Genomic DNA, 65,451 nt, shown 5'->3' with positions numbered 1-65,451 from the left:
GGACAGAGTTAGTCAATTTTTATTGGGGTGCCAAAGATGAAAAAGGTATAAAGATTAAAATATTTTAAATCTAATATGTTGAACTTAAGAAATAATAAAAAGATTTATAATAAAAAATAATTATATATAACATATAAATCAAAAGAAAATAAGAAAAGAAAGACGTACAATAATTTTATAAGATTGAATTTTACCTGAAAAGCATCCATTTTTTCAAATTTGAGCTTAGGATGTTTTGATTCATATTACTTTTGTTCATGAATTGAAATATGAAGACTTAATGACTCAAGTGTAGAATCATTTAGACGATTTGTATATTTTTTTTTAAAGAATTTGTTAATTTTGTTCAACTTACTCATACTTTAATCAAACTATAATTTTTTTTTAAAAAAAGTGTTTTTATTCAACCTCTAATTGACCAAAGACTTCTAAACCACTCGAAAACTTATAATGGCTGCTCAAAGAGAACAAAAACACCCAACAACAAAAAAAAGGACAAGCACATCAAACTACTAATATAAAAAAACCTAAGAACAGATCCTAGTCAATGTGTAGCCAACATCCAATATTCTTATTTTATTTCTATTTAAATTTAAAATATTAAATATAAAATTATAATGTATAAAACATAAATAATTAAATATGATATATACAATTTTATATAATGGTTAAATATATAAACAGTTAAATAATATAAATAAAAAGAAGAAGATAAAAGAAACCTTTACCTTCTCTTAATTTTACATAATGATGGTGAGTGGTTTCCATCATTCCTTATCCAATCTCATAAGCTCATAAATATCTTTTAAGAAATAAAATGTATTTTAATTGTGAGTTATAGAGAAAAGACCAAAGAAAAATAAAAAGAGAAAAGAGAAAAAAAAAGAGAGAGAAAGAGACGTAAAGAAACTTAAATTAGGGTAAAGTTAAATAAGGTTTATGAGGTCATTTTATTATTTTTTATTTATATTAATATTAAAATAAAATATTATTTTGAGAGAACCATGAAAAATATATAGTAAATAAATAATTTCATAAATTTTAAAAGGGTCAATTAAAAAATATGTAATAAATAAAAACTTCTAAAAATTTTAAAGAGACCATTAATATATATATATATATATATATAATAATAAATTTTAAAAATTAGCGCCCCACCACCCCCCCTGCCCGCTCCCTCCTCCCCCCCCCTAGTTACATTACCCTCCGCCCCTTACCACGTTGATGGGCCCTGATAGGACCCCAACGTTTGCACCCAAGTCCTTGGAAAAGCTTAGCAGATTGAGAGTAGTTTGATCATACCCATAGATGTTTTAATAACATTTGAATATAGACCAAACATATATGCTGCACCAGACACGGACATGATAAGCAGTGAAGCAAAGACCATGAACCAACGTCCAATAATCAGGTTCAACCCGTAGCTCTGCATCTCTCTCCAGCCACAACCACCGCCACTGACATGATCCGCCACCATCATCTTTTTTTTTTTGTCTTGCTTTCACGTTTTGCCAACGATTTCGCACTGCTAAAACACAGTTTAGGCAGGGTAGCTACTAGTTTGGAAGATTAGAAAAGCACATATTTATGGCTTTTTTATGAGGTTAAGGCGATTTAAACTTTAGAGGATAATAAATTTCACGTAGGATAGCAGAGTTGACTAACAATACTGTGGCTAAGAATGGAGGGTGCCGTTTCTAAGAAGGAAAAGATAAGGGGATACAATATCAGTACAATAATCAGATGAAGACCCAGTATATAACGCGGGGAAACCATAGGCCACACAAATTTTTATGCATCTCCAACTACCCCGACAGTATTATTACTATTTGTTGACACTCTTTTTACCCAAGAATGAGCCAACTTTTATTGACTCATGTTCAGGATTTACCATTTCTTACCAAGTCACTTTCACTGTCAGAGTTATGATTATATTTTGGCTCCTTTGGCGCCCCACTCTGGTGTGTCGATTGATAGTTAGTGCCGACTAAAGCCAACAATGACTCGGGCCTCAGAAAGTTCATGGCACCCGGAAATCCATCATTGAGGCCATTAATGGATTTGCAATGGCATTTAGCTTTCAACTCCACTTAGTCTAGTGGGGAAAAATAAAATAATTCATAAATACAGTAGGCCGTGGAACAGTGAATTTAACTCACTAAGCAGGCCTCCCAAGTGGGTTGGGTTTATTTGAGGTATGTTTTTACTCATCCTATAAAACATTTACATTCCAATGCTGCAATTTAAAATATTCTGCTACCGACGTATCAACCTAGTTGTACTTTCCCAAGACAATTTCAGATGTCTCTGTCTGGTTTTTCAATGTCTCTGTCTGTTGCTTAAAAGTCCCCGAGTCTTCTGAGGGGTAATGAGGCTTGTATCATTTTTGAGCCTCTCCGCCTCCTGGTAAATTAGGCCCGATGGGCAAATACCCCTATTTTTGCCATGGGTTAGAATTAATAATGTTTCCAGGAGAAGCCTGTATTCAAAACAAAAAGGTTACCAAGAAAAAAAAATCAAAGAATTTTAAACTTTTTAAATTTTAATCAAAATTTTAGATGGATTCATTAGTTTTTAAAATTAATATTTTATTTTAAAAAAATATCTTCCGTTAATCACATAAATTTAGTAATTAATTAATTATTAATATTTTTGTTAATTTAATAACATGATAATATTAAAAAAATAATTTTATTTTTTATTAATTTTAAAAATTACTATTATATAACTTACAAAAAAAAAATCAAGAGAGCATCGATCTGGAGCCCCCTTCCCTTGGGGAGCACTTGCCGTGAGGTGGTTGGTCGGCAAAGGCCAACCACATTGNGAAAGAAAAAGAAAGTAGGGAAAGAAAAAAAGAAAAAAAGACATTTTAATCTTTTCATATTTTTTATTAATAATGTTTATACTTTTGGGACGAACTGTTCATTTCAAAAATTAATGAATTTGAGTGAAATTATGATTAAAAGTTTGAGAGTAAGAATATTTTACTCAAAATAAAATATTAAAAGAAATAAAAACACACCATTGACTTGTAAAATTTGAGAGCTCACATTTCCAAACCAATTTATTTCTTTACAATTTTTTTTTCTCAAATCATTACAATATGAAGAACACAACGCAAAATTTAATGCTTATGCATTTTCTTCACCATTGTCTCTCACCGTATAATTCTCACACATATTTGCACGTTTCTAAAACTAGTAAGCAATACATGTTTCAAGGGAGGACTTGCCAAGCCATAATAGACCAGGATCATTCCGCTTTAACACTAGATAAGTTTGTGCCTTGATAATTGCCATATTACGATTATAATTGTTTTTCATTTAAAATTAACTTGATAACAATTATCATTATTACTTTTTCAAGAGATCAAACATGATTTTAAATATGGGGTGGGTTAAACACCATAATTGCCTATTAAAAAAAATCTCTCCATTGAAAAACAATCCAAGTTCAATGTTACTTATTAAATGAAATAGTAAAGTACGATCATCTTCCTTTCACCTTACTTATTAAATTATTACCTATGGAATATATAGTCACTATTTTCATAGGTAAATTGCCTACGAATTTGTCGACGGAATTTTTTTCATTGGTGTTTTTACCAACCTAACTTACCGATAGATTTTTTGTATCACCAACTACTCTTCCGGTCAATAGATCGGCAATTTTATAGACAAAATCGTCGATGGAAAATTCTATCAATAAATTTACTGATGAAATTTTTTGTTATTGATAGAAATTGATTACCAACAAAGGTATTTTCGACTGATTATCAATGAAAAATATTGTTGATAAATTAAATTACTGATGGACTAGAAACTTTTACCAATAGAAATTTCGTTGATAAAACCTTTATTTTTAACAGGAGTGAAACTAGCAGGAGTGAAACTAACTAACTTTTGTTGTGGGACAAAAAATGTAAAGAAATAAGGATTAAAAATTTTTAAAATTAATATGTTAAACTTAACTAACAATCAAAATATTTATAATAAAAAATAATTTTATATAACACGTAAATAAAAAAGATCAAGAAAAGAAAGACTTAATATAATCTTTTAAAAAAATTATGCTCGACGTTTATTGGATTCACATTCATTAATTATTGAGTCTCTATTGAAAAGGTTAATAATGTATTTTTTAATATAAACGATTAAATTATGTATAAAAAACTCATCATCTATTTTATTTTAAAATTTTATTTTTATAATTTTTATTATTAAAAAGACTCTCTTTGTAGTTATTTTAAATATCGAAAGAGTCAAAACAAGCCTTTGATTATGAATGTCTTCCTTTTGACTGCTATATCATGTAAGAGTCAAATGAGCTTGCCTTTTGTGAGATGTGTTGGGGCGTCTTAGTTTTGCACTGCATTGATTAATGGCCCACGAAGACTTTGAAATTGTGCACGTTAAGCAAGAGGATAGCATGCAGCTTTTATTCGTGCTTTTGCATGGTAAAACTTCAGCCACATAGGCACGTTTCTTGCTCTGCCGACAAACAATGAAACACGGTATTCGTCATTAGGCAATTCAATCGTATTAATTTTGATGGCAGGGCAAGGCATATTTTCTCCCTTCATTTTGTTTCTTAAAGTGCCTCATATCATATTGAACAAGTAAGATTATAAATACATATTAAATATTATTTTTAATATATATATATATATGTATATATACATACATTATTAAATATATTTAATTAAATAAATTTGATAATATTGAAAAAAAAAAGTTTGTTTTTATCTCTTAATTCACTGAGATTAAGATTGTCAATTTTTTGCTCAATCGCTAAAATATGTGTCACACTATTTACTATTTTAAAACTTTGAAACTTTTTTATGAAACTATTTGATTTTTTTAAATAAAACTGAAAAAACACGATTAATCGAACTTTAAAAATTTGTAAAAGATTCAAGTAATTTTAGTTCAAAAGACAAAAAGCCTCTTCTTTTGATGAACATCGATTAAATAAGTTATTGCCACTCATAATAGTAAGCAGAGTACATAATATTTGCGTCAGTGCCAAGAATAAAAATCCAAAAAACAGCGAGATCTCACAATTCATGAATTGACACTTGACACTTGAAAAAAGTGAAAATCCACAGTTAAAATCAATCAACGAGGGGCAAGGGCCCTTAGCTTCCTATTCCCACACAGCTTTCTACCGTTAGTGCTAGAGTTGGGCCAAGTCAAATAGTCAACGACGAAATTATACCCTGCCATTCGCAAGGCGTAGAATAGTAATTAATAGTTGAAATTGTGCCTATGCAAATTGTGTAAGTAGGTAGAGGAATGTTGTGCGCATACTTGCAGCCAAGAAATTCATGGCCAAGTATTTTCCATTTCTGGTTCTCATTTTATTTCTTTTCCCTTCTATTCAGTTTTCATCATCAGCTGTTCCTACTCTAAGGCAAGGCTCGTCTTTGTCCGTGGAGAATCCAGATGACGTTTTGATCTCGACAAGGGGCGTATTCTCCGCTGGTTTTTACCTCGTTGGCCATAACGCTTATTGCTTCGCCATCTGGTTCAGCAAGCCTTGCCATGATGGTAGCCACACCACAGTTTGGATGGCAAACCGGGATACTCCTGTTAATGGGAGGCGCTCAAAGCTCTCCATACTGAAAACTGGTAATGTTATCTTAACTGATGCGGGAGAAGTCATAATTTGGACGAGCGACAACAGAGATTCAGAGTCCTGGTCAGAGTTAAAGCTCCTTGATTCAGGTAATCTTGTTCTCCAAACTCCAGAGAATGTTACTCTTTGGCAGAGCTTTGATTCACCAACGGATACTCTTCTCCCTAACCAACCACTCACCAGGTACAAAAGTCTTGTATCAGCACGAAGCCAAACTAACTATTCTTCAGGTTACTACAAGCTGATATATGACTACGATAACGTTCTTCGTCTTGTCTTGGATGGTCCTGAAACATCTAGCATCTACTGGCCGGATTCAACCCTCCTGGACTACCAACAAGGAAGAACAAGATACAATGACAGCAGAATAGCAGTGTTTGACTCTCAAGGTTATTTTACATCTTCTGACAAAGTGGAGTTCTGGTCAACTGATTTTGGTCGAGGACCATGGAGAAGATTGAAGCTTGATTTTGATGGTAACCTTAGACTATACACACTTGAAGATCAAAAAGGGGCATGGTCTGTCACATGGCAAGTTATGTCTAATCCCTGTAGAATACACGGAGCCTGTGGACCAAATAGTATATGTAGCTACGATCCAAGTTCAGGCCCAAAGTGCTCTTGCCCGCCGGGGTTCAAAATGATAAACCAGGCGGACTGGACAGATGGATGCGAACCAGAATTTGACCTTTCTTGCAGCAATCATGATATCGAGTTTGTCAAACTCCGTCATGTTAACTTTTTTGGCTACTATTACGATATTCTCCGTAATTATACCTTAAAGGAGTGTGCCAAGGCTTGCTTGGATTCGTGTTGTATAGCCTTTCAATACAGATATTTCCCAGAGGATGGTGCTTATCGCTGTTATCCAAAAAGGGAATTGCGGAATGGACATCGTTACTCTAGCTACAATGGAACCTTGTATCTGAAATTCCCAAAATCATTCACTTACGACAAACCTGTTGAGGAATTCAAATTAAATTGCTCGAGCAAGCAGACAAAACAGCTAGAAAGAGCTTATCAAAAGGAAACTGGATATGGATCATTAAAGATTTTGATTTGGTGTGCTTCTGTAATTGGATTGATTGAGATGATCTGCATCATTCTGGTGTTCTGTTTCTTGTATAAAACCCAGCAAAGTTCTGATGCGGCAACGTACGGCTACCTTCTTGTTGCAACTGGATTCAAAAAATTCTCCTATGATGAGTTGAAAAAGGCAACACGGGGATTCAGTGAAGAGATTGGACGAGGGGGAGGTGGTGTGGTTTACAAGGGAGTTTTGTCTGATCAACGTGTTGCAGCAATTAAGCGACTCAATATTGAAGCTAATCAAGGAGAAGAGGAATTTCTTGCAGAAATAAGCGCCATAGGGAGGCTTAACCATATGAACTTAATTGAGATGTGGGGATACTGCGCAGAGGGTAAACATAGGCTTCTGGTCTATGAGTACATGGAAAATGGATCATTGGCAAAGAACCTCATGTCCGATTCACTTGATTGGAAGAAGAGGTTCCAAATCGCGGTAGGCACAGCAAAAGGTCTGGCTTATTTGCATGAAGAATGCTTAGAATGGGTTCTGCACTGTGATGTCAAGCCTCAAAACATACTGCTGGATTCTAACTACAATCCTAAAGTAGCAGATTTTGGCCTATCCAAACTGTTCAGTAGAAACAGTCTTAAAAGTTCAAGCTTTTCCAAAGTTAGAGGAACAAGAGGTTACATGGCGCCTGAGTGGGTTTACAATCTGCCCATCACCTCCAAAGTAGACATCTATAGCTATGGAATTGTCCTCCTGGAGATGTTAACAGGGAGGAGCCCAGCAATAGGTGTCCCTGCCGTTAAAACCAGTGGAGAGGTATGGCAGCAGAGTTTAGAAGAATGGGTTAAAGGGAAGAAAAATGGAGCTGCTGCAACAACGTCTTGGGTAGTAGAGCTCATAGACCCTGCCATTGGCTACGATTATGACAGAAATAAATTGGAAAATCTGCTGGAGGTGGCTATAAAGTGTACAGAAGCCGACAGACACGCAAGACCATCCATGAGCCGAGTAGTTCAAATGCTTGTAGATGACAAAATTGATCCTAATTAGCATCGAAAATAATAAGACTGCACGACACCCTGACAGGCCTTGTTAGATGCGTCCCAGTATCTTTCCAATACTTAGGATTTCTATGTAAACATATAAGTTTGTTTTAGTGTCTATTAATTATTCATGCAATTCTAGCGACACCGGAAATTCAACGCAATGAGAACCTTATACGAGTGCTGGAATAAGTCGATGGGTTGTGGATCCTTCTGTAGCCTTTTGATTCTTGTATTGGTCTTTTGCTTTATGGCTGTGATGGCTTCTGATTGTATGTGCAGGTTAAGGGCTGGAACTTTTTGTTTTTCTTTTGTAGCAGCTGGTTGGTGGATCATTTTGTGTCTTGTGTGAGTATGTACAGGTTGTGGGCTGGAATTTTCTGGGTTATAATCAGCTGGTTGGGATTTCATGTGTTCAGGAAAGCGTTGATGTGCACTCTTGTGATTTTGATGTGCAGGGGATAGGGATTTTCTTGTTTGGGTATAGCAACTCTAGGAGTGAACTTTGTAAGAAGATTTTGAACTGTTTTACTCAACTAGTGTAAAACAGTGCAAAATCCTTTTGTAAGCTCCACAGAGGTGGTTATCCTCTGTTCCTGAACACATGAATTTTAAAAAAAAAATGTCAACCTGGTTTTATCTAGGCTAGGTATCAATAGCACGAAGTGAATCAGACCCAAAAAAAAGAAACATTAAACATTGGTAATTCATAAACATGAAGAGGGAAACATCAAAATCCAAATTTGTATGGTCTTTTTTTTTTTTGGCTTAACTGATTCAAGTATAGACTAAATGAAATTGAGTTCTTTATTACCCATCAGAAAGGGCTGTTTTTTCTGGGACGGTGACAATAGCATTGTCTTCCATTTCCCTTAATGAAAGACCACCATTTCCTGTTGGAGCCACACCTGCTTGGGACTCCACCACTTCCTCTTTGAACTTCTTGAAGATATCACCTTTGTAAAATGTTCTTGTCCGAAACACCAAAATCAATGAAACAATACTCCCGAACAAGGTAGCAGCAGTGATGATTAGAAAAGCCAATCTGTAACATTTTGCCCCACTGCAGCTCAAGTCCTGTCCAGGTTTCCTAGTACGTCCTAGAGCTTCCGTTTGCTTCACAGCTTCCTTATCATACAAATGACCAGCCACTCTCACATTGAAAATGTACGATCCGACTGGGCTAGAAACTGACCCAACATTGTACATTGTGGAGTAGTGTTTAAGACCAAATAGTTCAGATATAATGGCACACAGTAGGGGCAATTGGGCTCCTAGGCAAAATCCTGTCATCACTGAAGCAAAATAAAGAGAATTGGGAACTGCAAAGGCAATCAAAAGATGGCCAACACAAGACAAAAGAATCACGAAAGTGAGCATCAGGGGACGGGGGAAGTTGTACTTTGTCAGGACAATTTCAGATAAATAACCTGCCAGGACCCGTCCAAGGAAATTCCATATGCTCACTAGTGATAAAAATGCAGATATGCTATGAGTCGGATAGCCCAATGATTTACCAAGTTGACCCAGATTGTCAATAACTGTTAATGCTCCACCGGTGCCACAAGCTGTTGCAATAAAGAGAATTAGCATGTCAATGCTGAAAATTGCTTGGAGAATGGTGTAGTGCTCCCCTCTGTCGGGTGGCTTGAACATCTTTTTAATACAATTAAACGCCTCCTTTGTTGCTTCTGCTGGCTTTGCTGGAACTGCAGGAGGATTTTCAATCACAACATTCAATTGGGAATGAGTATTCGAAGCTTGTGTTTTGCTCGTCGAAACATTAAAATCCTCTTTAATTACAATAACAAGTGGGAGAAGTAGTAAAATAAGAACAACAGAAGCACTTCCAATATACTCAGTTCTGTTAAAGCTGAGTCTGTTTTGCAAGATAATCATGACCATGATAAATCCAGCAAGTCCAAGAGCAATGTAGAGGAATCTGTGGAAAATTTTGAGCTCTCTCACCATCCGAATGACTTTCATAATCCGAATTGTTCGAAGAAAAATCAAGGGAACAATGGTTGGAAGCCAAGCAAGCAGCAAGATTAGAGCCTTTGAATCATCCCTATAAAATGCATGGTAGTACTGAGTCATGATTGCACCACTTAAACCAATAAACCCCTTCAGGAGGCCCAAGACACAGCCTCTGCTTCCAGGAAAGTTCTTAACACATGTGACCAGTGCACCTGTGTTCGGAAATGATTGTGAATTCGCAGCTATCCACATATATAAACACATCTGCCATACTTGGGGCTTGGCTGTGCGGCTTGTGACTGATAGCCATATCATGAAATAGCCAAAGAAATTCAATACTGAACCCATGGAAAGAACCACCCATGGTGGCACAACTTCATAGATGAGCCCTGACAGGATTCCACGATTACCACCCAAGTCCTTGAAGAAACTTAACAAATTGAGGGTTGTTTGATCATACCCCAATGTTGTTTTAATGTCATTGGAATATAGACCAAACATGTATCCCGAGCCATTGGCAGACATAATAATTATTGTAGCAAAAGCCATGAACAATCTGCTGGAAAGTACAGCCAAGAAGAAGCTCTTCATCTCCCTCCAACTGCCGCCACCAGTTTTTTCTGTTAGGACCATTTTCTTACTTCAGTTTGAGCAGTCTCCACCACTGAGCTTTGGCAGCCGGCGATTAGAGTCTACATGTAAGACATAAATGAAACAGCTTTGGCATATTTCCGAGATTAAGTCACTTAGAACTAAATTTGTCTTAGATCTTTGTCTCGTACTAATTGGATGAACATCCTTGAATTTTATGTTTCAAGAGAATCAAACTCTTGTTTAATCTTGTGGGTCAGCGCCATTGAAAACTATCTGTACACATCAAAGTCATAGAAATCTGTTTTTCTTCCCCTCGGACACAAGTGACCTCCATCACCAACCATTTGTATACTTGATTTGTTTACATTAAGAAGCTATCAAGGCAAGTCAGATTCTTGTCGTTTCAGTCAAATATATCTAAAGCATCTCAATTATTGCAGTTAATTTATAATCGAATTGCTATATGTAATTAGATAATCTAACTGTGCTACTAGTCAGTAATCTTTTGATGGATTATCCAAGACTGTAATAATTACTTGCTATGGTTTGGGAAGCCCAACAAGCTTTTCATTTTTACCGTTGAAATGATAACCTCATTTCAGTGTCATCTTAGCCCAAATCGAGACCAAACAAAGCCCAATTAAGTTAAATACTTTATTGCAATCTTTTTTTTGCCATAAACTTTCTGCTATGGGTAAATCCTTCTTAACTCATTCTGCAATTTAAGCAGGCTATGCATCAATCATAAAGTATTCAAATGAACAAATTAGACAACCATGCTTTCTATTCAATTGGATCATAGAAAAAGAAAAATCCAGCATATGCATTTGAATGCCGGCTTCAATGTATATTTTCTCTGATATCACTCCAGTCTTCACTATGGTTCAAGGTCAAGAAAGAGACCTACCATATATATAAAGATTTGGTTTCTTATTATATCCACTGAATATTTAATTTTCTTAATATTCTATTACAAGTTTGATTAGTTGAATTAATACAAAAACATCACAATAAGCCTTTTTCTTGTGATTCCAACAAATTTGTGTCATCAAATAGAACGCACTCTCAAAAGGCAACTTCGTTGCTTTTCTCTTTGATCATCAAATTAATATTCTCAGTTGGACTTATTCACTGATAGATAAGTTCCATTCAATAACAAGCTAATTTTTAAACATATGTTGCAGTCCGATTTAGACATACACTGACTTTAAGACTCCGATTGCGTAGGGAAGGGGATCTAGATACATGCTAAATTCAACTAAAAATAATTAAATTAATAAAATAAATGTCATTTACTTATCAAAAGTAATACTTATGCTAAGATTGATACATAGATATCTCCTTAGTTACAATTATGGTGATGTCATAATAATAAAAAGTTTCATAACTAATTACATGAGACTAAACTTACCAGATGATTTAGTGAAGAGTATGCTTGTGAGTTGATACAAATTAAAAGTTCATTCTGTCAATTAAATATATCTCAAAGACTCAAACTATTCTTTCTTCCCTCAGTAGACAAAATAATATTCTCCAGGTGATATTTACAAACAAACACCAAAAGAAACAGCTAAGACTACCTTCAAATGCCAAAATTTTATTATCTTTAATTTCTTCCCTCTCAATGGTTAATTAAAACATTTTTCTCGTATGATGATTCCAATCAAACAACAGGGGAAACAGCTAAGACTAAACCGATCTTAAGGGGACAAAACAGGGGAGTTGACTGTTGAATTGTTGTGCAAAGAATGAGATAAAAAGCCTTGGTTATTAGTCCACTAATTTTATTTTTTGCATCTCAGTTTTCCAGATGTTGTGACAGTTACTTACCACCTAGCACGGAATATGAGGACTTGTTTCGCGTCTTAAACGGCAATGACCTGTCCTTTGATTGGTCGGGTCCGAACCATCTTCATCCGTTTGTCTGATGTACCTTTACAGGCCCCACTGTTCTTTTTAGGCGCCAACCATTGCCGGCCCCTATGATTATAAACTTGCCTATGTTTGCCTCTCACTATTGCTATCATCCTCCAGCCTTGTCTTTCTCTTAACCTCAAAGTTTGGCAAAGAGAGGAATAGCTAGAAGTTATGGCGGATCCTGGAAAGATGGAAGAAGGGCTAGCTCATGAAGAAGGTGCTCCTGACCAAGAACGTAAAGATAAGCGTGATGGAAAGGTGGAGAAAGAGGAAGATGGAGCAGCAGATCGCATTGGAAATGATAAAGAAGAGAGGGTTGCTACCACTCAAGTTGAACAACAAAACTTGGAGGAGCAACCACTAGTCAAGCAAAAGACCAAGAGGATTGCCACCTTGGATGCATTTAGAGGGCTCACCGTCGTGGTGAGTGCACTAAGACTCGAACCCAAAGTTTAAGAAAAGATAATAAATTCGAAATGAATAATATATATGCGTAAATTTATGAAGTGATTGCTATTTAAAAACTAAATGATAATTTTTTGTATTACCTTGTAGCTGATGATATTAGTAGATGATGCTGGGGGTGCATATCCGAGGATTGATCACTCACCATGGAATGGCTGCACGCTGGCTGACTTTGTGATGCCATTTTTTCTCTTCATTGTCGGGGTGGCAATAGCCCTAGCTCTCAAGGTAACAAATCTGATGCCTTTCTTATGTTCATCTGGGTTTGGATTATCATGTTCTTCCCTTTCGGTCCGGCAAGTCGGTCCATATGTCCTACTGTCAGTTCTACAATACTTGGGTCGACAAAGGGGACAGTGCATGTGCATCTTTCAAAAAAGTGGGAATTTCTCCAACACCAGGTGTGCATAAATGAACAACACCCAATTTTGAGAAATGGGGCTTAGAATTCTTCCTCAAGAAACCCAAAAATATATTCAGATATGGTTGAGGCAATGGGAGTGATGTCAGTTTTCCCTAAGAATTCTATCAAACAATTAGTGCTAGGGTTGCATACAGTTTGATTCAATCCAGTTTTGGAAGAACTTTCGGTTGATGTGCAATATTTTGATTTCTCCGAAGCCGACCCAAATAGGTCGTAATCCTGAGCCGAGTTCAAATGATTCCAATTCGGTTCAGATTGATTTGATTTCTCCGTTTTCTAAAAAATTAAAGATTTTTTATTTTTTATATTATCTCTAATTTATTCACCGAAATGTAAAAAGAAAATAATTTCTATTTTATACTATGAATCAAGAATCCAATAGAATCAAATAAGTAATTTTAATATTTTAACCAAACGTAATTAAAATTTGATCCACACCAACCGATTATTATTATTTTTATTAAATTTTAATTTCTTTTTTTTTTTTCGAATCTTATTTGGTGTTTACATGTCATTACATGTAAGGACTTCAAGCATTATTGATTTAGCAAGTTTTCAAATATAAATCATATGATTCTAAAAAGTTTAAATTCAAGTTATTAATAATAATTGGTATAAATTTTTATAAAAACTTTATCAATTATATTCATCTCCAATAAAAAATCATATAACACAATACATTTGTTAATCCTAACATTTTGTGCTTTCCCATTAAATAAGGGCATGATGCCATGTCATTATTTCAACAGGTGTCGTTGTAGAACTCCGATTATTATACTATTTTGTAAATGTAAAATGTGATTTTCGAGACAAAATGTAAGTTTTTCAATTTAATGTCATTGAGTATAATTATGATCAAAACTCAAGGGATTTTATGTAATTTACTCAAATTTTTAAAATAAAATATTTTTAAGCAATACCTGAGCATTTAACTTATTAATTGATGTATTATTCCATTGCCTAAAAAGCAGAGTTTGAATCTCCCTCCCTCAATTATAAAAAAAAATATATATTTTTAAGTAAAATTTTGTATTTTTTTGTTCGATTTGTTTCTTACCATTAGAACAACAGAATCAAATTATAAGCTGCTTAATACCAACCAAATATTGGACACCTATAAAAAAATATGCACAATATTTATCCATATTAATAGGCAATACACATATGCCTAAACAATTTTTACTTTTCTATCAAAAAGTGATCATAATTTGCATACGACTCATTAATTAGTATATAATTTTTTTATTTAAAAAATATAAAATCAAATTGTTCTTCTTTCAAAAAAGAAATATCATAATTTGCACTTTAATTATTTAATCTAATAATAAAATGCATGTGCTGTCCTTTCTAGTCTAATAATTAAATACATGTGTTGTCATTTCTCATAAATTTTGTCTCCCCTGTTGCAGAAAGTTCCAAAGATCAAGGATGCAATTAAGAAGATAAGCTTAAGAACCCTAAAGCTTCTATTTTGGGGAGTTTTGTTGCAAGGTAGGCTTCATTACCCAAATATCCCAATCATTATCATTTGATGCCATGCCAGCCTTGCCAAGGGCTATGCCATTTTAGCTTCTAATTCCCCCTGTGTTAATATAATATGTTTTTATATCTTTGGACTAGACCATTTAAAATGGAGTCTCCTCCTAAGTTTTGAAGGATTTATGGGATTAAACTAGCCAACTCAAAGAAGTTGGCAATGCCTAATTTTAATAAATATATAGCAGTAGCCTTCATTGATATGCATGCTTAAATACTTAAAGGTAGATGCACCTAGAATGATAAGTGGCTTGACACTTGGACAGGAATCAATGCTTAGTGAATATTGCAATTGCTGATCTGCAGGTGGATACTCCCATGCGCCTGCTGATCTTGCCTACGGAGTTGACATGAAACAAATCCGATGGTGTGGCATCCTCCAGGTAATAGCACCTGATCCTTAGCAGAGATTTTCAGTCTTTTCTTTGGCCTATAATTGTCTTCATGTCAACAATTTAATGGTGATTGCACACATCCAAAATGAACAGATTTATACACTAAAGTTTGTCTTCGAAATTGATGTATTGGCTAATCATGAATTTCTTGCTTGCAAGCAGAGAATAGCATTGGTTTACTTCATTGTAGCCATGATAGAGACTCTGACTAGAAAGCGCAGACCAACAGTTTTGGAACCTGGACATTTATCAATTTTTACTGCATACCGCTGGCAATGGTAAAGAACCATAAGTTCTATACTTCTATTCTAACAAAGTTGTATTAGTATCCTTGCTTCAACGGTTCACCTAAAGTTACAACCATTTTTACCTATTGAAAATCTAGGATTGGAGGATTCGTTGCTTTTGTCATTTACATGATCACAACATATTCACTATACGTCCCAGATTGGAGTTTTGTGGTAGACAATGACGATGAAGCAACGAGATACACGGTACTGTGAATTATAGCTCAAATGCCCCATGCATAAAATTGATCAGAATCTAGTTTCCCCAAAACTAAAACTAATGACTCAGTTTATTTTGCTTTTTCTGCAATTTTAAGGTCAAATGTGGGATGAGAGGACACCTAGGACCTGCTTGCAATGCTGTTGGTTATGTGGATCGAGAGGTTTGGGGCATTAATCATCTCTACTCAAGTCCTGTCTGGCAACGCCTAAAGGTCAGTCCAGATCAGGGTGGTCAGGACATTTCTGAGCTTCATTTGCCTTTAGATTAGCAAAGTCATCACTGCTTACCATCAATTTTACTTTGTTCCAACAAAATTGTAGGCTTGCACTCTTAGTTCTCCAGGTTCTGGTCCTTTCCGTGAAAATGCCCCAAGCTGGTGCCGTGCTCCATTTGAACCAGAAGGCTTACTAAGGTTTGTTGATTAACCAAAACTTCTCATTCTAAGTAATCCATACATACCCAGAAGCCAGTGATTTGATTGGTTGCTGTTCTTTCTTAGTTCAATTTTGGCTATCCTCTCCGGTACCATTGGGATCCATTATGGACATGTTTTAATTCATTTCAAGGTTAGAAACATGCGAAACTAAATGTATCATGAATTGTGGTTGCCAATCAGCCTCAAGAAGGGAAATAAAAATGAAATCGGTCTTTGTAGGGTCACTTTGAGAGGCTCAAGCAATGGGTCTCGATGGCGTTGGGCTTACTTATTGTAGCCATTATTCTTCATTTTACAGACGGTGAGACTCCTGGAATAACACATTTGAATCCTATGATAGATACAATTTCCTTCGGAACAATGCAAGATGAAATTAACACATGTTGCTCGTGTGCAAATTTACAGCTATTCCCATCAACAAGCAGCTTTACAGTTTCAGCTATGTGTGTTTCACAGCCGCTGCAGCAGGAATTGTTTTCTCTGCATTCTACGTCCTGGTAAAATAATTTCACACTCTTCAGCTAGTCAATATTCCTAAGGCTAATGCTAATGATAACTGAAACACGTTCTCTTTGTCTGTGTTCCCTTGTGAAATAAATCGACAGATTGATGTATGGGGATTCAGGACACCATTTTTGTTCCTGGAATGGATAGGAATGAATGCAATGCTGGTATATGTGCTGGGTGCACAAGGCATCCTTGCAGCATTTGTAAATGGATGGTATTATGAGTCCAGCAACAACACCCTTGTAAGTACTTCCATCATGTTAAGGTTAAACATTTTGACAATCTTAGCTTCTTGCAGTATCAGCTAATGGAATTTTTTCTAAATAAATCCTATGCTCAGGTCTATTGGATCCAAAAACATGTCTTCATAAATGTTTGGCACTCGGAGAGGCTAGGGACCCTTCTGTACGTAATATTTGCAGAAATTGCTTTCTACGGAGTCCTTTCAGGCATCTTGCACAAATTGGGTATATATTGGAAGCTATAAGAGTCATAATTGCTACAGAATACACGAAGGACTAGATAATGTGTAATACTTGATTTACAAATTGTACATTAGATTTTTAAACATTTCTCTTTCTTTCTTTCTCCCTCTGTAAACCTTGCTTGCTTGTTCAAATTTTCACCTGCTTTCTAATAGTAGTTAAATTTAGAATTGTTTAATTTGAACTTTATTTTGGTCACTGCTTCCATTTCTATGGCTAAGCTTTCTTTAACAATGTGTTGGGTTAATGAGAAGAGAAATCATAAAAGCAGAAATAAATTAAGTACATTCCAACACAATACAAAGCAAGAACAAGAGAAAAGCCCCTACAAATTACACATTCAAAATATGTACCACTAACTCCAAAGAAACTTTCTGCAGGCGAAACTTTATGTATCAGGAGATCATATGAGAACAGCAGTCAAACCCTTTTTCAACAGAAATCCAGGACTTTGCAACTGCACCTAAAGAAAAAGTTATGATTGTTAAAATTATGAAAGATTGTTCTCAACTTGAGACTGCTCATTTTAACTCTAGGCAGTCTGCCAAACAATAGGACTCTTCTACCACTTATATTGTACAGTATAACTTGTCAGCTGAAAAATCCCTCTGCAATCTTGGATGGGTTTAGAGGGCTTACCATAGCAGTAAGTCTAGGACTATATAAGCCTTACAACACAGCTTAACAGCTTATTACCTTACTTCTATTTTTAGAGCATTAGAGGATGCTAGCTTCTGATTGTCTTTACCTATATCTTATCCTTTGATGCAGCAAATCTTCTTATCTATGGAGATGCTGCTGGCCTGTTAAGACAACATTCAAACTATATATCCATGCATGCACTTGAATAGAGGAAAAAAAGAAAGAGAAGAAAATCTTCTTATTTGTTTTGTGCATGTATAAATTATAGTTCCCTGCACGTCCAGTAAGAAACATTCACATAATTTACTTAATTTTAATCTAGCAATGTGCCTTAAATTAAAAAAAAAACAAAAGGAAATGAATCATTTTGTAAAAGAGCATAGAAATAATAAAAACTGAGTAAGTTTTTTGAAAACAAATGCTCGAAATGATTTTGAGTGTGTGTCGGGTTTGTAGTTGAAGATATTGGTAGACCATGCATGCTGGCATAGCATATCCAGGCCTTGATCACGCAGCATGGGATGGATGCATGTTAGCTGATTTTGTGATGCCATTTTTCCTCTTCAGTGTTGGGGTTGTTAGAGTTAAAGCATGCTGTGACTTTATCATTTTGTTTTACTATGTATTTTGCTTTACTGTACTGGTCATTAAGTGTTCTACAGCAGTGTTATGAGGTGTGTTATGAGGTGTCTTAGTGCATGGTTGGTTAATAACACTTGTCTCTTTATGTTAACAGGTGTTAACCATTTATACCTTGTATAGATACTTTGGTTCATGTTTAATGAAGAAAAAGTTTTCATCAGAAAAATTTATTTTCTCTCGTTTTGCTTTTAGTTCCTTCTCCACAGCAGAGTAGTCCTCTGCTCTGTCATAGTTTCATCTCTTTCTCAGTTTCATTACATGGTATCAGAGCTATATAATCGATCTTTGAGCCATCTATAACCTTCTTCCTCACTTGTTCATAGTTCACTCTTCATCAAGATGTCAACTACAACTGTTATTCAGCAAAATGCACCAATTTTTGATGGTTCTAACTACCCTGTTTGGGCTGTCAAAATGAAATCATTCCTTAAAGGTGTTAACCTTTGGAATGTTGTTGAAAATGATTCTGAAATACCACCTTTGAGAGAAAATCCCACACTTGCTCAACTGAACCAATATGAAGAAGAGGTAGCTAAGAAGTATGGAGCTCTCTCCTTCATACAAGCAGCTGTTACAGAGTCAATTTTCAGCAGGATTATGGGGTGTGAAATAGCTAAGCAGGCTTGGAGCAAGCTTGAAGAAGCGTTTATGGGATCTACAAGAAGCAGGCAAATGCGTTTGCAGAACCTTAGGAGACAATATGAAATGCTAAGAATGAAGGAAAGTCAGTCTGTACAAGAATTTGTAGACATGGTGATGAAGCTGGTGAATCAATTCGACTGATGGGAGAGTCTTTGACAGATGCCAAGGTTGTGGAGAAAGTACTCATCAGCTTACCAGAGAGATTTGATGCTGTAGTTTCTTCTTTGGAGCAAGTGAAAGATATCTCAGAGCTGTCAATCACTGATTTAGTGAGTGCTCTTGAGGCTGATGAACATAGGAAAGCTGCTAGAAGAATTGACAAAGCTGATTTAGCCTTTTCTGCTCGAATGAAAGGAAAGGCTCCTGCTGATACTTCAGCAAAGAAGAATTTGAGTGATGCTAAAAATAACCAAAAAGGAAACTCACAAGAAAAGAAAGCACAGAATAGGAGAACCAGATTTCCAGTTTGTCCTCATTGTAAGAAAAGGAGTCATCTTGTGTCATATTGCTGGTACAGGCCTGGTGTAAGGTGCAATGTATGCAAGCAGTTAGGCCATGTGGAAAAGGTTTGTAAGAACAAACCTGAAGTAAAAGAAGAAGTCTCTCATGCTATTGAAAATGTTGAGGTTTCAGAGGAACAGTTGTTTATGGTTTCAGGAAGCAGTTCTTCAGATAATGTGAAGTGGCTTCTTGACAGTGGTAGCTCTAATCATGTTACATCAAATTCTTCCTTATTTACTGATCTGGATACTCATCACAGGTCAAAAGTAAAAATAGGGAATGGTGTATATCTTGATGCTGTGGGAAAAGGCACAGTAGGGATCAACACAGCTGTAGGCCTAAGGTATGTTCATAATGTACTGTTGATACTTGATATAGCTCAGAATTTGCTGAGTGTAGGTCAGATGATGGAAAATAATTATGTGCTTTTATTCAAGAATGATGGATGTACCATATATGATCCCTCTGGTGAATTATTGATGAATGTTCAAATGAAAAATAGATGTTTTCATATCAATTTGACTGAAATGTGTATGCAAGCCAGTAGCAACAATGTAGATTCATTATCACTTTGGCACAGAAGGCTAGGACATTGTAGCTACAATTATATGAGCTTGCTGCAATCTCAAAAATTAGTAGAGAAGTTACCTAAAATCAGTCAATCAACTTCTGTATGTGGTGTGTGCAAATTTGGCAAACAAAGCAGAAAGCCTTTTCCATCTGTCAGTTCTAAGAGAGCAAGAAAAGGACTTGAACTGGTACATTCAGATGTAGTAGGGCCGATGACTCAACAATCCTTGTCAGGTAACAGATATTTCATAATCTTTATTGATGACTATAGCAGGTATACATGGATTTATTTTCTCAAATCCAAGTCTGATGTCTTTGAAGTGTTTGTTAAGTTCAAAGCCAAAGTTGAGAGAGAATCTGGTTCCAAATTGAAGTGTCTCAGGTCAGACAATGGTGGGGAGTATACATCTTCACAGTTTAAAATTTTCTTGAAACAGAGGGCATTCATCATCAGCTTACAATTCCTTATTCACCTCAACAGAATGGGGTGAGTGAAAGGAAAAATAGATCTATTCTTGACATGGCAAGATGTCTTTTGTTTGAGAAAGATCTTCCAAAGAAATTCTGGGCAGAAGCATGTGATACAGCTGTTTATCTGTTAAACAGATTACCAACAAAGGCTTTAACAGCTTTGACTTCTTACGAAGCTTGGTATAGTAGAAAACCTGCAGTTGATCATCTCAGAATATTTGGAAGCTTGTGCTATCATCAAATACCTGAGAACATCAGAGATAAGCTTGATTATAGATCAGAAGCTGGAGTGTTTATTGGTTACAGTGAGCAGTCAAAGGGATACAGAGTTTATCTAGTAAAATCAAAGAAAGTTATTGTATCTAGAAATGTCATTTTTGATGAAGAAACTAAATGGAGCTGGAATGAAAATGAAGCAAACACAGGAGAGTCACCATTCAGAATTGAATTTCAAGAATTCATTGATGCAGATGCAGCAGATCAGTATGTTGGCATAGATAATGATGATGATGAACACTTTGCAGTCAGAGGCACAAGAGATCTTGATGACATTTATCATAGAAGCTTAATGGCCACAACTGAACCAGATAGTTATCAAGCAACAGCTAAGTCTGAGGAATGGAGGACTGCAATGCAAGAAGAAATCAATATGATTAATCAGAACAATACTTGGTCATTGGTTGCTAGACCTGAGAATCAACATGTGGTTGGAGTTATATGGATCTTCAAAAAGAAGTTTAATTCAGATGGTACATTGAACAAGTATAAGGCAAGGTTAGTTGCCAAAGGGTACTCTCAAATACCTGGTATTGATTTTCTACATACCTTTGCTCCTGTGGCCAGATATGAAACCATTCGGTTGCTGTTAGCTATTTCAGCTGCACTTGGATGGAGGGTATATCATTTTGATGTGAAATCAGCCTTTTTAAATGGTATATTGCAGGAGGAGATTTATGTTGAGCAACCTGAAGGATTCAAGATCGAATCTGATTCTGATAGAGTATATAAGTTACATAAGGCCTTGTATGGCCTGAGACAAGCTCCTCGAGCTTGGAACAGTAAGATTGACTCTTACTTGGTGAATCTTGGATTTGAAAGGAGCTCTAATGAAGCCACTCTATATGTGCTTAAGCATCAAAATCAAGCTCAGGTAATTGTCTCTCTTATGTTGATGATCTGATGATCACTAGCTGTGACACTGCAGCAATTAATGAATTCAAGTCTCAAATGGAGAACAAATTTAAAATGTCAGATCTTGGCCTGATGAACTATTTCCTTGGAATGCAAATATGCCAAACCAACAAAGGTATTTTTGTATCTCAGGGAAATTACATCAACAACATCCTGAGTAAGTTTCATATGAGTGATTGCAAATCTGTGTCAACACCGCTGGTTGTGAATCAAAAGCTTACTGCAGATGATGGTTCTAAGCTCCAAGATGCTACTAGTTACAGAAGTCTCATTGGAAGCTTGCTTTATGTGTGTTCCACTCGACCTGAGTTAATGTATTCTGTGAGTCTATTGTCCTGATTTATGAAAGAGCCTTCAGCTATTCACTTTGCAGCTGCCAAACGTGTTCTTAGATACTTAAAGGGCAGCATTGATCATGGTCTGCACTTTAAAAGAACAAATGAGATCAGCTTGGCTAGATATTCAGATAGTGACTGGGCAGGGAGTGTTGAAGACTCCAAAAGCACATTTGGATATATTTTCTCTTTAGGTAATGGAGTTTTTTCTTGGAATTCACATAAACAAGCAGTGGTTGCACAATCATCAGCAGAAGCTGAGTACATAGCTGCCAATGCTGCAACAAACCAAGCTGTCTGGCTAAGAAAAATTTTAAGGGACTTAACCTTTGTGCAAACAACTCCAACAAAAATCTTCATTGATAGTAAGTCTGCAATTGCTATCACCAAGAATCCGGTGTTTCATGGGAAAACTAAGCACATTAAGGTAAAGTTCCATGCTATAAGAGAAGCTGAGAATAGTGGAGAGATTATTCTTGGATATTGCTCCTCAGTTAATCAACTTGCTGATATTTTGACAAAGACTCTGCCTATATCCAGGTTTGAAGATTTGAAAGCAAAGCTGAGTATTGTCAATGCAGGCTTTAAGGAGGAGTGTTAGAGTTAAAGCATGCATTGTGACTTTATCATTTTGTTTTACTATGTATTTTGCTTTACTGTACTGGTCATTAAGTGTTCTACAGCAGTGTTATGAGGTGTCTTAGTGCATGGTTGGTTAATAACACTTGTCTCTTTATGTTAACAGGTGTTAACCATGTATACCTTGTATATATACTTTGGTTCATGTTTAATGAAGAAAAAGTTTTCATCAGAAAAATTTATTTTCTCTCGTCTTGCTTTTAGTTCCTTCTCCACAGCAGAGTAGTCCTCTGCTCTGTCATAGTTTCATCTCTTTCTCAGTTTCATTACAGGGGTTGCAATTGCCCTGGCTCTCAAGGTATATATATTCTTTTCTCTAATTGTGGTTTTAGACAAACCATATTTACAACTTATTAATTTCCATTTGTTTTCTGGCTTTCCCAGCTATTATAATACAAGTCAGATGTCTCTGATAAAACCCTTGGTCTCAAATTTACAGAAAATTCTCAAGATCAAGGATGCAGTTAATAAGATAACCTTAAGGACATTAAAGCTTCTATTTTGGGGAATTCTGTTGCAAGGTATGCCATAAACATGTGAAGCCATTACCACAATGTACATGGTTTTCTCTGTCACATGACCCTCAAGTGAATCAAAACTCTTAACCTCTGAACTTCTATATTGACACACTGCAGGAGGATACTCTCATTCTTTAGCTGATAATATTGATCTCGTTTATGGGGTTGGCAAGGAGCTCATTAGATGGTGTGGCATTCTCCAGGTCCTCTTTTCCATAGCTAGTCATTGTTCATCTTTGAAATTTTCCTTGATATCTCTAATATAGGTTTAGAAATATTTACACGAATATTGTAATCACCCTTTGTTTTTTCTTGACTGAGTATACCGATAATGTTGACAGCGTTAATACTTGTAAGAAAGAATCAAAAAGCTGCTTTAATCATAGTGACCTTTTTATAGGAATTGATTTTGAAGCCATGCTGATGGTAACCACTGTTTTCTTTCGTGAAAGCAGAGAATAGTATTGGTATACTTAGTTGTAGCTCTGATAGAGACTCTGACTACAAAATGGAGACCACTTGTTATAGCACCAGGACATCTATCCAGTTTCTCTGCATATCGATGGCAATGGTAAACAAGTAGTTCAGCTTACTCATACCACTTGAGAGACGATAAAAAGGGCCAATCTTTCATCCGTACCCATATTTATGAAACAAAACTTTGATTCTTTTGCTAAGACAATGGGAGTAATGTAATTGGTCTACATTGAATCCAGGATTAGAGGGTTCACCGCGTTTGCCATTTACATGATCACAACGTATTCATTGTATGTTCCTGATTGGAGTTTTATTGATCACGAGGGAGGAACGATATATACAGTATGTTCTGAATAGCTGATCAAGTATAACAAGATTATGCGATGATTGATGTACTTGTAACAGCTTCTTTACCCTTTTCGCCAATTTTAGGTGAAATGTGGGATGAGGGGACACTTGGGACCTGCTTGTAATGCTGTTGGGTATATGGATAGGGAGATTTTGGGCATAAACCATCTCTACAAGAGCCCTGTCCGGCAACGTCTAAAGGTTCAGTCCCAACAAGGCAGAATCATTTTGAATTTTCCTTTTCGAGTTCCAAAAAATTCTTATTCTCAATCATTTCAATAAACTTCCTAGGCTTGTACTCTCAATTCTCCACGTTCAGGCCCTTTTCTCGAGGATTCTCCAGTTTGGTGCCATGCCATTTTGAACCAGAAGGCTTGTTAAGGTTTGAAACTTCCTCATCAACACACTATTTACTACTTAACAGAGCAAGAAAGATTATTTTGAGCTAGACATGATATAATAGTCCTTTCCTTTTATAGTTCAATCTCAGCTATTCTCTGGGGCACCATAGGCATCCATTACGGGCATGTGCTGATACATTTCAAGGTTAGAAACTCAATTAAGTTACTTGAACTATCATTAATTAGACATCAACTTCTAGAAGTAAAGAGTGAAATTTTGTGTAGGGCCACTCTCAAAGGCTCAAACAACGGGTATCAATGGGACTTGGCTTACTTTTTCTCGGCTCACTCATGGTCAGTTTCCTTGACAATGATTTTGTCCTCTGAAATCTAATTGGATATCCAATGAGTTTTTTAATAACTTCTTAACTAAATAAAAAATTAAGAAAGGATCTTTCCCCACTGCGTTGCAGCTATTCCTATCAATAAACAGCTCTACACCATTAGCTATGTCTGCCTCACAGCTGGTGCAGCGGGAGTTGTATTTTCTGGAGTCTACATTCTGGTAATGAAAAGAATACAGCAAACCACCTGTCCACATAAGCTAATCTTTATAGCTAACTATATATAATTGTGTAATAACCAGTCAGAAATTCTTTGTTTTCTTTTCTTGGTTGTCCCTTGGGAAAAATGAACAGATTCATGTTTGGGGGCTGAGAACTCCATTTCTATTCCTGGAATGGATAGGGATGAACTCCATGCTCATTTTGTGCTGGGGGCACAAGGTATACTTGCAGCATTCATCAGTGGCTGGTACCATAACCGCCCTGACAACACACTTGTAAGTGTTTACTTCCAGTTAATTTCATTAAGCAGATCAGTTTGGAATTTTCAGTTTGTTGAAATTGTCACCTGAAAATGCAAATTGAACAATGAATGCTCAGGTCACTTGGATCAAAACTCATGTTTTCATAGATGTGGAACTCGAGGAACCTAGGGACTCTTTTGTATGTGATTTTCGCTGAGATCACATTCTATGGAGTACTTGCTGGAATCTTAAATAAGTTGGGGATGTACTGGAAGCTGTAATGAAGCAAATTTGGTTCAATAAATTGGAGGATCTACATTAGACATTAAACAGATTTGTCTTCTTTTTGTTTATTATTGTTTGTCTGTAAAATAATGTTGGATAGCAATCACTATGAGCAGATATGCCTCACTCTTCTTCATCAGGTATTCCAAAACTCCTTGCTTCCAAGTTGTTTAACTCTTACCCTTTGAATTCTGTCAAAACCCAAAACAAAACAGAGTTAGATATTAGAACAATGGGTAAAATACCTTTATGTTTTAAGTTTTGGTCGAATTTACACAGACATTCATTAATTTTCGAAATAGATGATTCATCTTAAGAGTGTAAACACCGTTAACAGAAATTGTGAAAAAATTAAAATTTTTTTTAATTAATTTAAAATTTTATTATTGTATTTTTAAAAAAGAAAAAAAAAACTCCATTACTCCCTTGAGGAGCTTTTTGTGTAAATTAATAAAAAATAAAAAATTATAATTATAAAAATTAATCAAGAGTAACTCTTAACACGTCAATAAGTTGACAAAATATTAATGATTAACTAACAGTTAGACTTATGTGTCCAATGAAAAATATTTTTATAAGACGAAATATCTATTTCGAAAATTAATAAATTTTTTTATAATTTCAATCAAAACTTAAAAAAATATATATTTTACCCTAAAACATTTGTTACATCTATATCAACTGCAGGTAAACTTGTTTCTTTTTTTTTAATGGATAACAACAAACTACAGGTGAGCATCTCAAAGGACCAACGTCTTCATTGAACTAGGAAAATTCAGAATTGGAGGACCGGGCAGCATTGGCTCTATCCTTTGCTGGTATTAAAAAAGCAAAAAATCTTTGGTGGAAATATCTTGACATGCAACATGACAATCTGTACGATATGGAAGTGATCGAAATAGACATGTGAAACATCAAACCATAACTATTTCCGATGTGATATCTTATTTCTGTAGAATCTAAAGAGACATCCATGATTTGTTGGATAAGTTGCAAACCGAAAGCATAGAAGTCCCCTACAAATACGCTCTTGTATGCAATCTTCAAATGTTGTAACCAGGGTTTTCGGCATCTGTAGTTCTCAACATTAATAGAAAGAGGACAAAACTGATAAGAACCAATTCAATTGGAAGGCAAAGAAGAAGTTTGAATAGAGACCAGGGGTGGGCTGGAGCTAAAATATTAAATTTTTCCCACTGTATGACGAACTTGTTGCAATCATTCTTGAAAGACTTGGCTTAAAACCTAAATATATACACAATTAGCTTGTATGCTATTTAAAACTGGCTGATGCTGGGATTTCTCAAACTGAAAAAACATGTTCACACATACATGAGCAAAGCAACCGTATCACAGAGAGTTGTCCATCAATATGCAGGGGCCATACAGTTTTGTGGACAAAAGAGTGACACGGAGATTCTAATTCCGGCACAAACTTATGGCATAACTGATAATATGCGAAAACTGGAAAACGCTGTTTTTTCCTACAACATGTTCTGCATTCTTACGTACAGGGAGATGAAAATATGATTTAGAAATTTTGTCGGATTGCTTGATATTATCCAACTGACCCACCAAAAGGGTCCACCAACAAAGATAGTTACACAAGAAGATATGCATGATTTCTACCTCTGTGCTACAACTTTCAACTATACTTTGCCACAAGAGCTTTACTATTCCTTTATCTCCTTGCTACCAACTCATCTCTACATCATAAGGTTAGCCTCGCAGAAGCTGCAACTGTAAGATACGAAATTTTAGTGACGTGATTCATAATTTACAGTGACTGCACAGAGGGGCAGGGCAAGTATACTGTACAGGGGCCATGGCCATCCAGGAGGAACAATGTTGTGATCATAGTTATTCCCAACCCATCAACAGCTTCCAAACTCCTTCCTCAACCTTTCTTCTTGGAACAGATAAGCTAGCCCCTTCATCTAGCAGAACTCTGTAAACTTCCCACTCTCGATCTCCAATCATGTGTCTCCCAATCTCTGCCTGAAAAATATGTATACTCAAAAAAGTTATACGTGCAACTTGCAAAAGAAAAACTGAGAAACATTAATTGACTAAGAAAAGCCAGTCTCTTCTCTAAATAAACAGCATTGCATTCTGATCAAGTAGTATAATACATGTAATACATTGGATTCATGTTTGGACAGGTAGCATATCAGTAAACAGGTACCATATCCTACAACTATATAAGGGACAGCAAAGAGGAGTAAGAGAGAAAAGCATATATGAATATTATTGCATTTCACAATCCCCTCGTCAGACTAGGAGTTGGAAATTGATGCATAAATTTATAATGCAGACTAGATATGGAAAACATGCAGCCACAGCAGATATCAACCCTAACGCACTGTTAAGCTCATAATCCCAATGACGCAAGCCCGTTTTAAGCAACAAAAATGAATTTATTTACATGTGAAAACAAAATACAGGAAAGCAGAGCAGAACTCCTGTAGAAGCTTAACGGCACAGAGCTTAGGAAGTACCGAGAAGATGCAAGTGTCAAGCATCTTTAAAGCAAGGGTAATGTCATAAAAAACAAGAGGCCGGCCCTTGCTTGATAACTCTACAGGATTTGCAACCAGAAGCTCTGTATCAGGACCCCGGCTCATTACAGCTACTCTGAGTGGTTGGAGCAGTTCCATCTGCAGACGCGAGGACAATGCATTTTGCTTGCTAGGATCAACAATCTTCTTTCCATCAGCTTGCATTATAAACAGGTCAATCTCACACTTTCTTCCTTGTTTTATATAGAAGCGTCCATATGAAATCTAGTTACATTATAAAATTGAGGTATTAAGATGGTGGAACTAGTGCCAGTTACATGGGCTAAGAATGCTTCTCTTCCTCCAACTGAAAATTAAACAAGTAAAAAGGTGCTTCCACAATTTTGAAAAGAATCATGTCAATTATGATTGACAGATACACATGATAATAGAAAACATTGACTATAGAAGCATAGCAAGAGTGGTTTTATAAATTCATGGAGATGGGCTACTTGGCAATACACATAACTAAGTACAGCCACATGAAAACGACAGAATGATAAAAGCCATTGAATTGTCAAGTTTCACATATCAAAATTTTCAAAAAAGATATATTCAAACGAGAATAAAAGCAATATTATAAATTATTCAAGCTAGAATATTCCTAAAACCAATCTTCCCAGATAAGATTGGACAAATGTCCATGATTAACTGCAGCATGACACTTTCGTAAAAATCCAGTAAAACATTGATTCATTATATACTAGCAATTAGTATATCTACCTGAATGTTGTAATCCTTCAGAGTTCTCATTATGTCATACAGAAGACCTTTATGATCTTGGCAAATGATTTGAACAAGCGTGTGAGCAGGACTGAGCGAGTTGTCCATTGTGACAGAAACACTGTTGGAAGTAAGTGATACACTTGGGAGTTTATTGGACATCTCTAAGTGGAAAATATCTTCTGTTATTTGAGATGGGAGAAATGGAGATGCCTGAGAACATGCAGTAATTTGAGGTCCAACCTTTTGAATGTTACAGCTAATCACAGCTTCCTGCATAACATCTTCCAATGCTTTACAAGTCTCCTCCTGCCTCTTTGTTGTATGTAATAGTTCCCTGGAAAAAAATCACAATATTTACAAAGGATGTTACTTTTTGATAATTAAGAAAAATATAAACAAGATTTTGTTCTTCCACAAAAGGGTTGTAGAAACTTAAGGTGGAGATGCAAGCTGCCTCAGCATATCAGAGTTACAATTACTATAACCTAAATTATCCTTTTAAAACCAATTTTAATCTATTGCCCTATCAGAGAATATTTTCTTGTCTACATCAATTCAGCTCTGAATCCCTCAACCCTTTCTCCCGCATACATATATAGTTTGAATAGAAGCAACAATAAACCTCTACTTAGATGTGCATGTTGTTATAATTCCAAATACATTTGCAGTCATTTTCAAAGAAGCCTAACTGATCAAAGGTAATGAACATGATATATTAACTGAATTGCACTTGTAATAGTAGCAACTTACATGAAACATAAAACTAGTTCTCAAAGATTAGCAAAGCACATAATCTAATTTTGGAGAGATCATGTCAAAGAAGCAAAACCTGGTATCTGTAACAAAGAATAGGTCCATCACTGACCCATCTGGAGTTGTAGATACCTTCACTTTCTTTATATTGAGTTCGAGACAACACAGAACTTCTGTCACATCTGCAAAGAGAAAATCTAAAATTCAATTACTAATATAGTTTGGACCACATTTGTGCTCAAATTCTTCATAAGAAGACCCTATCATGAAGAAATATGATGCAGGAAAGCAAAAACAGAAAACCATTTCTTCATGCCCTGTATGATAGCTGAACTAACAGGGGAAAAAAAAGAGAACTCGGATCTCTAAAATTCAATATTTTTTTTAAAAAAGGATAAATCCCCCTTGATTTATAAAAGAAAAAAATCAAATTGAGACCAAAACTTCATATGAATTGAAACTACACCAAGATGCTCTCAAAAGAAGAAGTTCACCATGTAAAAGGCCTTTTCTATCATAACAGCAAAGCTTGAGGAGAAACACATCAGGAGGCTTTGGAGGCTGCAATTCAGAACGGTAATAAGAAATCCCAGAAGCTGAAGAGCACGAAGGGCAAGCCCCAATTAGTCTTTTCTTCAACAATTCCCATCTCGAAGAACCCCATCTTGTTGCAGGCTTACAAACCACCCAAAACACTATGTAGCACCATTTCCCATCTGTAGATACATCTTCACAACACAAACAAAATTTTTTTTAAATAAGTGGTAATTAAGACCATAAAAATCCAATTATATTACCAAAATTAAATCAAATTATCAAGTTTTTTTTCATAGCTTCTCAAATGCCCATCATTTGTTTCACTCAACTGAAGATAAATAAAACAATTTTTTGACCTCCAAATAGTCCAAAGATTAAAACTTGAAAGATCAAAATACCCAAATTTTCATCAAAGTTAAGCCAAAACCTCAAAATCTCCATAGCTTGTTTCACAGAATAAAAGTAAAAGCTCAAATGAAGATAAATAAAACACATGCATAAAAATTGGGTTGGCTTCCAAATAGCCAAAAGACTGTGAACTTGAAAGAAAAAATTCCAACTTTATTTTATTTCTAAAGAAAAAAGTTGGTATCTAAAAAAACATGCAATCATTTTCTTGAAAAAAGAGAACTTGGGGTTACCTCCTCTAACAATGCTAAGACCAAAAAAGAGCAAGATGCGGCATAAATCACAGCCCAAACCAGTTTTATCAGGGCAGTTAACAGTGATAACATTTGGTTCTCCTTCTTTCTCTGATTGCCTTATGATCACTACGTCGTCTTGTAGAATACCCATCCTTCTTTACTCTTCTTCTTCTTCAACTACTACTCGTTCAAAGCTTGAAAAACAGCGAAAGAATTTTCCTTTAATTCATTTGGGGTGGTTTGGTTTATTGTTTGCGTTTTATGAGTCGTTGTTTTGCTGTGTTGAGGAGTACAGAGGAGCAGCAGTAGTGCTGTGGAGACAGATAAAAGGCAAGAGGAAAACAGAAAGCAAAGCAATTCAGAGAGAGAGAGAGAGACTGAAAGTCAAGTGTTTCGCTGCTTTCTTTCCTTCGCTTGTGCTTCACTTGTAGTTGTTGTTTACTAGTCTATTTTCCCATTTTCCCTTTTACCCATTTCGGTTTCTCTTGGTGTTTGGTGATACGGTTTTCAATATCTCCAGCCAGATGCTCTCAAAACTCAAACCCCTATATCGACAACAAATACCATTGCTTTCTAACCTTGTACTTCAAGGCGTAATACACCTCTTCTCTATCTATTTTACATAAACCATTTATAATTATTTTATACACGATCTATTAGAAAATACATTAAAACGACAAAATCTAGCATTTTGTTGAGCAAAACAATCCCCAATCATTGATTCCTCGGTCTGTTTTTGGATTTTGTTAAGCTTGGATTCCTTATCCCTCCTCTCTAAATATTATCCTCCCCTTTCCCTCCTACTCGTTTTGAAACATTTTGGGACCCCCGTATCCGTAATCTTCGCAGCAGTATTATGTGGCACTGACACGGCCCAACATTATCGGGCATTCTTTATATCCTCCGTTTTAAACAAATATAAAAATAAAAACTTGTGCGTTTTAATTTTCCCATCTCCTTTTACATCTCCTTCCGTTGTGAATTTCCCTTCTTCAGCAGTCAGCAGCATTCGCGTAACTCGCTCGTGACTCACCCCCGCACACGGAGGGGCATCAGCCGCCATCACGTGTCGTTTTCATTTTCTGGATGGTCCCCCGCTGCTCACGTGATCTTTCAACTGCCCTTTAACCCACGTTTCAGGAAAAAGTTACCTTTGTCATTTGTCGGTAACACGTCACCGTTTCGATTAATCCCCATTTATTTTTTAAACGGGGTGAGTAGGCATCTATCTCCCACGTGTAGAGTGGTTCATTTGACCATATACAAGGAGTGAAGGTGAGGTCACGAGGCACCAATGTCATCGATCTTGGTGGTTAGTGATAATTTGGATTAACTAATGGATGCGATGGACTTTGAATCCTTGAAAGTATATGCATTAGACGGAATTAAACGATAATCTTTTTGGTTTAGGAATTTTTGGAATCTTAGTTTATGCCAATTATAGGGTGGTAATGCCCTTCTCTCTTTGTTGGCATTACAGTAGAACAATATGGAAAGAGTTAACATTACACACTTTGACAATTTGACGTTTCTCATCTTCTAAAATTAACTTTACCATGAGTTATAAGGTTTAAAAACATTTTTAAACTTTCTCGTATATATTCTTAAGGAAAGAAATCCAAAGTTTTGAGTCTGCTTTTTCTGTAATTTTATTGTTCTCTTTGAGTTCAATTAGGTTAACAATTTGAGTGAAATACACTGTAATTAGTTCTAAATAATTGACTAGAGAATTATTTTAACATCTTGGTGAATGCATGCTAGAATACCTATAACTAGTGTGAGGGTTGTTTTGGATTTCTTTTGATTACTTTCTTTGTAGATGCTTGAAAAGAAAAAAAAAAAAAAACTTCTAGTGAAGAAGATGATGAACTATGGTCAATCGACACGTCTAAAAAATGAAAAAAAAATAATAATGAAAATGATAAATCTCGTGGTTTAATAAACTTTAACAAAGAAAACAAGAAATAAGATCCTAACATGGGTGGGACAAACATAATTTTCAAGATTGAGACATGAATTATTAAATAGTAAAATGACTAGTAAATTGTATTCCTACTAATGGTTTTATCAATTATACTTATTTCTCTTATGCTTCCTCCTATAATTTGGAAATATCTAAACACCATTATCTAGTACGTATTTTCAATTTCAATTGCTTACTTATTGCCAGGGTCGACTATGGTGTAAAGCTACCAAAGTTCTTGCTTTAGGTTTCAATTTTCAATAGACTTCATAATTTTATAATAATATAATTAATTATATTAAACATATATAAAAATTAAATAATTAATAAAATAACTACTTATTAAATTAATTCTTATATCTTTATTAATTCTCAATTATTTATCTCATTTTTCATTAAAAATATGTAAAAATCAAGATAATTAATAAAATGACATATTCTCTCAATTCTATAATTATGTGCTTAATAAATCTAAATTTTTTATCACTTTCTAATTCCATAATACTATTAATTCTCAATTATTTTTTCTATTTTCATTTAATTAACAGTAATATATATTTAATGATTTTCAAAAGTTATTTTTTATATATATAAAACTAATTTTTTTAATTTATAAAATAAAAAATTAATTAAAAATTTTACATTTCAAAAATACTAAAAGAATAAAATTTTAATTATTTTTTTTAATTTCAATAAAAAAACTTTATTTAAATATTTAATTTTAAAACATTTAAACTTATTAAGCCGTCCTGCAGATTGTTCTTGCAAATATACATGTATTGCCTGTCGTAACTCTAGTAACATTTTACTAATAATTTCCATGGCAATATCATGTCCTATAGTGGCAACAAACAAAAGCAAGCATCCTCATGCACAAAATTTCACATCGGAGGGTTCCCAACTCATCCCTCGATCAATCCATCTAAGCACACATCAAGCTCAATAGGCTTAATAATAATCAATAGCCGAGGAGAAAGAGGAAAAAGGCCTGTCTCATACAAGTAGAACAAAGCAAACGGTGGGCATGGAGCCACGAGTCCCTTCAGCTAGGATTATGTGAGAGGGGTTTGATAATTGGGGTGATAAAGACCCAAACCCACATGGGGGTTAGGAAAGGCTCAAAAAAAAAGAAACTATTAGTAAGCTTTTCCTAAACTTTGTTTATAAAAAAGTGAAGTTATTGTTTGGTGTCCACTTCGATGGAGGGAAAGATTGGGACAGGCTAACCAGTGGAAGTGAAAGGGCTTTATAAAGAGGGTTGCTTTCGCACCTCCCAGTCTGATATTATTTTTGTGTACACACAAAAGGGAGATGCTGATCACGTTTGACGCCATGCAATGACGCCACGCCTTTCCACCCCACAATTTTCAGTCAATCAGCGTTCGGTGATATTTTGGGTGAAATACTCGTTTACCCAAGCCAGGGGAGCAGGCTTTGGCTTGGCACTTCACACTTTGGGTTAATGGTTTGCAAACAATTTAACAAGATATAAATATCATTTTCATTTAACTTGATTTTCTACTTTATTTAGAGAATTGAGTTTGTTTTATATATATATATATATATATATATATATATAAATATAAGAGAATTGAGTTTAGACACGATAAATTTATATTATATTTTAATCAAGTATAATGTTGAAAAAAAATTTAATTTTTTTAAAAAATTTAAATAAAAATTTATTCTTTTATTACATTCAATCAAGTTTTTATATTTTTATTTTAAATTAAATAGACTTTTATGATTAACAATTAATCAACTGTCTTTAATCAAAATATTATTTATCATTTTATATTCACGTAGTATTAATATGATGTTGACGTAAAAGTGAAATTAAAATATCATATGATCATATCACATTAATATATCATTTCATTATTTATTATGATATGTCAACACCACGTGACATAAAATGATAAGTAAGATTTTGACTAACAACCATTAATTATAAAAACTCATTTGATTTAAAATAAAATATAAAAATTTAATTGAACATAATAAGAAAAAAAACTTATTTGTATTATTCGAAATAATTCATGAAATTTTTTAAATATCATGTCTTTAATCAATTATATCACATAACCAAATTAAACCCGTGTGAGTTACATATATTTTTTTCTCAATCATACTTGCAATGAATATAAGTATGAAAAGTAAAATATATATATATATTATTATTATTATTATATATATATATATATATATATATATATATATACTAAGGGTCACATTTAAAAGTATCAGTTGGCCTTCTAAACGGGCTCTCAATTAAATTCAAATTTGTTCTTTATAAACTTTGAAAAAGCTACGGACATTAAACTCCAATTCTTGATTAATAATTAAATTTCACCTTTCACGGTACGTCGAAAAAAAGTTTCAAACCGACTAATAGTTTGTACGTTGAATCTCTGTCTTCTGCCTTCTCCTTTTGTAAAAGAAACAACTACGATTTTCTCTTTAATCATTCTAGCTTTTAAAATGCTTGGTGCCAGTAAGCACCCTTTAGTATCCAAAAACATACCATGAGGATTTAATTTTATTCACTTAATGCATATTTATTCATGCATTTTTTTATGAAATTACAATTACGAATAAAATTTTCAATTATAATCAAAATAATTTTCATATGTATCACAAATTATATTTATGAAAAAATTTAGACATCATATTAAAAATTTTTTTGAATTATTTAAAAAAATTTAAATAAATTTTTATTTTTCTATTGTATGCGTCCAAACTCTTATACTTTTATTTTAAATTAAATAAACTTTTACGATTAACAATTGAATAATTGTTGATAGTCAAAATATCACTTATTATTTTATATCACGTGATATTGACGTTATATGCTGACATAACATGTTAACGTGACATGATGATATAATCACTTGATTTTTTTTAACTTTTCATATCAACATCATATCAATTAAAAAATAACAAGTAATGTAAGAATTTATTTAATTTAAAATAAAAAATATCAAAACTTCTTTTAATATAATAAAATAATAACAATTTAATTAAAATTTTTTGAATAATTCAATTAAAACATTATGCCAAAAAATTACTATACAAATCGATATAAAATTTGATTGAATCTACCTAAGTAAGACTTGAATAGAGGATTTAAAAATTTCAAAAGTGTCTTCTTTGCCGTTGAGACAATATTTCATTGGTCTATCACATGCATTTTGTATCCAAATAGATAAAAAGTGAAAAAAAAAATTCAATTTATGTTTTAAACAAGAACTTCTTTTTCTCATTGAATGTACCTTTACCACTAAGTGACACATGTTCTAATTATATACATTTATAAACAGGTGGAAATGAACTTAAATAGGTTATAAAATTGAGTAATAATAATAATAATTAACAGAAGTTCAGTAAGTTTCAAATGTGGCTCACCAGCACATCCTAGTCAGCCAGGAGCAGTGGGACCAAAGCGGTGATAATCCAATCCAAGTCCGTTTTTCCCTTCTGAATTTCCAAGAATTTTGGGACCCACAATAACCCCCATCGCACAAGTGGAAGCAATATATGTACATTATCAATCCCAACAACAAAGTAATATTTATTTAATCAGAAGATGAAACCAAAAACAAAGGAGTTTGCGACCAAAGATTGGTTTGAAAACGATGGGATATCATCCACTTGCTTTGAACACACCTCTTGTTTACCTTAATTCGAAAATGAAAGGAAAAAATGCACAATATCAATCCTTAACTGTGTTTTCCGATATTGGCATAATATTTAAAAAAAATTTAAATTATTTTAAAATTTTAAAATTTTTTATTATATTCAATAACATTTTATAATTTCATTTTGAATCAAATAAATCTTTATAATTAATGATTAATTAACTGTTAGTAATCAAAATAACATTTATCATTTTATGTCACATGATATTAACGTGACATGTTGATATATTATAAAATAATCAATGATATTTTGATTAATAGTAATTAGTCAATCGTTAATTAAAAAATTTATTGGATAAAAAAATAAGTGTTTGATTGAATACAACAGATAAATAAAAATTTGTTTAAATTTTTTTAAATAATTTATAAACTTTTTCAAGAATTATACCTATACAGTTCTCTTAACAATAAATCTCCCACGTATTTGATCACATCTTAGAAAAATCTTTTAAAACATGTGTTTCTCGATTGATTATATTATTTGAGAGTGGGGTGTTGGCCTAGCAAGTGGTATTAGAAAATGACCTTCACAAGTTTGCAAACCCATGGTTTGGCCTCGTACCTACCCTTCGAGTCACAAAATGTTACTATACATTACGTGGGAGTCATGGAAAGTGTTTGTGAGTATTCAATTTTGAATGACAATGGGATAAAGAAAGGGACCAAGTTGAGGAATAAAGAACTGTGGGATTGTGAATTTTTATTGGGCGCAGTGTGAGACTTAGGGGACTCATTAGGCAGTGGGTGGACAATAAAGATTCCCATTGAACTTCGGAGAAAATGCATTGAGATACTTAGTTTGTTCATTCTCTTCACTTTTTCTCTTCTTTTGGACCAACTTCACATGAAGAGAAAGGGTAGACAACATCAACTTGTCTTGCCCCTTTTTCATAGGGTTTTAGCTAACATGTTTAATTAACCCAACATAAAAGTACTAAAGTGATGAACTGATATATATCAAATCAAAATTGATAAAAGATAATTTTGAATAAATTATCATAATTAAGATGATCTTCTTGCTTAACAAATTAATCTGATATATTAGTATTAAAAACGTGGGAAGCCCATGCTGTTACTCAATTTAAAGTACCTACTCAACATATATATATATGTATTATTGAAAAGCATGACACATGTCTCACTTGAAAATTCTTTCTTTCTTTCTTCCAAGTAATTAGGTCCAACTTTGATCGCAAACAAGATGAACCATCGCTTGAAAACAAACGTTTTGTCAAATTATTCTCATAATAATAATAATAATAATATAAACCCAAGCTTCCCTTGGCAGCCAAGTAAACCAATCAAGACTACAAGATTTGTTGGGTTGAACAAAATTCTTTTTGACCAGATTGACTCTTCGTGTGGCAGTTGCCCTAAATTTCCTTCTTAAAACAACGAATATCTAGGTTGTCTCCACAAGATTTGCTGTTGTTGCTGACCTACCTACTCACATGGTTCTGCTACGTTTTTCGTAAGGTGGAAGTCAAACACGTCACATGATTGTTTATTAGATGGCCACTTAAACTACAGTTTCTCAACAGTGATTTACACTCACTTTTGTCGCTCCCACATTTTGCATGCAATAAACCTTGTGATTATATGGTTTTGGGTTTTTTGAAATGTATTTTCCACTCCTAAGCTGGCAGTTGGTTGTGTTTTTGACATGTGACAGATGGTATAAGAATAAATTCAGTCCACATCAAGTACTTCTAAGAAAAAGTAAATACAGTGACCTCATCGTTAAATTCGGTGAGATAGAATATTACACTAAACGTTTTAACAGAAATACTAGGCTGTTTCAATCTCACGATAAGTTCTTAGGTAACTTATAGACTGTGTTACTGCACATTTTAACCTTTTGAGGTGGGGGTACTGACTTCGTGATTGTAATGTCCAACTTTTTTATATTATTTTTTAACAAATAATAAAAAGTTGGGTTCTGGCCCATTTTAAGTGGTTCCAGACATCCAGTTCACATTAAGAGCCCACATTTAGACTATTATAACCATTGATTGGATGTCATTTTCAGCCAAAGAAAAAAAATTTGCCACCAAAATGAGGAATCAATTTTTTTCCAATATGGAAGGGGTGCCCACGGAATCTGTGCCGTAGATTCGCTTGGTAATTGAAAGGGAAAGATGAAAGAAAGAAATGAGAGTCCCCAAAATTGTTTCAAACTTTGGGAGGGCAAACACATGAAGAGTCCAAACAAGTTAACCGAAAGAAGGGGGGGCCCACTACCATATTTAATCAGGATTTTACTTCTCAAGCAAGATAATATAAGCTAATTTCGCCGACAATCTCATATCATTACAATAGACCAGGCCGGTGACGCTTCCCATGTTGAGGTTAGCCACTTAGCCTCTACTGTGTTCCTTTTCTTATAATAATCAACGAATTCTTAACATTGAATGGGCCATGGTGGACCATTGACAGGGCCATGCAGCTCCGATTTTTGGCTTTTGGGCTAATGGACCGGGCATCATAGAGACTTAACCCCTCGGCCCTTTTACTGTTGTCATCTACATTGGAACCGAGTCTACTGCTCTTTCAGAAGAGGATCAGAGGAAATATTTTTTTCATTTTTCAGGTTTCGCCAAATGGAAAACGGATTTCATAGCTTCTAAATGCATGTTTTTTCACTAAAGCTTAGGTAATCAAAACATTCTTTATCATATCATCAGTTTTGCCTTCTGATAAAAACATACTACATGATTTTTGTTTTTTCTTCTCCAAATCAACAAGCTTAACAAGTCTATTTTCAGAAGGATTGTTATGGTAAGGAATGATTTTCATACAATGGAAAACACTCCAACTTCAGCATCAGTCCTGCTTGCCATCTGTCACTTCCACTGGTTTCGAACTAGACTCGGGTATACTACCAGGTACAGTTTCTGGCCCAACCTGTCAAAACACCGGAAAACCTTTACCAAATCGAAGGATATAAAACAAACCTACATGCACAGAATGAGTAGAAGTTTGAAGAGTCCAAAGCCAGGACAGCAGTAAGACATGAGCAGCAGCAACCAGAACCACTATCACAAACCAGAATTCAAACACAATTATTTAGACAACAGCTTATAAGACATACAGCATTCGAGTGTTGGCGGTTTCTGGATGTTTTGTGTACAACATAAGTTTGCAAAGAAGACCGGCCTAATAAGAATGCTTAAGATTGCTACAATAAGCATATCCTACACATGACTGACACGAACCAACTCCATACAACTAAGATTGGTGTCATGCCGCTTTTAAGTGCAAAAGAGTAATTGTCATCATAGTCTTCCTAAAACACAAATAACATGAACTGAATCTGATGTTACATGCTTTATTGTTTTTTTTAAAAAAAAGCAAATGATCAAACATTTCTCCTGCAATTGAGACTAGATAACTTTCCCACATTTACCTTGCTTATGGAATCTTACATTCCTGCCACTTACCTTGATTTCAGAATTCCTAATAAGTTTTGCCATACTAGTAACATAACCCAGGTGGACAATGGAGAACAAAAACTCTACTAGGCATAACTATTCAAAAAGTTTTCTCCCAAGAAGCAGATACCTCTTATTAAACCATTAATAATTGGATTGTATTTGCCAAATAGTCTCTCATGGAGAGAAAACAACAATACCATAGATAGAATAAATCCCCAACTACTTTACATGACAACCCATGAGAGTCATCATTTTTTGCAACAGAGTTACTTCTGACTATTCTTCTAAATCCCTCTAAGGCTCACAGCTTTGGTTTCTCTCAACTTGAGATATTTGGGGTGGGAGGAATAAAAGAAGGGTTTAAACAATTTTCCAAATCAAGCAACAGCACACAAGGTCAGCAGGCCCGAGGCAAATGCACGGAGACACAATGTGTGGAGCGCAGAGAAGGGGGCAACAATGTCCTAGCAACAAGGGTGTTGCTGGACTGAGTGGGGAAGAATGTTATGGCCTGCAAGTTCGGCCAGGCCTAGGGGAGTTTTCACCAGGCAGCAGGAAAGAAGGCCAGGGGGCCAAGCCAGCCAGCTACCCCTACGTAGGCACCGTGCAACAGCTAGTCGAGGGGCAGACTGATCAGAACACTGTTCCAACAACTAGAAGAGCCTCCTGGCCCACCAGAATTCATTGGCGGCTGTTGGGGGCCATTTAAATTTGAGGTTCAAGACTTCTAACCGTTGTAGGGGACCCTGTGGCTATAAAAGGGGTTCTGATCCATCGGAGATAGTGTGTGGGTTACTTCTCTTGCACATTGGTTGTTCATATTGTGAATACAAACTCTCTTTGCCTCACTCTCGTTCTTGCTTACTTAGTTACGCATTTCTCTTGTTTGGGTCCATTCCTTGGAGTGAGAAGTGGTTTAGGCTGACTTAGGCTATCATAAGTATGGAAGGTGCCTAAGGTCACACAGCAAGAGCACTTAAGTTGCCGGCCTGTGAAAAGTGGTATTAGAGTTACTTTACACTCTCATCTCCTGTCCACTCTGACCAATTAAGGAGAGAAATGCATTTTCCTTATTTCCCTTTCTTCTTTCCCTATCCTCTCCATCCTCGTATCCTCTACACCCCTATCCCTCCAAAATCCTAAACATAAGGTACGAGGCTAGGAAGCAAACCAGTTTAAACTTCCTGAGCTAGATCATATGCTAGTCCAATGCACAAGCTCCACACTCATCACAATAACGAATACAAATAAAGTTGATTAACATATTAACCACCCATTTAGGCCTTGTTCAAAATAAAAGCTATACCACCAAGGTATAGCCCTTCAGTCATGGCCAAATTAGTCATTGAACTTCTAGGTCCATTAATCTACCCATTGGAAATAATTTTAAATCGATATTCCCTAACACTTCTTTCACACAATTTTAGAAAAACAAAAAGGTTGTGCTTAAGCATATGCACATCATTTAGCCTCCATTGCTTTATTTTTCAACTAATTAAAACCATGGTTTCAAAACCTAACAAACTCTGACTACCTCAAGGACCAGAATTTCATCCGGTCATGACAATGAATCAATAGATAATAATAAAAAAAAAAACTTCAGAGCAAACTTTGTATTAATAATTCAATAAAAATTTAAAAAAAAGCAAACACATAATTTAAGCAGGCAATTAATCACTCACTTTTCTAACGTTTTCCATCTTTGCAGCCGGTTTATACGGACACGCCGGAGGTGCCCTCTCCGGTTTCCGGTATTCCCATCCAAAAAGCTTGTAAATTTTACCCTGAACCGCCCAAAAAAAAAAGAAATTAATTAAACAGATATTAACTAATCAAATAAAAAAAAAGATGATTGAAAAGTTAAATAATTTTACCATTATGTAATGGAAAAGGAGAGGCAAAATATTCACGATCGGGACGAGGAAGAGTGGCAATAGACAAGCGATGCAAACCTGGAAAAATGAAAAATTGGAATTATAATTTTGAGCGTAGAATAAGGAGAAAAAAGAATCGATTTGAAATGGGTTGTTCCAATTTACCATCTTTCAAATTTTCTCTTCGGAAGCTTTTGATTCCCTTTTTCTGCTCTTCGAAATTCAGATGCAGTTTTCAACGTTTGTTCTATGACTTTATATTCCAACTGATTTACGAAACGGGCGGGTTCTGCTAGGTAGTTAGATCCGGAAGAGAGGTTGCAAATGGCGGGTCGGATCAGGCTCCCAACCAACAAAGCAAAATATTTTTAATTCATTTTTTTATTAATATTAATTTTTGCAAAAATAAGATAAAATTAATATCGTAACATTAATACATGCGAAACATTTACAAATATTCATAATCAGAAATTATATTTGCATTTAATATATCTACAAAACCAATTTAAATTTTACTTAAAAGTTGTTTTTTATTTATTAAAAATATGATTCGAGATTTTAATTCATATTATTTCTAAAGCTTATATCACTTATAAAGTGATATTTCCGAGAGAAAGAAAAGAAATTAAAATTTTATTTTTTAAGTAAAATCTTGTATCAATCATTGAGTTAATTGAGCTAAATATTGAGATGAAAACTGAGGTGAAGTAAAATGACCTTTGAATAGCGAAAGCTTGTCATAATATTGAAGAATTTTAATTCATTAAACTCTTTAAAAATTAATGACATAATTTTTTTAAAAAAATTTTTAAATTATTTTAAAAAAATTTATTATGTTTAATTAAATTCACGTTTTTTATTTTAATTTAATAAATTTTTATAATCAAAGATTGATTTATTATTATTAATTAAAATATCATTTACTATTTTATATGAAACATATCATGAATTCTTACCATCATATCACATCATTCTATCACATTATTAATTATCATGACACATCAACATACCACATTAATGTCATAACAAATGATTTTTAAATAATACTAATTAGTGATTTAACTTTTTTAAACAAATTGATTAAACATAAAAAAAATAAAAACTTTAAAAACTTTTCCAAGTATTATGCCAAAATTATTTTTTCATTTTCTTATATCTCCGGAAATAACTTATCTTGCACAAAATATTAAAGGGAATCCAAGTTTTGGTAGAAACCAAAGCAGTAATATATTTGCACATTATATCTCCATTGAAGTATACATTAGACATCATCATTCAGATGTTTTCAAGCAGAGAGTGTAAATGGGTAAATGGTTGGTAATAATAAGATGATATGCTTTTGCTTCCTTCTTGGCCAGAATGAGTTCTAGTAGATGACTAAGCACACTCGCCCTTGCAAGGGACATCAGTGCAGCGACAAACAGGTCTACCAGAAGCTTCCCAGCCATTGAAGCCGCGCTCCAAAACCAAAATGTTCTTGATTCCGACATCTTCCTTCATTTCCTCTAGATAATTGGCAAACCTCCGTGCACAAGTTGGGCCACGAACCTGCAAAACCATCCACAATACATATACAGGGTTATACAATACCTATATCATGGAAACGAACCATTCAATATTTAAGCATCTAGCATCTGCTTATGGGACAACGAGATGATCAACAACATGGGGTGAGAATAAGAGATTAATTTCAAAGGATCATGCAAACCAGTTATTTAAAATTCCAATATAATGCCTGCCAACTGAGGGATCCAAGTGTTGGCATGAAAGGCATGCACCTGATGATTACATTGTCTATTTGATAGCAATTACAGAATGACTTCTATGAACAGATGACTTTATGCAAGAAGGCGAAAGAAAGGAAGAGTCTAAAAAGAACGTTTCATTCAGGTAGAAGATGAACACAGTTCCAGTTTAAAGAGGTTCAACACAGTCATAAAAATGGTGATGAGACTTATTACAAATGTAGAGAACTGCTTGAGTTAATTGGGTTTAACTGGGCCCTCTGGCTATTTAATTCTTTGATAAACACAAGCTGCAATTCCGAAAGACTCAAAAAATTCAAACAACTAAAAAAACCCATCTATGCAGGGTAACAGGAAACAGCTTTAAGCTCAAGCATAGGCCACTCAATTATCTGCCAACCATAGAAAATTGAATAAGTGAAAAGGACAGTCCAGACTCCATAGAATAGAAGTCTTTTCCAAAAGAACCATGACCAGCATGAAACACACTAAAATACAAGTGTTTGAGGCAAGTGATGCTTGAGCCTTGAAGAGCAACTGTGGAGAGACCATAGACCATTTAATTTTACATAGTTTTATCCATGCTGATGAACCTGCTGTTTTACTCTATGAGCCTTATCCGAACAGAAAGATTTACTTCCACAAAGACGGTAAAATGGTTATTTTAATCCAAGCCTAAAACATCAGTCTGATGCTGACACTATCATCCTGAAGGAGGTAAGCATAAGGGGAAACAATCTTAAATGCTGACTTGGAAGTTTCGGGACAAGAAGCAAGTGCAAGCCAAAGAATTAGGACAGCCAACTTTCAATTGCAGTAAACAAATCTACCTGCAGAAACCCATATGAATTTCCCAATAAACCAAGGTACAATCGATAACTATTTACTAGGGCATAGGCTACTCAACCAACTCTACAATTTCCAAAGCACAATTTCGCTAGAGAAAATTGAGTTGTAGGTCGACCCAGATGTTGTACTTGCTCTTTCTGCTAAATGCTGGTATTATATCGTAATATCTATGTGCAACTAAGCTAGATTTCACATCTTAACCCATAACTACCTTGAAATCTATCAATATATGAAACTTAGCTACAAATATACATAATGATGAGTGGTGACAGATGTCCACAAAGGATACAGAGGGAATTTGATACAACAAAAAAAGAAGAAGGAATTTCCAGCAGAACAGCATGAAGAAAGTACCTGGCTTAAGGCACAATGGAAAACAAGAGTATCTTTTCCTTTGACATCTTGAATAAGATTGGAGATCTTATTAGTGAAAGTGTCACTGGCATAGTGCAAAGACCCAGCTATATGCCCATCATAACTCCTTTCATCGTCCCTTAAATTAATAATTTCCCACAAAAAACATAAAAACCCAACATTGATACCTTCCCCAATAATCCAACAAAATCTTAATACTGCAAAAAAAGAAGAAAAAGAAGTGAACCTGACATCTATGATGGCAATATTGGGATGGGGATTAAGGGAGAGGAGTTGAGAGCCAGTTATGTAGGAGATGGTCTTAGCCATTCGCTTTGCCAGAATCTTTGCTTGGGTCTGTCGATCTTGTCCGGAAGAGAGCCAGTTAGATTTGTATGGGAGCGGAGAATCCGATACTGTAAAGCAACGGACGACTTCTTACCTTTGATTTGGTCGTTAGATTTAAGCGCATCTTGGGCCTAGTAAACTCTTGGGCCGTGACATCAGCACTAGGCTTTGTTTGGCCGACTTTCTTTCATTAAAATCTTTGTGATTTTAATTTTATTTTCCTTCTTATAAAAATAAAAAAAAATTTCAATGACAACAATAATAAATAAATAAATAAATGAATTCATTTACAATTAAATGTAGAATATAATTTCCTCTAATTTTTTTCTCACAAGACAGATAACTATATCTATAAAGCTAAAATATTAACTAATTTTTAATAAAATATTTTTTAAGGATAAATTACTGGAAAATATTTTATAATTCAAAGTAAAATAAATTTGATATTTTATTATCTTATGGTTTTTTTCATTTTTTTTCTTTATACCTTTAACTTTTTTAAAGATTTTTTTAAAAATTATTTTATTATTAATATTATAAATAAAATTAATCATATTTTAATCATTTCATTTTTAACAATATCAAAAAATTTTTGTAAAAAATAAATAATTAAGTATTATAACACAAATTGTTCTTCCTAAAATCATATGATACTTTTTTTTATTTTTTTTATTTTTAATTATGCTATTAGTTACGGCTCTTACATTAATAAGAGATTGAATGAGTTTTAGGTATATAAATATGAGTTTTCCATCACTTATTAGATATATCTTTTGAGTTAAAAATAAGATAAATTTTAAATATACAAATATGAATCTTTTACCATATATTTTTTAGATTGTTAAGGTAAATTTGTGATTAATAAATTTACTTAAATGATACATGTTATTTGGTTTAAATTTTAACCTGTGACACTATTTCGGATTTCAATTAAATTTCGGTTTACAATTTGACAAAAAAATCTGATATTATTCGTGCAAAAAAAATTCATAATATTTCTCACTCAATTTAATTTATTAATTTTATAAAAAGAAAGCCAATACTTTACTCATCGACTCACTGAATGTATTGCCGTTTGTTTTCCCTATCGTTTCTTTTTCTTCCTTCCAATTCCCTCCTTAATGGTTTAATCCACAATCCCAAAATGTCAAACCCTTATTCTAACGTCGACATTGTAGGCGATCAAGAATCGGAAGATGGAACCGAACCAGAAGCAGAAGAAGACGAAGAAGATTCCGAAGAAGAAGGAGGAGGGGGAGAAGAGTTCATTCCGGTGACGGAGTGGCCTAGGTTTTTATCCAGCAAAGAGGGAAAGAAAGGAGGAGAAGGGAGGGTTTGTTTGAGTGCGGGAGAGTATGGAGAAAATTCTCAAGGTAACGAATGGAATCGCGGGGACATCGAGGGCTTGTTTTGTTCTATCTGTATGGAAGCTTGGACTACAACCGGTGACCATCATGTTTGGTCCGTACATTTCACTAATTCTCTTTGAATTCTACGGTTTTACTTGAAATTGGCTTCGGTTTTCGCTTGTTGGCGCCAAATTATGAGTTCCTTTGTTTGTAGTCGTTAATTTAGTGTTTTTATTGTTGCTTTCCGAAGTAAAATCAGGTGTTGATACAAAAAAAAAAAACTTAATTTGTATAATTAAAAAATGAAAACTTTAACCTCTTTGGATAACAAAATATGACTTTGCTTTGATAAAAAATAAATTGCAATTTTACATGTATTACATTATAGCTTAAGCAATTGTAGATTGTATTGTTGTATGTGTTCTAGTAATAGAAGATAAAAGATGGTGTTTTTTTTTTTAATATGAAATTTTGGAACTTATCAATCTTCAAACTGTTTTGGCCGTAGTTGTCTTCCTTGTGGGCACATATATGGTTTTTCGTGCATCCATAAATGGTTACAGCAACGTGGAACTTCAAGAAAGGTAGTCTTTAACATCAAACCATGGTATAATTTCTGAATCTCAGGACTGATCATATTTTTGTTTGACATTCTTGTTTCTTTCATATTTTTTTCTTCAGTGTCCTCAATGCAACAGGAAATGCACGTTAAAGGATGTAAGGAAATTGTTTGCATCACGGGTTGTTGCAATTGATGGAGAATCACAAAAGGTCTTAATAAATTTCAGATAATTGATAATTTTTTGAAGAATCACACCAAGAGTCTAAGAGTAATGGTTTCCATTTCTTTCTGTTTTTTTTTTTGGGGGGTTTGGGGGCGCGCACAGAGAATTCGATCTCTTGAAGCTAATAGCATTTCTCTTGAAAAGACGGTAAGAATTTTTTCCTGGATAAAGAAGAAGTGAGAAAAAGATGTCTTTTATCTTGGTATTGTTTTGTATCATTCCATTTTATGAATCCTGCTGATCGTATTCAAAAAAAGAAATTTGTAGAGTGCTGTTTTGAGTAAGAAAGAAACTGAATGGCAAAAGAGAGAAGCTGAATGGCAAAAGAGTGAAGCTGAATGGCAAAAGAGAGAAGCTGCATTACAACAGGAAGTTCACCAGCTTAAAGAGGCATGTTGGTTGAAAATGCTATTGACTTTTGTTGTTTCCTTGTACATTTTCTTGAAACTACCATGTCTTGTTGAATTTGTTTATTCAGTACACCTTATTTTTGGCTTATCTGCAATGATTGCTAGTTGTGCTGTTTTCACTAAATCTTTGATGTATGTCTCAGCTCTTGCATTTTCATTGCAATACATTTGTTGCTTAAGTTCTCTACTTCTCTAGCACTTTTTTCTGTGCTTTGTTTTTTGCAATAGGTGTCATATCCTCAAGCTTAAGCTTGCCTCACTAGCCATGTTGCAGTTGAAATCTCACATTTACAGCAACTAGTGCTGTCAGTTGTATACATGTTTTTACGGCCACAATTTTGTGTATGGTTCAGAGTTTGAGGAAATATTATAGATAGTAATATTGATTTTGAAATTTCCAACCTTTTTTATTAACTGTTTTCAAATGTTGTGATGGAATTAGAAATAAAATTTTGAAAGCCCTGAACTTTCTTTGGGTGCTAGATACATATAATTCATATGTTTTGCAGGTTGACCTTTTTCTTAAAATATTAATCGTATTAGTTTGTTATCTTGAACTTTTTGGCTTTGCAGAAAACAAAGTATTTGGAGCACTTAATAGATGTGCAGAGTAGGACATTTGGATGTGCACCTTCAATCAGAGGCCTTCAAGTACCTCTAGGTAATCCTTTTTCTGCCTTTCTTCTGAGGAAGAGACAATCTTATAAGATTAAAGATCTTTATATTTGAATCTATAACCATTAGATTATTATATTCATCTTCAAAGAAACTTTTATGATTGTGTCATTTGCATTCCTTCAAGGATTAGTGCTTTTCGTGATACCGCAGAGAAAAAAAACCACCATCCTTTTTTCATCAATTCTGGTATAATATTCATCCTTTTCTGTAGGGCACAACCTAGGCTCAGAGTTCAATGAGCAAGGACCTTTCATATTTCAGGTATTTCTCTCTCCTTTCATGCCTCCCTCTTTCTTTTGATGACACACTTAAATGTGTGTGACTTACTAGCTTAGCCATGAAACACCAATTGGAGTTTTCTTGAATTTGCAGACAGTTATTTTTTTTTCATATTTATGTGTAGACCTGGCAATTTTGGACACGACACGTTAACACGACACGAGAAGACACGGGTTAAACAGGTTTTGGGTTTATCCTTAACGTGTCAGACATGACAAACATGTTTAAGACACGTTTAAACACGTTTACTTAATCGTGTTATTGTGTTTAAACGTGTAAACATTACACGTTTATTAACCTATTAAACATTAATAGTTAACTACTATTTTAACCTTATATAAATAATTTTTAATAATTATTTGATGTGTATTTTAACTTTATATATGATAATGAATTTTATATATGTTATTTATATTAAATTTTATTATATTTGATGTTATTATTATTATTATTATTTTGTTATAATTATTTTTATAATTATAAATTTTAAATTTAAATAATAAAATTATATTTAATTATAAATATTTTTATTTAATCGTGTTAAACGTGTTAATCGTGTTAAACATGTTAATCGTGTTAAACGTATTATTAATCGTGTCGTGTCGTATATTGACACGTTTAATAAACGTGTAAAACGTGTTAATCGTGTCGTGTCGTGTTACACGTGTATTAAACGTATACGTGTACATATTTTAAATTTAAGACATGAATATTAAACATGTCGTGTTCGTGTTTAGGCTTAACGTGTTTCGTGTCTAAACGTATCTGACACGTTTAAGACATAAAAACACGAATTGCCAGGTCTATTTATGTGTGAATACATGCATTGCATTTACCATTACGTTGATATAGCTTTTTAAAAATTTTCCATACTTTTGTCAAAGTTCTCAAAAGTTGTTTCATTTTTCACTTTGTTTCTATTTCTAATTTGTTTTATAACATTTCTTTATAACGTCTCTCTCACATTCACTCTTTTTAGGACTTTCATATAGAAACATTATACCTGAAATCACATGGTTTTGGAAATCTGAACCTAAAGTCTTATTTTTATTTTAAAAGAGTTACACTTTAATCTTTCTTGTTCTGGTTAAAACATGGACTGGGCGTTTGTAATATTTGGCATCTTACTTGATACTTTTATATCAAAATTGCAATTTGATTTATTTTAGTTAAAAAAATTTTTCTTCTTTCCTTAACTGTTCCCTCCCAGTCCAATTTCTTTCTTCTTCTTGCCATGTAACATATATCTTATTGTTTCTTGCAGAAAGAACTGAGGGTGGATGGTGCACGGCTATTTGATGTAGACGCTTCCAGCAAAAATTTATTAATAGCACGAAGATTGCAAGGGTTGGGTGGAACACATTTTCTTACTAAAGTAAAGTTTCTGAGCTTCAACATGGAATGTGACTACATTATCACTACTTCAATTTCTGCCAAAGAATGACTCTTATAGAATTTCTAAACATTGGCTTGCAGATGAGCTTAGTAGCTCCATATGAGAGAGAAGACATTTCATTGCCTTTTGGTACAAAAGCAGTAAGGGATTTGCACATTTGCCCATCAGATGGTAGCTTGGCGCTTTTAGCTTCCTTAGGAAAGAAATTATCAGTTCTCAGGTGGCACCGTGCTTAGCCTTGAAAATTCATCCGTATTTTGTTCCCCATGTTGCCTAAATTGACTTAATCACTCATTTTGTTGCAGCACAGAAAGCAACAATGTTATTCTTGCCTATGATCTACCGGTAAAAAGTCCTTCCATCAGTTAAAATTCATTTACTGATTCAAGTTATTGATTAGGTTGAGAATTCTTCTGACTCTCGTGTGTTCTTCCCCTTAATGGAGCATATTTACTTTTTTTTTGCTCAGCCAGAGCATATTTACTTATATTGTGATAATTATGGAAAAGAATGATATATTAGCATTTATAATTGTGAATTCGAATAAGTGTTCTTGCCTGGAGAGTATAAATTGCCTGATGATATTTAAGTTGCCTTCAGATTTTTTGGCAATGCATAAAATGCTCACTTTTTGTGAGCATGCTTGTGAATTCGAATAAGTGTTCTTGCCTGGAGCATATAAATTGCCTGATGATATTTAAGTTGCCTTCAGATTTTTTGGCAATGCATAAAATGCTCACTTTTGTGAGCATGCTTGCATGCAGATGATGGTGTTAAACTGATAGATAAAGAAAATGTTTATAGGAAAGCAACTATGGTAAAAAGGTAGTGATTTGAATAACTGAACTAGATGAAGCACTGTTCAACTCTTTAAAAGATAAATCCTTTCTTGAAATTTGTCACATGTTTCATGAGTAGGAATGTGTAAGTTCGATTAAAAATACTTATTGCATGGTTTCTTCATCCTTGCTTCAGTGGGTAAGAACTAGTGTTTTTTATTTTTTTCTGTTCTGAGGCATGTTTCTGCTACTTGTTTGTACTGATTCATACGTATCAAGGATATTTTTAAGCCCTTTCAAGTTGCAAATATTGTCAATATAGTATTCCTTTTTCTTTTTCTTATGGCAAGCTATCCTCATTGTCACTTTAAGAACAGGAAATCTTGCTTTATGGTTGTTAAATTTTTATAGTATTGACATTGGGCTTTCAGGCTGCTGCTTGGTCATGTTCATGGGATCTCAACAGTTCACATCAAATATATGCTGGACTACAGGTTTCCAACACTGAGCTTGTTTTCCTTAATCTGGTTGAATCTATGTAGAGTGAACTAATTTTTTGATGTTTTACCCTTGTTGTAGAATGGCTCAGTATTGGTGTTTGATATGCGCCAAACTGCAAGGCATATGGATTCTATGAATGGGCTGACAAGCAACCCAGTTCATACCGTACACTCTTTACATAATTCAACCATCCCTTCAGGTATTACAGCCATTTTATCAGCATCTTCAGTTGGCATATGTCAGTGGAGCTTTGGTGGTTCTGAGGAAAGGTAACTTGTATCATCTGATTGAGAAATGTAGTTGTATGATTCCCATGTATATTATCATAAGATTATGATATTTTTGATTCCTTGAGGTTAACAATGTTTTAGGGCCAAACTGTAGATAGCTTCTTACTGTTTGTGGATTACTCCAATTTATAGGTTGTCTAATAAACTTTTGGTTGATTTTTTTTTTTTGAAGGCCATTTTTGGTTTCAGAGACTGGCAATCAAGGAGTGTGTATTTCTCTTGCTTATTGTCCTAACAGTGATGACATTATTGCTTCATATCGACCACGAATTGACTTTTCAAATGAGATGGCATCTTCTCAACCTCTACTGACTCCTGTTACTGGGCAAGGGGTACAGGGTTCCCATGTTCATTTGAAGAGAGCTGGAAGCAACTCTTATCAGAAGTTGGGGGTTACATGTGCCAATGTTAATGATGTTCGGTTGCCAAGATTTACAATCATGAACATAGAGAACCATGTGTGCTTATTTGCATCAGGGGATGAACTTACAGGTGAATTGGTCTTGCAAAAGTTGCCATCCTTTACTGTTGTCCAGCGTGTTACATTGCCAAAGCATCCTATTCATGATGTGAAGTATTCACATGCTTTTGACGGAGGTTTACTCGGTTGTTTAAGTGAGGATATATTGCAACTTTTCAGCAATCATGCTCTAAAATAGGTAAACTTCATTTCTACAGACGGTTTTCTTACCTTTTTGGATGGCAACCAGGAATCTGTCAAAAAGAATACCATCTCTAGTGATGATTGGTTGTGGGAAAATATATACCTAGGTTTAGGGCCATCTGGTGGTTGAGGGGTTATCGCTACGATAGTTGCAACCCAACTGCCCTGGATTTTGATTGCAGGTTTCTGAACGTTCCAAGAGATGATTGACCTGCATGGTTTACATTTCCCCTAAATAATAGGGCTTAACCTCAATCTTGTTGTAGTTATTCTAATTTCATTTTTCTTTTTAAGCAAGTTATCGCTGTTTATTTGTCAGCTTGCTCATATTGTATTATAGGTTGCATCCAGTATATGGTTTAGTTGAAAGGAGCTTCCCAAATAGCTATGTATAGAAACAATCTGGTTATATATAGTTGCTAATTTCCAAATGTGCTTAATTTGTGCAATTATGTGATATTTTCCTTCTTTCTTCTTTTTTGATGCAATCTGAGCAAGGATCCTGGGCGGCCATCATTCATTCAGTCCTTAAAGTCTCTGCTATCTGCAACAAGGTTGAATACTTGAAATGTAAGACATGGCTAAAATTGATTAGTATTTTCATTTTGTTTTCTGGGATTCGAGTGGAAGTCTGAGGCTATTGGGAGGCCATCATCGTCCATTCTTGTTGCATGGCTGCCTAGGCCTCAAAAAGACGAGAAATCCATAATGAATTAAATTATTATGAAATGCCAAAAGAAGAAAGGCTCTAAGAACAGAGGACTTAGACTTTTGCTTCAACGCACTTTGGGTTTGGGAACATTCCATCATTTTCAGTCCGTTACAAGCTTTTGAGAGTTGTAAAGCTCCTTACCAACGACCCCATTCGTTTCGTACTTCCATTTAGCCCTCATGGGGTCTTCCTTTGAATTATTGTTGCCCATAGAATCTCTAATTGCCATAATCTAGACAACGAATTCATGTTTCTTCCAATCATATTTCCTATCAGTTGCTATTTCTATTATTGAGTGTTAGTGTCACGCTTGTTCTAGATTCTTTGCTGAGTTGCTATCCTTCTTTCTTGATTGAAACTGAGTTTGAAAATTGCATTGAAACAAATCCTCAACCCAGCATAGGGGATCTTCTTCCATCTTCGTCGAGCTTGATTGAAAGAAAAGGAGGTGTCAGCTGCCGTGACAAGGCCTACATGTCTTATAGTGAGCAATAGTGAAACATAAGAATAACAACCATTATCCTTTGTAGTCCTGAAGCTGCAGTAAAGCATATAACACATGCGCTGTTGGGAGTTGCAGTTTGCAGAAACAAACTTTGGAGCTGACTACTTGTTTTGGCTGATAATGCCAAATCGTTTTTCAGTCTAAAAGATTTAGTCTACTTTTTTACTTTGGATCAAAGGATCACTAGAAAAAGAAACAGTCAGAGGCCAGTTGAATTGGACTTGGGGCATCAAAACTGTCGATTTACAAGTTGTTACTGACTTGTATGATGAGCCTGCCCTACACTATTGCTGGTGGCAAATTGTTTTTTATTGTACTTCTCGGATACCCCATGACTCATGAGTGATTCTTGGGATTTGCGCCCTTGTGAACAATGATCATATCCTTACATGGTCTCTTTTGATCGACCCTATTTCGTATGCCCCCAAACCAAGACTATGAAAGGAGGACTGCCCCAACTTTCATGGCACATACTCATTTCAGACACTGAAATTCAATCAAATTTTATTCTATATATATATATATATATATGAATGAATATAACATGAAAAGAATAACTTTTGCTTTATTAAGAAATGACGATTGAAACAACACACTCGAACCCCATGACCCCGTGTATCCCTGGCTTCATCATCCCATTCTCCCCGCTCTCTTTTATTATATATATATATTTCTTCTTCCTTTTTGTATTTTTTCCAAGCTGATATACACCAAGAGAGCACCACAACAAAAATACACAAATCCTTCTGTTTTTCCTTTTTCCTTTGTTTGGAGCCTTGGACGCTCAACTAACCTTGCATCAATATTGTTGGCAAGTGGGATCCATCTCAAGACACCAAAGAAACAAGCGGACAAACTAGTAAAATTCACAAGTGAAGTAAAAATTCTAATCGAAACTGTTTCAGGAGTTCACTAGCTCCAACACTCCGGGGTTAAGGCATGGTTTCTTTTGGGGTCCTTGCAATAGTCATAGACCATATGGTTTCTTTGAACCCATCTCATTGCTCTATATTGTTGCCTGGTTAGCCCGCCGGACCGGAAAGGCGAGGCGGAGACTGGGCGACACCATGCCGGTGCATAGGCAGAGCAGCCGTTGGCTTTGAAATTGGTGTACTTTGCAACAAATGGTTGGTATCTGTAATCAGCTTTGTATTTTCCATCTTCAGTTGCCCATGATGAGGCATCCCATATTGAACCATACACCCACATTGGCCTTAGAGGAAATGTTGCAGCACTCTTCTTTGGATACCTTCTTATGGGCACATCATCCACTAGGAATCTGAAATAAATATCAGATAAATCAATAAATTCAGACATTTTAGGCAAAGGAGAAATAAAATATAAATATATACTTTATTGCAAATGAATACAAATACTATCACTAATGTGTTTCATTTTTAGGTCGTACTTTATTTACCTACTTCCAATAAATCTTTGCAAATTATACAAAACCTATGTCGTGCATGTGATCTACTTTTTCCATTGATATTTCACTTGTCTAGATCACTTGACCAATTATTAATGTTATGCAAGGATTAAAATAATCTCCTGACTTTTCTGCATGATCATGTGAGAACACTATCATTTTGAGAATGCAAATCACCAAAATGGTCACTATTCAAGTTCTAAATTATTAAACCTGAAAAAGCAATGATACTTTACAGCCAATAGGGACAAGTCTACATCCTCCCCAACCCCCCATCAATTCCCAAGATATTTATTATTATACTTCTAGCATTAGACATTATATTATGGCAAGCAATCATTCTTATTTCAGATTAATTCAGGGTAGAGTTTGACCATAAGGTCCATAACCAAGATTGCAGCATTTGTCTGGTTTCTGGATACTTACATGATCTCTTTAGGACTCCAAAAAATGGCATAGTGATGAAAATCTTGGGTTGGATCAAACCACAGATGGAACTTCATCTCCCTTCCAATGATTTTTCCATCTCCACTCCCTCTAATATACACATTGGTCTGTAAAGTATAAGGCTTCCCAAATGTAGTTCCAAGGAACTCTATGTCCACTTCATCATGGAATCCTGGATGAGCTTCATTGTTTGATAGCTGCCATTTTATCATTTCTTGTTGATTAGAGAGCAGCAGGAAAACAATATACTTTCAAGAATCTTTGCTTCAGGGGATATTGGATATTGGATTAGAACTGTGCATTAAGAAAGGAAATGTAGTGAAAAATTATAGGTTGATCAATTCTCACATAGAAAGCTGTTATGACCCCTGCAGTGTAGCCAGGCTGGACCTTAATAGAAGCTCCAAAGTAGCCAGAACGAAAAGGGCGAACTGACTTGAATCCACTCCCTGTTAAACCAAATACAAGCAATAAAATAAGGAAAAAAAGATCAGATTGATTACCACCATAAAAAAAAAATTAGTAAAAAGAATTAAACGAAGGAAAGGTATTGATTAATATAAGCCAGTACTACTAAGTAAGACCTGAAGTTCTGTCAAGCCAGATTGTTAATGCATTTTGGTCTGCACTTTGATGGCCAGGACCCCAAAGATTTCTAAACCCGTTATAAAAGCTCATAGGCCTAAATTTAGAGCTTGGCCAGTAGCCAGGAGAAGGTGGCCAGTCAGCATTGGTTGAGGGAAACATTAGAATGAGGAGAAGTGAGAGAAAGAGAGCCATGAGGAATGTAGAGGAAAGCCAAGATGAGAGAAAGGAAACTCAATGAGGAAAGTAGAATGATTGGGAGTGTATAAATGCTGGGTGTGACTTGTGAGAGAGAGAAAGCAATGGGACAAGAGTGTGCGTGGAGGAAGAGTATGGCAGTACAGTTTTGATCCAACAAAAAAAAAGAGGACTAGTGGGTCCCCAATGGGCAGAGCGAATGAGGAAGCTGATGGAGGGTAGGCACTCAACACTGCACAAAAAACTCAAACAGGTTTCTCAAAAATTATGGGTTAAAGCATGTTTAAAGGGGTCATATTCGCATAGTATCAAAAATAATAGTCCTGGTAACAAAGTAGAAAAGTACATACAAAGGTTTTTTCCCCGTCACAGCTACTTTCCATCCCATTCTTTATGAGAGAACTTGTTAACTTGGCTTTACATGGTTGGAAAGCTATGGAAAAGACGATAAGATGCAGAAGGGGTAGATGGGTATCTCTTAAATGTTGGTTTTGTTTTCCTTTGCTCTATGTGTCCACAGGATCTTGTGCTTTAAATCCCTTTTCTCTCATTAAAAGCTACATGCATCCGTCTCTCAGCCTTTAAAGCCAACAATGCATACGTTGTTGCATTAACCCAAATGCCTTTGTGTATTTGTGGCTTTTGTTTACCATTCCCATATGTCCGTTCCTTTTTCTTTTAGCTTGCAGTCCCTAGCTCTGGTAGAGGTTGGCTGTGGGTCACACTCTGATTTAGTCAATTTTGTGAATGAAAATGTGAGTAATGGTGCTCTTTGAACCTCTGAACTTCTTAAATGGAGTGGGTCAGGAGCTATCTTGTCTGGGGCCTTGTGTTCGATTTTGATTATACTTGTTATTCATTGAGAATTCAGATGACTATTATTTCTGAATTGCTGATTGGTTTCTCCATAGAAACTGCAGCTGAGTATACTCATCCACACCAATTTTTTCTAATTTATTGCAATCCAAAAGAGTAAATCAAATGGCACTGCCCATCCTTTCTAGTAGAGTTGTCTTTTGCCAGCCAGTCCTCATGTTAGTCTATTTCTACGTCTATAGATGTCAATGAAAAACACAGCAACCGACTGCTTTATCAGCCTAAAGTGATTGATAATGACACTGTTTTCTGCTCCTTCTATAATGTCTATTGTTCTTCAATATATGATGAAGAAAGACTGAAACAATCTTAAAACTAATAAATAATAGGAAAAATCAGGATCTCAAGTACCTATACGATATACCATAAACATACACACTTCTCATAGTCTCTGAAGAAAGTAAATACAGGTCATACACGTTTTAATTTTTACCGACAGTCTGATAACACAGATAGATGCATGTGACAATTCGAAAACAAATCCCTTTCATCACATCATCATATTGTAAGATTCAAACTCAGGATTATCTCACCGCCAACAATCTACGTGTCTTTCCATTCAGGACCAGTATCCAGTATCGTTTGTGGTTGGATGGATCTAGGTTCATTGACTCTTGTAACACTGAAAATACCCATATTAGTACAAAAATATAATGCAATGAAAGGTGGTCCAAAAAATGTGCTGCTTTGCATATATATGCATGTGCCAACAGCATAGGGGATCATATAACAAAAATTTAGATCTTATAAGTATTAAACAATACCAAAAGTTCAGATTTTTTTTTTTTTGCTGTTGAAACAGCAACACATAAATCTGGTTGTCCCACGTGGATGCATGCTTACGGATCAAAGCTATTTAATTTGGCTTGTCTTTATTGTGAGCTTTCTCAGCTGCTTTTATGATCAAAATTTTGATTTGGTGGACCATTGGGCTCAACAAATATATGACTCTTTTCTTTTTTTTTTTTGTTCTGTCAAATGCACAGTCTGGAAATGCAGCTCCCTTCATCGACCTACAGTTATTACTCTTATGAAAAGGGGACAAAAAAAGTCAAAAGAAATGTTAATTTCTGATAAAATAGACATGGAAGAGGTCCAAAAATGTTTGTACAAAATGGGATTTCCTTGAAAAAAAAAAAAGAGCAATGATGATAATTGTCACACTTGAAGAAATATCAAACCAAGTCCAACCATAAAATTCTCAAATTCAAAGGACAATATGTCGTTGGAAAGCAATAACATAAGTCAAGTTAACTGTGGCAACAGTTTAGGAAATGGAAATTCGAGTATTAAACATGAAGAACATAGGGCGGAGGGAACTTAACGACAGACAATGCCACATGAAGTTTAAAGGATCTCCCAAAGCTAAAGCATCGACTAGCTAGATAGCCTGTCGTCGTCATCAATTTCTGACTTTTAAGATCGACCCTTTTCCATTTCCATTGCAATTAAAATTGTTTCCTTTCTTTTGCCTTGTGGTCACTAGAAAAGGAAATGCTTAATGCAGGGCCTTGTGCTCGGCGAGTTGGTCTGATTGCTGTGAGGCCTCATTTGTTGACGAAAATACTGACAAAATCACAGTAAAAGAATAGTCCCACTGTTGTGTCGGTAATAGCTGGCGGAAGAGAGCAATGCATTGGATCGGAAAAACAAAGGAAATTGGAAAGACTGGCAATGGGAATTGGGTCCCATTTCACCGACAAATTTAGGATGCTTATGTACGACATGGGCAATTTTTATCATAAACTTAGGCCATCCCTCCTATAAATCTAAGGACTTAGGTCAGGTTTTTTTTTTCTTTTTCTTTTATTGTTTAAGTAACTTAGCATAAGTTTAGATTCCATTGCCTGTCTTTTCCGTTCTTTTTCTATTATTTAGCTTTCATTTGATTACGACTTTTATAACAATTTTTCTCCAAGTGAAGAATCTATCGTTTTGTACGAAAAAAAATTAAAAAATAATTATAAAAATAATAAAAATATATATATATATAATAAAAAATTAAGAAGTGATGACCGTTACCTTCCGCTACTATTCTAGTTATGTGCTATAACCAAAAAAATAATTACTATAGCATTTGAGTCCCACATTAAACTAATATACGATACGATTACTTACTTTTTTTTATTAAAATTATTTTATTTCATGCGATTAATTTTTTACTTTACAAGAAAATCTTAATTTAATGTGAAAGGCAAATGCTAAAATTGGTAAAGAAACAGAAGCTTACTTTAGATTCTTTATCCGTTTTTTCCACTATCTAATTAACTTATGTGTTTTTTATTTAATGATTGGGTTTGTATTATAATATAAAACATGGTTTCATGTATGGCATGGTATTAATTTTTAAATGATACATATAGATAAGACGTAACAAGCAATTGGTCATACATTTGCATGTATTATACTATCTTATTGTCATATATATATATATAGCTAAATAAAAACAAAGATGGACCTAATCTCATTCCTTTATATATGTGTAATCCAGCCATCAAATGTACAAATAAGGAAAATATACTCATAATCATCATTAATCACCACCTGCCTTAATATGAGACAAAACTTAGATAAAGTTTTTTTTTAAAAAAAATCAAAGGCAAGAGTGTAGATTTAATACGTACGAATTAAGTATCAAATCAAAAGCAAAGACATTATTCAAAGTCTTTAACACAAAAAATGATTCTGATGATCCAACAACACAATTAAATATAAAGTTAATTAGCTAAAGTTTGTAAGGTTTAAAAAAAAAACAATTAAATGAAAATTAATTTAAAAATCAAAATCAATAAATTGATAGAATTTAATTAGAAAATTAATAATATGTTAAAAATTAATTAAAACTATTATTTATATACAAAATTTGATCATTATGTACAAAACAGTGAAATTCTATATCATCGTCTTTCAATAAAACACCAAATTAAATAAAGTGTCAAAACTTATTCTAATTTGTACAATTGATCTGTGTAACAAAATTGTTCAATCTCTCGATTTGAATTTTTATTTAATCATTTTTAGTAGGGAGTTTCGCCAACTTGACCTAAGAAACATTACATAAGTCATACTCCCACATAATCATTACCATTAACAATCAGCAATAATCATTTCTTTAAAGAAAAGTGACTCATAATAATTATTAATCATCAACACTAATAATCATTTCATGAAGAAATTGAGTTCAATTACACATAATATCACATTATGTGAAGAATTGGGTACATGGTGATGCTTGTGGCTCAAAATTTGTATTGCTGTAAATCAGCTGTTTGATATCATTTTGGTTAGCTGGGCAATGGGGAAAAAAAACAGTGTTAATTGCTTGTGGCTTAGAATTTCCAAATAACAATACAAAAAATGAAAAATGCCATGTATAAAATATACAAATGTAAGGACAGCCAATTATGTGCCAAGAGTGGTTAGAGCATCTAAAGGTACCCCAACAAGCAAGAGTTTTCCTTTGGGTTTTCTTCTGTTTTTTTCTTCCATGAATATATTGCTATAGACTACAGACTACATGCTTTATAGCTAATACTCCCAGTTTCTAGATGACCCTTTTTTTTTTTTTTTAATAATCTAAGATCACTTGGTTAATTTGATCTAATATTATATATACAGAGAGCAGGTATACTGTCATGTCTAAGTGTCTTCATATCCTCCTTTAATGTCATGCTTGTTCAAATCTAGTTAGAATGGATTAATTACTTCAACTTATTTATAAAATATAGCAAGTTGAACAGTGATGCATAATGCAAAGAAGGTAGTGCCGTATATGTTTGCACAAGATAGGTAAGGGCTGAATCTAACAATAATTGTGATTAAAATGACATATCCATCCATTCAAGGAAAAATAAATATATATTCGTATTGTGATAAAGCATACCGCCCTCTCTTTACTTCAAAACGTTCCTACGTTGTTCCCATACAATTCGGTTTCAAAGCTTTTATGGGATGACCAATCATTTAACTTGTTATTATCCAATGGGGAAAAGTGAAGCTTTTTATTTCCATTTAATGTTTGATTAGAATAGTGTAGGATAGAGAAAAACATCATGCACAGTCGAAGAGTCAAGACTACTAAAAGATTTGCAAAAGAAGTTGTAAATGATTGAAAGCTTCTCTCTCTTTTTCAAGCCTGTCTGAATTATTGAAAGAAGGAGAGGGAGGAGCAGGAGGATTGCCTTAGCCGACACTTAAATTTTTTTTTGCCTTTTGGCAACTTTAAAGTAGCTTCCAAGAGACAACTTGGAATAAAAATAATAAGTTGGACAAAGATTTGTATGATACTATACAGAATACAGAATGAAAGTTGGTTCATTATAATTACTTAGCTAGACCTCACTCACTCACTCTGTAAGGCTACACTTCTCTTTGGGGTACGAAATCTTAGATTGCCTGAAATCCTACGGATAAAGATAAGAGTCGAGTGTCCTTTAAGAGACCATAATTGCCCATTGTCGAGGAACCCCCCGTTTGGCAGGGGCTGAGGTAAAGTTCGAAGAGACGTTATGCAAGACGGGGGTACATTAACGTACAAATAGGGGCCAAACAGATCTTAATTAACTGTCGTACCTTAATTTTTCCAAGTACCAAAGCCAAACTTCAGGACCCCACTCTCTTGATAAGATTATACCCTTAATCCCCAGCTTAAGGCTAGCCGTTATTAATATATATCAGCTACAGTGCTAAACTTAGTAAGTATCATGCACCAAAATCTTTGAACTATTTTTGGCAGAAAAGGGAAAGCTTTAATACTACTTACATAGAGGGCTGATTCTTCCCGTTAGAAGAAGTTGCTATCCACTTTTCTGATGAGTTTGAGTATATAGACAAACCAAAAGAAAGTTAGGTGGCTCTGGGAGTCGGGTCCTGTATGCATGCATGTGCAAAGTTAGTTTAGCTGGGTGTTTGGTACGGGTGACAAGAAAAGATGACAGTACTACTGATCATTGAGAGGATGCTAAGATCAAAGGCGGATTTAAAGAATTTTTCTTAGTAGTGTTATAATAGTTAAACTTTTTTTATTTATAATTTGTTAGAAGAGTATTTAGATCAAATTCAATACAATTTTATTTAGAAAATTATTATTGAGTATTATCATTAATATAATTTTGTTATTGTTATCCAGGATTTTAGTATTGTAAGACAATTTCTCTTCTTTTAAAATATCTTTTCAGGGCTTATCTATTTAAAATTATAAAATTTACTAAAAATTATTATTTATTAGTATAAATTACAATATTAAAATTAAATAAAAATATAATTTTATATAACAAACTATCAGGTTCAGTAATTAATAATATGACAATTTTCTATTCATTGATCAAACTAAATATAAACATCCACAAATCATATAAAGTTAAATAAAAAAAATCAAATAGTCAAATAATATATCTACAAAATAAGTCAAAAAAAGAAAAACTCACAATGTTAAGATATTATTTGACATGTAATACTATATTCTATTAGCTAGATTATAATTGTCAAACTAATCAAAAAAATATTTAGACATGAAGTATTTAAAAATTTAATTTGAGTAGAAAATTTCTTACAATTAAAACCTATATGAGTTGTTTTGAGAGAATGAAAAACACAGTCAAGGACCAAAAAGGGGAAGGACTTGAATTTTTAGACAGAGAGGGCAATTTAAGTTTTGACTTTTTTAATAAAATTTTAAATTATAGAAGAATTTTTTTTTGTCTTTTCTTATTGTATTTAAATATTAATACATAAATTACTTTTGATAAATCACTTTTACTTTGAGTCATTGACCCCACTCCTTGTAAAATTGTAAAAAAAAAAATAATGAGTTCATTATTATATTAACTACCTAGATCTTAAATAAATTGTATAAAAATTAAAATATTTTAAGATGTGAGTGGTGTCATGTGACACCACTCCTTCCAACATGGGTCCACTCATGGTTGGGATCAATATGTTTGATACTATTACTTCTGTGATCTTACATGGTTAATTTATGAGAAATGTGTAATTGAGATAAAAAAAAAGAATCACCCCCCTCACTTTGGGAAATTTTCTCTTTTGATTAGCATTAATTTTTTGGGATAGTTACTTTCATGGTTATATACATACATATATGCTTAGTTTTTATCGATATATAAAATGATCAATTTAAATGGAGAAATGTTTATACATTTGTAGATGGATTCTTTTGGTAAGGAGAGAGATAATGTTGTAACAAGTGAAGTGAGATGTGTTGAAGGCAATAAAGAAGAAGATTGTAGCAATCTTTGAGGTGTTGTGTGCCTATGATAAGAGGTGAGGGATAAAAATTAGAAAAAATATAAAGAAAATGTACTGACGAAACACGACGATAATAAAGTGGTAAGACTTGAGTAAAAGAGAGTATTTTAGGGAAACCAATTAGATAGAGCTTGAGAGAGAGTATTGTTAAAAGGGAGTCTATTGAATTTCTAGTGTGTCCTAATGAATTACCAAGGCTTCTATATATAACAAGTGGAAGCAGTTTCTTGGAAGTAGTTAACGAGAAAGTGTTTATTGGACATCATGAGAAGAGCACATTTATCACAACAAGAACATGTCCATTATGGGAAAAACACGTTCATCATAGGAATAACATGTTAGCCTAATACGTATATTAGATCGTGGATGGATGTTTCGGTCAATGATGTAGTGGAGTTCAGTGACACTTAACAATGTATCATATGTATCTTAAGAAGAAGGGAAAAGAAAAAAAAGCACTCATATGCCAAAGGAAATATCAAGATGAGGGCTTCTTAACTACCTCAATATTTGAGCCATTACTCCAAGTTCTCCAAAACACCTTAAATGTGAAACTAACTCGTGAACTCTACCACTTATTCTGAGTTATTTACACTGCAGTCCATATAATATAATTAGACTACTTGTTCTCATTGCTCTTTGTATAGTATTATACTTATTATAAACTAACTCTTAGAAATAATAAGTTAATAGCCAAAATCAAGCATTGACATTTTACCCCCTAAATGAGAATTCTTGTTAAAAGAAGTTCTAATGCATTGCTAGTAAGACAAAATAAAAAGAAAATTAAGTTAAAAAAACTAAAGAAAATTAGTTGAGAGTAATGCACTATATTGTGTGTGGTACTGCTTTTTTACACGACAAGTAATTGAGAATAATTCATTATCTAATAAAGAGAGAGATAGTGTTGCAACAAGTGAAGTGAGACAGACCAGAAGTGACAGAAAGGAAGACTAAAGCAATCTTTGAAGTGGTGAATGCTTGTGGTAGGAGGTTATTAGGAAAAAGGGTTTAGAAGGTTATTAGGAAAAATGGCGAAGCATTGTGAAGAATAAGAAGGAAACAATTGCGTCAAAGAGAGAAAATCTTTTTGGAAAAGCTTAAAGAGAGCTTGTGATGAAGTATCTTAAAGAGAGCTTTTTGAATTTATAATGTGTTCTTTAATAAATTACCAAGGCTCTTATATTTACCAAGGTAAAATAGTTACTTGCAAGTAGTTAGCGAGAAAGTGTTTATTAGCCATTATGGGAAATGCACGATTGGGAAGAACACGTTCATCATGGGAAGGACAAAATAATTATGGGAAGAACACGTTCATCATGATAATGGAACATTCGCCCACTACGTTTATTAGACGGATATTTCGATCTAATGACATAATGAAGCTCAATGGCACTTAACAATGTGTTACATATTTCTTGAGAAGAAGCGAAAAGAAAGAAACATGACTCTAAAAAAAAGTGAAGAAGAAATCTTCTCAACTACGTCCATATTTGAGCCACCAAATCAACCTTTTCAGAACATTTCAAAGGTGAAACTAACTTGTGAACCATGCCACTTATTTCAAATTACTTGCATTGTTCTCCACGTGATATAACTATTCTACTTGATCTGATCATTCCTATTACTCTTTATATAGTATTATACTTGCTATAAAACAACTCTTAGAAATAATAAATTAGTAACTAAAATCAAATATTACAACATCTATAAACATTTGAAGTACAAGAACATCGGAGTTAATTCTCTCTTTCATTACAGGAAAACAAGGTTTTACTGACAGATTACATTCCGTCGATAAAAATTTGTCTGTTTATACCAACAGATTACCGACAAAAGGGAAGCCAAGAAAGCACTGATAGATTACCAACCAAATGTCGTAACGTGCGGGTCTGGGAACCCGATCGCTAGACGTGATGTGAAACTCACTAAAAAATTAAACTATGAGTCGCCCCCAATCTTTTTTTATCTAGGTGTGATTGGTCGCCTATTGACTCGATTCTAATTGATGAAAACTTAAATTAATTTTTAGCCCATCGAAAAGAACCTTAAACCGGTCTACAGTTTTCTGGATCTAGGTTCGGGAGTACGGTTCCGCCCGGGGAAGGATTAGCACCCTCGGACGCCCGTTCCATGAACGGTACATTTTTAGATTATCCTATTGGGCTTTTATTTTTAATTTCACTAGATTTCCTTAATTAATTATTTTTTATTTTATCTCCTATTTAACCTAAAATGAAATGCAAATATGAGGCAAGATGAGATGCATGGCGTGGGATAAAAATGTCGGACAAATAACCTTTTTATCGAGGATATTTTTCGAATTCGCCCATCATACTGGTGGGCTTCGGGATATTCTCTCACCTAGGGAATTATCCGAGAAACTCGCCTTCGCAAATTCGACGAATAATTCCCGTCTTCGGGGTCATCGTACATTTTCTTTTTA

The 65,451-nt window shown here is 34.3% G+C and overlaps 8 protein-coding genes across 11 annotated transcripts; 3 read left to right on the top strand and 5 right to left on the bottom strand.

Annotated features, from left to right (window-relative positions):
* LOC18598047 (putative receptor protein kinase ZmPK1) lies at positions 5,265 to 8,323 on the top strand. The gene has a single exon (XM_007027389.2). The coding sequence runs from the start codon at positions 5,330 to 5,332 to the stop codon at positions 7,727 to 7,729; it is 2,400 nt and encodes a 799-aa protein (XP_007027451.2). The 5' UTR covers positions 5,265 to 5,329; the 3' UTR covers positions 7,730 to 8,323.
* On the bottom strand, positions 8,528 to 10,409 carry LOC18598046 (protein NUCLEAR FUSION DEFECTIVE 4). Its single transcript, XM_018121257.1, has one exon. The coding sequence runs from the start codon at positions 10,330 to 10,332 to the stop codon at positions 8,533 to 8,535; it is 1,800 nt and encodes a 599-aa protein (XP_017976746.1). The 5' UTR covers positions 10,333 to 10,409; the 3' UTR covers positions 8,528 to 8,532.
* On the top strand, positions 11,935 to 17,152 carry LOC18598045 (heparan-alpha-glucosaminide N-acetyltransferase). The gene is made up of 13 exons (XM_007027387.2): positions 11,935 to 12,633; positions 12,766 to 12,903; positions 14,509 to 14,590; positions 14,942 to 15,018; positions 15,193 to 15,308; positions 15,416 to 15,524; positions 15,635 to 15,751; positions 15,861 to 15,952; positions 16,040 to 16,106; positions 16,196 to 16,277; positions 16,382 to 16,473; positions 16,582 to 16,725; positions 16,824 to 17,152. Exons 1-13 carry the CDS (start codon positions 12,382 to 12,384, stop codon positions 16,968 to 16,970), a joined length of 1,515 nt encoding a protein of 504 aa, XP_007027449.2. The 5' UTR covers positions 11,935 to 12,381; the 3' UTR covers positions 16,971 to 17,152.
* LOC18598043 (ACT domain-containing protein ACR10) lies at positions 26,688 to 31,086 on the bottom strand. 4 transcript variants are annotated; one of them, XM_018122198.1, is made up of 6 exons: positions 30,594 to 31,086; positions 29,910 to 30,143; positions 29,492 to 29,612; positions 28,660 to 28,996; positions 27,877 to 28,161; positions 26,688 to 27,376 (listed from the first exon to the last, which is right to left on the bottom strand). In XM_018122198.1, the coding sequence occupies exons 1-6, from the start codon at positions 30,745 to 30,747 to the stop codon at positions 27,239 to 27,241; spliced, it is 1,269 nt and encodes a 422-aa protein (XP_017977687.1). In that variant the 5' UTR covers positions 30,748 to 31,086; the 3' UTR covers positions 26,688 to 27,238. The 4 variants fall into 4 exon arrangements, with proteins under 4 accessions (XP_017977687.1, XP_017977689.1, XP_017977688.1 ...); XM_018122200.1 differs by having other exon boundaries at positions 29,492 to 29,597; XM_018122199.1 differs by having other exon boundaries at positions 29,910 to 30,131; positions 30,594 to 31,043.
* On the bottom strand, positions 38,870 to 41,840 carry LOC18598042. Its single transcript, XM_007027383.2, has 4 exons — positions 41,731 to 41,840; positions 41,566 to 41,643; positions 41,374 to 41,475; positions 38,870 to 39,161 (listed from the first exon to the last, which is right to left on the bottom strand). Exons 1-4 carry the CDS (start codon positions 41,731 to 41,733, stop codon positions 39,081 to 39,083), a joined length of 264 nt encoding a protein of 87 aa, XP_007027445.2. The 5' UTR covers positions 41,734 to 41,840; the 3' UTR covers positions 38,870 to 39,080.
* On the bottom strand, positions 42,752 to 44,968 carry LOC18598041 (dual specificity phosphatase Cdc25). The gene is made up of 3 exons (XM_007027382.2): positions 44,761 to 44,968; positions 44,514 to 44,652; positions 42,752 to 43,113 (listed from the first exon to the last, which is right to left on the bottom strand). The coding sequence occupies exons 1-3, from the start codon at positions 44,841 to 44,843 to the stop codon at positions 42,943 to 42,945; spliced, it is 393 nt and encodes a 130-aa protein (XP_007027444.1). The 5' UTR covers positions 44,844 to 44,968; the 3' UTR covers positions 42,752 to 42,942.
* LOC18598040 (E3 ubiquitin-protein ligase RFWD3) lies at positions 45,897 to 52,451 on the top strand. Its single transcript, XM_007027380.2, has 13 exons — positions 45,897 to 46,322; positions 46,719 to 46,794; positions 46,892 to 46,981; positions 47,098 to 47,142; positions 47,263 to 47,385; positions 47,979 to 48,066; positions 48,295 to 48,344; positions 49,627 to 49,737; positions 49,839 to 49,978; positions 50,064 to 50,103; positions 50,969 to 51,031; positions 51,117 to 51,307; positions 51,501 to 52,451. The coding sequence occupies exons 1-13, from the start codon at positions 45,925 to 45,927 to the stop codon at positions 51,985 to 51,987; spliced, it is 1,902 nt and encodes a 633-aa protein (XP_007027442.2). The 5' UTR covers positions 45,897 to 45,924; the 3' UTR covers positions 51,988 to 52,451.
* Positions 53,750 to 55,933, bottom strand: LOC18598039 (probable xyloglucan endotransglucosylase/hydrolase protein 32). The gene is made up of 4 exons (XM_018121957.1): positions 55,667 to 55,933; positions 55,431 to 55,531; positions 55,062 to 55,279; positions 53,750 to 54,488 (listed from the first exon to the last, which is right to left on the bottom strand). Exons 1-4 carry the CDS (start codon positions 55,860 to 55,862, stop codon positions 54,122 to 54,124), a joined length of 882 nt encoding a protein of 293 aa, XP_017977446.1. The 5' UTR covers positions 55,863 to 55,933; the 3' UTR covers positions 53,750 to 54,121.

This window comes from Theobroma cacao, chromosome 5, assembly GCF_000208745.1.
Source record: "Theobroma cacao cultivar B97-61/B2 chromosome 5, Criollo_cocoa_genome_V2, whole genome shotgun sequence".
Lineage (NCBI taxonomy): Eukaryota > Viridiplantae > Streptophyta > Magnoliopsida > Malvales > Malvaceae > Theobroma > Theobroma cacao.
The sequence above is the reverse complement of the archived record's forward strand: the minus strand, read 5'-3'. Positions and strand labels throughout refer to the sequence as shown.

Bases quoted from the DNA above. Each gene is read 5' to 3' on its own strand.
- LOC18598047 (XM_007027389.2), top strand. From the start codon at position 5,330: ATGGCCAAGTATTTTCCATTTCTGGTTCTCATTTTATTTCTTTTCCCT.
- LOC18598039 (XM_018121957.1), bottom strand. From the start codon at position 55,862: ATGGCTCTCTTTCTCTCACTTCTCCTCATTCTAATGTTTCCCTCAACC. The intron at 55,280-55,430 runs GTGAGAATTGAT...ATAAAATGGCAG, and splicing joins GGGTCATAACAGCTTTCTAT to CTATCAAACAATGAAGCTCA. The intron at 54,489-55,061 runs GTAAGTATCCAG...TATTTATTTCAG, and splicing joins TGGAGTCCTAAAGAGATCAT to ATTCCTAGTGGATGATGTGC.
- LOC18598045 (XM_007027387.2), top strand. From the start codon at position 12,382: ATGGCGGATCCTGGAAAGATGGAAGAAGGGCTAGCTCATGAAGAAGGT. The intron at 15,309-15,415 runs GTAAAGAACCAT...TTGAAAATCTAG, and splicing joins ACTGCATACCGCTGGCAATG to GATTGGAGGATTCGTTGCTT. The intron at 15,752-15,860 runs GTCAGTCCAGAT...ACAAAATTGTAG, and splicing joins CTGTCTGGCAACGCCTAAAG to GCTTGCACTCTTAGTTCTCC.
- LOC18598041 (XM_007027382.2), bottom strand. From the start codon at position 44,843: ATGGCTAAGACCATCTCCTACATAACTGGCTCTCAACTCCTCTCCCTT. The intron at 44,653-44,760 runs GTTCACTTCTTT...TATTAATTTAAG, and splicing joins ATTGCCATCATAGATGTCAG to GGACGATGAAAGGAGTTATG. The intron at 43,114-44,513 runs GTACTTTCTTCA...ATGGTTTTGCAG, and splicing joins TCCATTGTGCCTTAAGCCAG to GTTCGTGGCCCAACTTGTGC.
- LOC18598046 (XM_018121257.1), bottom strand. From the start codon at position 10,332: ATGGTCCTAACAGAAAAAACTGGTGGCGGCAGTTGGAGGGAGATGAAG.
- LOC18598043 (XM_018122198.1), bottom strand. From the start codon at position 30,747: ATGGGTATTCTACAAGACGACGTAGTGATCATAAGGCAATCAGAGAAA. The intron at 30,144-30,593 runs GTAACCCCAAGT...TGTGTTGTGAAG, and splicing joins TCTTAGCATTGTTAGAGGAG to ATGTATCTACAGATGGGAAA. The intron at 27,377-27,876 runs GTACTTCCTAAG...CATATTTTTCAG, and splicing joins TTGACACTTGCATCTTCTCG to GCAGAGATTGGGAGACACAT.
- LOC18598042 (XM_007027383.2), bottom strand. The intron at 41,476-41,565 runs GTAAAATTATTT...TGGGCGGTTCAG, and splicing joins TCCTTTTCCATTACATAATG to GGTAAAATTTACAAGCTTTT. The intron at 39,162-41,373 runs GTGAGTGATTAA...GTGTTTTGACAG, and splicing joins AGATGGAAAACGTTAGAAAA to GTTGGGCCAGAAACTGTACC.
- LOC18598040 (XM_007027380.2), top strand. From the start codon at position 45,925: ATGTATTGCCGTTTGTTTTCCCTATCGTTTCTTTTTCTTCCTTCCAAT. The intron at 46,795-46,891 runs GTAGTCTTTAAC...TTTTTTCTTCAG, and splicing joins AACGTGGAACTTCAAGAAAG to TGTCCTCAATGCAACAGGAA. The intron at 47,143-47,262 runs GTAAGAATTTTT...AGAAATTTGTAG, and splicing joins GCATTTCTCTTGAAAAGACG to AGTGCTGTTTTGAGTAAGAA.